The 60,948-nt window shown below is 42.9% G+C and overlaps 2 protein-coding genes across 2 annotated transcripts; both read left to right on the forward strand.

Annotated features, from left to right (window-relative positions):
• Positions 1–36,271: 36,271 nt before the first annotated feature.
• LOC136523857 (uncharacterized) lies at positions 36,272–37,548 on the forward strand. The gene is made up of 4 exons (XM_066517397.1): positions 36,272–36,277; positions 36,521–36,620; positions 36,857–37,023; positions 37,246–37,548. Exons 1-4 carry the CDS (start codon positions 36,272–36,274, stop codon positions 37,546–37,548), a joined length of 576 nt encoding a protein of 191 aa, XP_066373494.1.
• A 21,161-nt stretch (positions 37,549–58,709) lies between these two features.
• On the forward strand, positions 58,710–60,049 carry LOC136523859 (protein ALP1-like). Its single transcript, XM_066517399.1, has 5 exons — positions 58,710–58,910; positions 58,999–59,224; positions 59,311–59,380; positions 59,591–59,682; positions 59,943–60,049. Exons 1-5 carry the CDS (start codon positions 58,710–58,712, stop codon positions 60,047–60,049), a joined length of 696 nt encoding a protein of 231 aa, XP_066373496.1.
• The last annotated feature ends 899 nt before the right edge of the window (positions 60,050–60,948 follow it).

The raw sequence follows: 60,948 nt of genomic DNA on the forward strand, positions 1-60,948 counted from the left end.
TTTCTAACCATGAAATGACATTTTCCCAATTAAGGACTAAGTACTTTTCTTCACATCTTTGCAAAACTTTGTCTAAATTTTCTAAGCAATGATTGAAAGTTTTTCCATAAACAAAAAGATCATCCATAAAAACTTCCATGATTTCTTCTATCATATCAGAAAAAATAGACATCATGCACCTTTGGAATGAAGCTGGAGCATTGCACAAATAGAAGGACATCCTGCAATAAGCATAAGTTCCATAGGGACAAGTGAAAGTAGTTTTGCTTTGGTCATCGGGATGGATCGGGATTTGATGATAGCCAGAATACCCATTAAGGAAACAAAAGAAAGAATGTTTTGCAAGCCATTCCAACATCTCATCGATGAAGGGTAACAGGAAGTGATCTTTCTTTGTTGCCTTGTTAAGTTTTTGGCAATCAATACACATCCGCCATCCTATGACTGTTCGTTGTGGAATTAATTCATCTTTTTCATTTTTACCATAGTCATGCCCCCTTTCTTCGGTACAACTTGTACCAAGCTTACCCACTCACTATATGGCACAAGATAGATTATCCCTGCATGCAAAAGTTTCAAAACCTCTTTTTAACAACTTCTCTCATCGCATTGTTAAGCCTACGTTGGGGCTCCCTAGAAGGTGTATATGCTAGATTTGTGGGAATGCGATGGGTGCAAAGGGCAAGACTAATCCCCTTGAGGTCTTCGAGTGAGTAGCCAAAAGCAGAGCAATGCTTTTCTAAAATGGTAAGGAGCCAGAGGGTCTCATCCTCAGAGAGTTTATAGCTAATAATCACATGTGACTCCCTATCATTGTTTAGAAAAGCATATTTCAAACCTAAAGGAAGGGGTTTGAGCACGATGGGGGGGGGGGGGGTTGGCGGCTCTTGAGTTTCATCTAGAGGAAAAGGATCTTGTGGTTCTTCTTCATCTTTGATGAAATCCTAGGTGACTTCTTTGAGATCTTTGTTGGAGGCTTCTAGGAGAGATGCTACCATAATCTCCTCCATTGGATCTTGCTCGGGACTCAACTCTGTCTTCACATGTAATGAGCGAGTGATTGGAATAGAAAGATTTATGCTTTTCTCGAGACTTACATTTATACTCCCCTTTCTTCCTTCATGGAGGAGTCTCTCTATTGGTTGCCCTATCAAAAGATCGAATTCCCAAATATCGAAAACATAAAAACTAAGATACACCTTGGTTTCGTCTACATTGATAGGGATGAAGTGAAATATTCCTTCACTAGGAAGGATTTGTCCTAAGAGACTTTTTAAGAGCTTGGTTGTTGGAGTTAATTGCATATTTCCAGGAAGGATATGCGCAAAAGATTTAGACATAAGATTTACTCCTACAACCGGATTATAAAAAGCATCGAAGGAGGTTTTACGAATCTGACAACGAATAGAGGTGAGGGAGAATCTAATTGAATAACTTCAGGAGAAAGCTTGGATTCTCTCAACCACTCATTGCTTATGATCATCATCAACTCCTTCATAGCCTTTTTAAGGAACTTCTCTTCGGTTGGGTTAGGAAGATGTTGGTTAGGTGCTGATGGTGCCAAAGATTTCCTTTATTGCATAATAATTCGAGGTGTTTCCAAAGTCGGAGAAAAAATCTTCCTCGAATTCAAACATATTTTCCAAAGGTGGAATTTCTTCCTCCTTCGGTGGTTTGGGAACTTGGAGGACAGTTGAGGCTTCATGTGAAGTAGCTAAAGGCTCTAGCTCAACTATCACAAGTTATACCTTAGGAGTTTTCTTAACTACATCTTCTGGGCTATCATCATGAACGCTGGTGTAGGGGGTGTTATCTAGGATTTTTATCCCTTCACTAGAGGAACTATGCAAGAAAGCACCTCCAGAAGCTGTATCAAGAAAATATGCAGTCTCCCCACTAAGACCCATATAAAAGTGTTGTTAAAGCATAGGGTCTTGAATGGCAAGGTCAGGGCTAGAATTGACTAGGTCATTAAAACACGCCCATGCCACACCAAGAGATTCTTTTTCTTTCTATTTAAAAGATAGAACCTCTCTTCGAAGGCTAACCACTCCTGAGATGGGAAAGAAAGATACGCAAAAGCTAGAGCATAAGGCTTCCCAATCTCCTTGTATACTCCCTACGATTTGGGTATACCACTGTTTAGTTGTTCCCATTAAAGAAAACGGAAATAGCTTCCACTTTATCGTTTCATGTGACATGCCCACGATATGCAAGCATGCACAAGTTTGCTCAAACCCTCATAGGTGGATATATGGGTTTTCATCGCCTTCTCCTAAGAACGATTGTTCCTAGACCAAATTTATTAAACTCGAACGCAACTCATAGCTAGATGTAAGGATAGGTTTTGAAGATTCTGGTGTCCTAGTTGTGCGCACGTAGAAGCAACAAATTGATTGATAGGTGTGATGTTATCCATCCTTAAAAAGAAATAAAATAAAAGATACAAGGACAAACCTAGTTCGATGAAATCACAATAATCGTTTCCAAGGCAACAGTGCTAGAAAACTTGTTGACACTTGTGGTGGCACCCAGAGACAAAATCCGCAAGTGCACGGGTATCGAAGTACTTTTCACCCGGAGTATTATCGAGTATCGTATCCATGGGGAAACGTGTGTGTGTTCTCTAACAATTAGTTTGTCTAGGGATAGCAATCAAGGTTTAAGGTATGAGTAGATATGATTCCTATGGTTATGACCCTATATAGAGCAAGGCTTATGATTCTAGTGTTCACTTCGGGATGCCGCTTAGATGGTATAGCACCGCTAATAGATAACTCTACCGATGCGACTACAGTCCTACTAATTTAAGAATCTGCTCAATTCAGAGTGGACTACGGAGGATAGATGGGGCAGTCACCACCCACTACTACCATGCAACCAGGGAGCAAACACAGGTAGCCGATAGCCCAAGCATCATGCTTATGCTAACGATTACTACTCTAATCCAGCTAGCAAGAACTAGAGTATTCAAAAGAACTGTGAACCCGTGAACAAAAAAGCACAATACTTACTTTAAACAAAAATCAATTACCAGAAATATCTCAGATGTAGACTTGGAGAAGCTTAGATCTGCCAAAGTACAAGCCGTAGATGTTGCACCGATAGGCCGATACTTCCTCCAAACTCTTCCCTTACTCTCTTGCTATTGTGTACAAAGAATAGATCATAACTAGAGGACTAATCTCTCTTGAATGCGATGCCCTGATCCTAAGATGAGGATGTGAATTAGGGTTTCAGGATGGCCTCAGGGAGGGGGTAGGGGCTGCTATATATAGGGGGTAGCATCAATTCTGGACCCTCGGATCAAACCAACTTGAAACAACAGCGTATATTTGATCTTTAAGGCTGTGGGAAACCGACGTAGAAAGGAGAGACCGACACGTGGGCCCCATAGGCCGGCTGACCTACAGGTGGGGCCGGCCGGCCTGTCTCTATGATAGGTGGGCCCCATCTTCAGTGGAGAGTCTTTTGGAGTGTTCTAGAGTCTTTCCAAGTTGGTACCGTCGTGGATAAACATGATTTGCTTTGACGAATAGGTCCTCCTTGATAGTTTTCTGATTAAATCCTCCTGCATTCACAGATTTACCAAAATTCATAGAATTTATTAATTTAAACTCATAGACCTATGTTTGGTGATAGAATTAAGTATATATGCAGGTTATATTGATGGTTTATGATGATTGTTAACTACCGTCAACACGGCGGCACCTCAACTGGACCCAAATGGCCCCATCTTCGGTGGGATGCTTCCTTTGGGCCTCTAGGTGGGTCATTTGGAGTTGATTTGATATGGGTTTTGGCCCTTTTTTCTCCACCTGACTGGGCCCTGATTTACTGGTTTATTGGGCCTTCTCCTCTTGGGCTCATGTCGGGAGATGTTACGCCTTGTTCTTTGTGTACTTTTGACACATTTCTTGTGTTATCCTGACATGTCCTGCAATTGATGGATCACCAAAACTTGTGGAACTTTGTTAGATATGAGCCATATTTCTAAGTTTGGTGTTCATTTGGATAGATTTTATATAAATGTTGGCGGTTAAAAGTGTGAGTTAAGGACCGCCGACTGGAAACTACTCACAAAGAAGACAACTCGACATCGTTGCTGCCGCTTGGATGATCCAACTCTCTGCATGGTGTGTTTGATAAGCATCCAGGTCATAACTGAGGAAGGGAGGCAGTCGAGTTACAAAAGAATGTCGTATGCAAAGAGGGTGTCAATTGTTAAGGTATATTTTCTTTTGGGAGCCGTCCAAGCAATGGATGAAAAGGTGTATGAAACTCCGCACCTGATCATAGATAGAAGACATCAAACTTTTCAAATGTCAGGAAGCATTGCTAAATAGACTTTACAAAGGACCAGAAGACTAGATCAACAACCAATGTTGTCTCGCAAAAAATGAAAGAAAAGGCTATTCTTGTCTATGGGAATGTATGTATCATCTTCGAGGAGTCTATATATATAATAGGAGTGAAATTAAAAAGAGTTTGAAACCCATAGACAAGAACAACTTTTTTACTTCTATATTCAAAAAATGATCAATTGGAATGTATGTATCATCCTCAAGGAGTCTATATATAATCACAATTAACAGTCAGGCCCACGCTTATTATATTGTTACCTTGTCTATGTGTAGTCTCATATATATCTAGAACATGTATGTGCTTACTTGATACTCCCTCTGTTCTATAGTATAGTGAAATCTAGAGAGTTAAGAACAAATTAATAGAGAACATAAAAGATGTATGTATCATCACCTTATTTCTTAATCAGACGCTATCACTAATGATTAATGGTGATTGGTTGATAAATGGTAAGTATTTAATGAAAAATTGTTTTTTGTCCTCTAAAATCTCTCATATTTGGGTATAATTTCTGAATGCTTGTACGCGCTTTATGACAGAGCGAGTATGTGCATGTTCAATTTGGACTTATCAGCTATACTATGGACAGATCTTAGTACCTTACCATACAGACACAATTCTTATATATAAAGGTCACTACTTTACTAGAACATATGTTGCTATAGATACAGATATGAAAAATAATTATCTTTGGTCTTCTCAAACATAAAATAAGGTCGTCAAATACCCCCTGGAAATGGTCTTACAGTAGTGGACAAAAGCAGGTAATTCAGGCAAAGCACATTGTCAGGAAATTTAGAAGTGAGAATGTTTGGAAGCAGTAGTTGCCTTTCGTTGTTCCACACGGCACATAGCGCGTTGGGTCGTCGTACTAGGAAATTGAATAGTAACTACTCTTGCAGTATATATTATCTGTCAAACGTGTAATGGGACTCCTTGATTAGCTGCGAAGTAAGTTCAGATAAATGTTGTTCCGGACATATATAAGCAGGCCCTAGCCTTAATTAACCCCCGCGTGCCTTTTCTTCTCCACCTCTCCTAAGCTAGCTAGGCAGCTAGCTAGAAGTTCCGCCATGGAGGTGAGCATATATATCAGATCTTTTCATCTATGCTGCCTACGTAGATCTGTCGTCGATCCTATCCACTCTGAATTTTTGCATGCCTTTGTTTTTTTTAGTTTGAATTTAGTTATATATCTATTGTGCCATTGTTATATAGATAGATATTGCATGCTCTTGTTAATTACCTACTGTAGCTGATCAGTTTCATTTCGTGAACCTATATATATATATACCTGCTTGATCAGGAGTGATAACTAGTTTGGCGTGGATTTGTTTTGGTTCTTTTGGCAGGACTACGAGATCCGGAACGTGGAGACCGTGAGTAGTGTTTCTCAGCGCAGGGGTGGCTGCTGCATCCATCAAACCTTGATGACAACACGACGACTGGTACTGGTACAGACTGACCAGGTTCGTGCCGTCTTATAAAAATGAAATTTGGTTTGATTTCTGGCTTTTATATCTCATCATATGCATATACTTGTGTGTTAGTAGTATATGGTTAGCACCAGCTAGATCTCCACAAGTTAACCATGCAAGTTGATTTCGCGCTCATGCATGCCACAAGTACATAAACAAGCTGTACTCCCGGTTGGGAAACCCCTTCAGTCCCGATTTCCCAACCGGGAGCACGAATCCAGAACTAAAGGGCTCCTTCTTTAGTCCCAGTTTCTCGTCAGGGACTAAAGGTCCACCTTTAATCCCGGTTGGTAATACCAACCGGGACTAAAGGTTTTTTTTTGTTTCTATTTTCAATTCTGCACCTTGTTCTATCGTTAATGAACCAGCTTTGTTATGATCATTGACAAGCAGGGAGGAATAGCAAGCGACACAGGAATCCTTTCCAACGCCAGCTGCTACTAGGAGACATCTCAGAGCTACTAGCAGAAGGCCAGAAGATGTTCTCGCCTCCCCGCTTGAAAAATGAGAATAATATATAGTGCGAACTGCTAAATAATGGAATAATATACTAACATTTGCTTCTATATGTTGCCCATTTAATCACTAAATCTTTTGAATAGCTACAGATTCAGAATAATCATTGAATCTGAGGCTAGAAAAAATCAACAGTAGAGCTACCACAAGAATAATCCAGTAACACGCACATGGATAGAACACGTGCAATTTCTGTAAATGCTTCAGAAACTATCATGAATAATGCAACTCCAAAAAAATTATTCGTGAATAATGCTTATGTATATGCTTCAGAAACTATCACCATTTTCTGAAAATAGTACACATGAAATTTATTTCAGATGTAGCATCTGATCAGCTCCTCTTAATATTTGCAGCACATGGATAGAACAGAGACGATAGAATATGACAGATTCAGCCATCTCTTTACACACACTAGAAAATAAAGTGTGCTTCGCAGCGTCCTATTGATCAAAATTCACCTAATTTCTTTAAGCACCAAAAGTGTCTTCTATAGAAACAGAACAAATATTGTAGCTAAATAGAACTGAAACATCCCATAATAACAATTTCAACTATGAATATAGTTAAAAGTAAAAAGTTCTAAGAACAGGATCAATAAAAATTAGGAACTCAAGTATAAATCCAAGTACCTGACATATCTAAAGTACATTCATGCCCTAACACATCTAGAGGAGCTCCCTGGCCATAGCCGGAGGAGCTCCCTGGCCACTGAGGTTGCCAATGGCAGCGCTTCGAGTTGAAGATTGGGTTATATGCTCGCTTGTTCACCGCCATCTGAATAACCATGTTCACTCTCAAAAACTGTTAGAAAGAATTTTGAGCCGAAAGTGGCTCAAACATATATTTAATAATTTATACGAAAGCTGTTGCTGCAGCCTATAATTTTATTTATTTATTTCTATTCTTTGAACATATCAAAGTGAATCAACTTCGGATGTGCAAAAGATGGTAATGACTAGGATATGTAGAGCTATACAGTGTGATCCTTTAACTGATGAAAAAAGAAAAAAAATCAGACCACATCTCGAATTCTGCCAGCTTATTGTCTCCCTCTCTGTAAATTTGAGCGCTAAGGCAACCTGCCTACAGGAGGGACTCACTGCTAAACAAAATTCTCTAATCGATTGACTGAGAACTATTGTAAATTAAGAGGTCCAACTCACTGCTAAGCGTGGCTGTAACAGATTAACTGGAGCACCTTCAAACACCAGCCGCTAACCCAGCAACCTAAGCGCACCAACAGGGCAACAACAGCGAGTAGCCTACAGCAGCAGATGGGATGGCAGCAGCATCTGACTTACCGCGGACGACTGCATCCATCCGGGCTCTAAGACCCGCACCGCCGCCGGAGGAACCCTGCGCAACCGCGCCGCCGTCGGAGGAACCCTACGCAACCGCGCTGTCGCCGGAGGGACCCCTTGTCGCCGTGCCGCCGCCTGAGGTGCCACGCCCCGCGTCCATCCGGGCTCTAGGCCCTGCACCGCCGTTGGATGTGTCGCGCCCTCGTGCGCCGTCGGAGGCGCCGCGCCCCCGCGCTTGATCCACGCACGCTCGCGAGAGAGAGAGAGTTGTGCGGCTGAGGGAGGGAGAGGGAAGTTAGGGAGAAAGAGGAATGGGTAATATAATCTAGGGTTTTCTAGTCCCGGACGGAGCCTCCAACTGGGAGTAGACTTTTACTCCCGGTTGGAGGGACCAACCAGGAGTAAAAGTTAACCTTTAGTCCCGGTTGGTAGCTCCAACCGGAACTAAAGGTCCCCTGTAGCAAAAGCCTGCCGCAGTAGCCGTTGGGCAGGGACCTTTAGTCCCAGTTGAAGCTACCAACCGGGACTAAAGGTTTCTCTAGTCCTAGGCGCAAAAAATATCAAAACTAAAGTCAAATTTTGAAGTGGATCAAAAGTCGTTTCTCTGCTGGTGTGCAGAAACTCGGACACCTGGTCACGGCTGCGCTGCGGCAGATCGACGACAGCGACCAGGATTTGGTGGCGGAGCAGGTCGCGGCGATGGAAGTGGTCATGGCGCAGGTCAACTTCAAGCAGATCGACGATTGGGTTGAGAAGCTGGAGAAGGGGCTGGCGGAACTGAAGCGCGAGCTGGAGCGCCACGGGCAGGACCGCTGGTCCTGGGCGAAGACGCTGAGCAGGACGGTCGCCGTCGCCAGCAGGGTGCTCCTCTCGGATGGCCTCAGGAGCAAGCTTCGCGGCGTCAGGAATCTTCTCAACCTCATTCTCGACGAGTGATCCGACCATCAATCCGTACGGACACGGGACACGGCCGGCACACGACCTAGGTAGCTGCTCTCGTTTGGTGTCGAATTGCATGCAACATGTATGTGTGGGTTGCTTGCATTTGGTGGCCTTTTTTTATTGCATGGTTGTTTTACTAGACCAGAAAATGCTTCCGACTTCCCGAGTTGTTTGGAAAAAAAGAGAGAAAAACTCCCTAGATTGGTGGCTTTGTCCCTTTCCAACGACCGGCAGTACATAAGCCGACGACGACGACGGTGACTATCGCTAGCTTTGATGCCTGCCTTGACTTACCGTGTTTGACCCTACAAAGGGCTACTAGCCCCTTGTAGGATTAGGCTTTCTTGTAAGACATCAAGAAAAAAATCCGTACACATGACTAGCACTAGTTAGTCCTATCATAGATGGACTAGAATTCAGAGCAAAAATAAACACAATACTATGAGATCTTTTGGTATATCCTCTCCTCATGCAGCCATGCAGGTGTCACATTTGGAGACGGCGCTGACGTACGTATTGCCGCGTGGGAGACGGTGACCAAGGGTCAAGGTAATTAACACAATCCTGCATTTTCCTGGTGATGCCTACTGTATGAGTTTATAAACGTCATGTATTTTCTTCATTGCGGCAACCGCAAGCAACCCACCCCAACGACCTTAATTATAAGTTAAGTTGTTAGGTCAATCCATTTTATCTAGAGATATAAGTACTAACGGAATGAAACTGTATAGTATTTAAATCAAATGCTCATTGACCACAAAATTTAGAATAGTTTTGTTTACATCAAAATTTGGAAAGAAGAACGCGGGAACTCGAAGCTTCCAGGATTGAATCATCGAGGAATCGATTGCATAAGGATCGATATCAGCTGATTCAGATACGACACAGGGATCGGCTCTCTTCGGATGACATTAGCAGATAACGTCGATGAGCTACGGTTGGCGTCGGAAAAGTGTCGACACAAAATTTTCGTACCGTGCCGAGGACACACGCAGCAAGCCAGAAGAGTCTACTCGATGGAGCTGTAGATCCGCCTAGCTCCAGCGCAGGGATGGTCGATCCTGCACACTTCTCCTGAGACGTGCCAGTCAATTTGACCCTGTAATTGACAAGGAGAGAAATCTTATCAGTAATTAAAGGCGGAACTTGCCGGTGTTGCCAAACAGTCCCGAATGTGCGGCTCTGAGAGCCGATATGAAAGGAGATCGACTAAACAGTCGATTCCAACATATTCATGAGAATAAATCGGCTAAAACTCATTGGGTTGTATAAGAAGAATCGGTTATCATTCAAGATAAATATCGTTATTTGAGCAGATATTAATCATTGGCAATAAGATGTCAACAATGATTGGTTTATGCTGAGCCAATGATTACAAGCAACCGAACCCCTTTTTATATAAAGAAACAATTCAACACCATTTAACCGTTTAATAAAGATAAATCTAATAAACATGTTAGATTTCATCTATCGCTATGACCAGTGGGGCATGAGGCAGAATCATGCAGGCCGTAGAAATAACAATAGACTCAACGACCCTAACTCATTACTAATATCAGTGGGGCATGAGGCAGAATCATGCAGGCCATAATACAATAATAAGATCATGGGGCTAACACATCTTTCAACCTATCTTTACTTCAACGGTCTCGTGATACGAACTACTCGTGAAAGCACTCGATATCGGCTAAAACAACCGATTCAGGCATAGCGCACAGTTAAAGTCATGCCTTATCAGGAATAGATCTACCGAATAGCGATCCCCACTTCACGGTGCTAACAGTGGGGTGTGAGGCAGAATCACATAGGTCATGATAACATACCATGGAACGGTTTTCGCTAGCCAATAAATCTACTCAAGATGCAACATGTTTTAACCGCATGCTATGCACGATCAAGATTGATGTAAAACAGCCGATAAAACGTAACTCATCATTTAATGTATAGATTAAATCAGTTTTAGATTAACAAATGATGGGCTAAACGGGATATAAGGCCAATCTAGACCAATCACAATCGGGCAGAGTGATATTGCTGTAATTTAGATGAATAATGAAAGCAATAAGCAATATTGGTAACTTAATAAATCTACCAAAGACTGTCATTCTAAGGTAGAGCCGATAGCTTGACCTTGATCTAGTTCATGCAGTGGAGGTCAACTGGATCGATGCAGCCATACTTGAACTAGGTAAGAATTGATAACTAACTTATACCAGAGTCACAGTGGAGGTCGACCAGATTGATGCAGCCATACGAACAGAGGTATAAGCCATGACGGTACTTACAACAAGCAATGGAGGTCGACCGGATCGATGCAGCCATACTTGCTGAAGAACTCGCCGAGATCTACTCTACTTCTACTCCTAAGGGTTGGCCGGAGCTGAAAAAGTAAATGACTTGTATATTGGATTGATTGTTGTTCCTTACAATAGCCGGGGTTTTGTATTTATACCCGAAGTCTAAACATGAATCCTACTCGAGCACGATTCGTTATAATTTTCCGGCATAAAAGAAAATATTCCTAATTTAAGATAACTTGGACCCTAATCTTTTCCCTTTTGTAGAGTCCATCATGTTTCGTCCTGGCGCCGATCGTAGTCTTTGTCATTATCTGCCAGCGTTGCCTGAAGAAAGCCGATTCTGGTGCTGCATTCGAATTAGCTAATTTTGATCTGCATGCAATTGGTTTCTTGATGACATGATCTTAGGAGCTTTTAAGTCTCTACGAGACTCCTTCCAAATTTTGGTGTAAACAGAAAGACATGTTGGACTCTACAAAAAGGGAAAGACTAGGGTCCAAGTTATCTTAAGTTAGGAATATTTTCTCTTATACTAAATATTATAATGAATCGTACTTGAGTAGAATTCAAGCTTAGGTTCTGGATATAAATATTAGACCCTAGCTATTGTAAAAGAAACATCCAATCAATCAATACCAATTACTTTTTTCGGCTTCACACCAACCCTTAGGAGTAGGAGTAGTGTAGATCTCGATGAGTTCTTCAACAAGCAGGGCTGCATCGGTCCGGCTGACCTCCAACTTGTTTGTAAGTATCGTCATGACTTATACTTCTATTTGTAAGGCTGCATCAGTCCGGCTGACCTCTTGTGAGGTCTAGTATAAGCTAGTTATCGATCCTTATCTAGTTCAAGTATGACTGCATCGGTTAAGTTCGACCTCCACTGCTCGAATTAGATTAAGGTCAAATTATCGGCTCTACCTAAGGGTAGCATCCTTTGGGTAGATTCATTAAGTTACTGATCTTGCTGATGTTCCTATTGTCATCAGTTTCAGCAATATCAACCTGCCCGATCAAGATCGATCTAGATCAGCATCACATTCTTTTAGTCCATCGTTTATTTTGTTAGATTGCGATTGTTCTTATTTTAAATGATGGATTATGTTTCATCGGCTGTTCTACTTCGATATTGATCGTGCATAGTATGCGGTTAAGGCATGTCTGATCTTGAGAAGGTTTACTAGCTAGTTGAATCTGGTCTATAGCTCGCTATTATGGATGTAACAATCCGGTTGATCCCCATTGTTAGTACTTTAGATTGGAGTATGCTAGCTAGTAGACTTGCTTTCGACCAGGCGTGATCTTGGCTGTTTGTTATGCCTGCATCGGCTAAATAGCCAATCGCCCGCACTTTAACGCTCATAGTGTGTTTTTATGATCCTGTTAAATGTGAATAGATCTGTTTACTTTAAAGGTTTAATCTGTTATCTTTATTATGGCTGTCATCAATCCGGTCGAACCCCATTGTTAAAGATAATAGGCTAGATTTGAGGAGTTTATAGGTCTGCTCGTATTAAATAGTCAATTGTTCTCATGCTATGACCCTTTTTCTACCTGAATCTGCTCTTTAGTCAATTCGCCTGTGCTTTCACACATATACCATGTCTTTCATAAACCTGTCAATATATAGATGGTTTTATGGATTCTTTGGCTTTAGTTTGTTGTTATCATTATAGTTGCATCGATCCAATCGAACCTCACTGTTGATGGTAACAGATTAGATTCAGAGCGTTTGTAGATCCATTTATACTAGACAGTCGATTTATTCGCATGTTACATCCTTTCTCGTTGAACTTATCGGCTCAAAGCTGTACATTGGTTATATTTATCTAGCTGATGATGTTATTTATATCTAGGTGCATTGTATTCATTACTATAAAATCAATCATGACCGCGAGCTTTACACCCCCTAACAGTCAATTTCTTATCGTATCGGCTATTTAGTCGATTTTCCCGTCTGACTGCTCCCAAAGCGGCACACTTGGAACTGTCTGGGCAAAACCGGCATGTTCCACCTTAAATTACTGATAAACTTTCTCTTCTTGTCAGTTGTAGGTCAAATTGGCTGGCACGCTGTTGGGAATTCATAGGATCGGCTAGTCCTGCGGTGAAGCCAAGCGGATCTCCAGGCTCATCCCAAGCAGATCCTTTCGGCTTGCTGTGTGTTGACACTTTTTTGTACCGACACGCGTTCTGGCACGCCCAGTGGGACATGACAATCATCATGGCAGCTCACAACAATAGGAACATCCTTATGGTGCCTTATGAAGACCTACCTGATGAGGATAAAGATGTCATCAGTAAAGCTATAAAAGAATTTTAGAACAAGTATTTGTTGTTCTATACCAAGACACGCGACAATAAAGTTGTTCAGAAATATCCACTACAAAGAGTTTTGTTACATGGGTAGTGTCGACGAAATATGGTCGGCAATCCACCGAGGGGGGTGCCCGTGGTGGTAGATTATCGGTAGCGGTGCGTGTAATTATGAACCAGATGGTGACACAAGGCGCAGAGACAACGATTTAGACAGGTTCGGGCCGTCTGATCGACGTAATACCCTACGTCCTGTGTCTTTGGTGTATTGTATTGAGATGTATACAGATTAACCTCCCTCGCTAGGGGACCTCTGCCTCTCCTTATATACTCTGGAGGAGGAGGGTTACAAGTAAAGTATCCTATTTGGTACTATTTACAATATCTAGTACAACTTGTAATCTTGCCATGTACGCCTTGATCTCACGGGCCGGGCCACCTCGGATGGTGCGGCCCATGTACCATCTTGTGGTACCCGGGGGTATATCCCCCACAACTAGTCCCCGAGCGCCATGTATTCTGATGCGACATGCCATTTTAACCTTCTCTGAACAGTGAGGCTTGAGTTCTTGACATCTCCGACCACCGTTGTCGCCGGAGAAGTAGGTTGTCCGAAGAATGTATGGTGCTCTTAAGAAGAAAGAAAAAGATTTTCGTCCTGGGAAGTGTGCCCACTTGTATTTCTGAAAAGAAATGTAAGTGCGTCTTGAAGCGTAGCATCTTTGATTAGTGTGCCTACTTAGTCCCTGAGCCTGGTAGTAGGTGACGTAGGCACGTGGTGCCAGGGTCTAAAAAGAATTCCTAGTTAAGTTGAGAATCCAATCGTCGTACAGGCGATACGAGATGCACCGACAGGTGCATCGTACCGATGTAGTCCCCGAGCTTGCTGGAAGGCGGGGTATGAGCCTTGTAGCAAGGTCCAAGTGAGAAAAATATCCCAACTGTATGCGAGTTGCCAGTCACATGTAGTCGAGACGCAAAGTGGTCGAGGCAGTCCCCGAGCACAGGTCGAGGAGCGAGCGACAAAGTCCCCGAGCCGTGGTCGGAGAGTGGTCGAGGCAGTCCCCGAGCACAGATTGAGGAGCGAGTGACGAAGTCCCCGAGCCATGGTCGGAGAGTGATCAAGGCAGTCCCTGAGCACAGGTCGAGGAGCGAGCGACGAAGTCCCCGAGCCATGGTCGGAGAGTGATCGAGGCAGTTCCCGAGCACAGGTCGAGGAGCGAGCGACGAAGTCCCTGAGCTGTGGTTGGAGAGTGATCGAGGCAGTCCTCGAGCACAGATCGAGGAGCGAGCGACGAAGTCCCCGAGCATAGCTCGAAATTCCTGTAATACAAATATGTAGAATGGTAGTACATGATGTACAAAATAATAAATTATGGAGAAAATGACGCTCAGCAGCCATTTGTAAATGAGCATGATGTGATAAAGCAGTTGGTGCTTTGTAAACATTAGTGGTAATGTAAAGTTTGTGTTTATACTTAATATAAATCGTCTGATCAGTTAGTATATAGCTGAGTCTCCAGCCCTAGCTAGCCCGTTAACCATAACACGGGGCGCGGAGCCCGTGCACGTGTAGGAAGAACAAAGCGTCGCTAAGGAGCCGGTGCTGACCACCCATAACGCAGAGGGCAGACGCTCGTGCACGTGTAGGGAGGAGCCAGAGACAGGGCCGTCTCTAGAGGCGTCCGAGCGTCAATAGGACTGGTCGAGGATTTGCATTAAGTATAGATGTATGTTATATTCAAGATGGTATACATGGACAAACGTTATTTAAAGAATAATCATGACAGGGACGTTGTGGAGAAACGTCGTTATGAAAATTATATTAAATATAAATATTAGAAGTGTACTTATCTTTGGATAGAAATCTGGTCGGTGGCGATGAAGTTGCCCGGTCCTCGTGCTTTCCGACTTGTCGTCACGACGGTGGTCGCGGTTGTCGTAGCACCGTTCTTCGCGGCGATCATCATTTGCGACGTGGTCTGGTGGTCTGGTGGTCAGAGCTCGGCGGAGCTGCTCGGGACATGGTCGTCGTGGTCTGGTGGTCGAAGCTCGAGACGTGGTCGATGTGGTCTGGTGGTCGACGTGGTCGGAGCTCAGCGGAGCTGCTCAGGATGTGGTCGACGTGGTCGCAATCGACGTGGTCGAAGCTCGGCGGTTCGACGTGGTCTGTGGTCAATGTGAGCTTGGATGGTTTGCTAACGGCTCATGCGGCTCGCTTGATGGCCCGGCGTGGCTTGCTTGATGGCTCGGCGTGGCTTGGACGGCTTGTTCATGGTTCGATGCGGCTCGCTTAGCGGCTCGTGGCTCGCTCTGCAGCTCGATGCAGCTTGCCGACGGCTCAGACGACTCCATGTATTTGGACTCCGACGTATTGCATTATATACGTTGCATTGTATGGACGCCGCCGAGTATCAAGTACGGGACATGGGACACTGTTGGTGCATGCCTGATGCCCCCCGTATGCATGCAAATCTGCATGTCTTGAATTGTTTGCTGGTCGGCGTGATTCCTATGTGCTTGGTCATCATGTCAGAGAATAAAAGGAACCGATTAGATTCAATCTGAGTAACTAATAATCATGATGATAGCACCGCATGGGTAAATAAAAAACAAAATAGAATCTTCCTGTATGTGCTGTGACGCATGCAATGATGCACTCCCTCTCATGAATCCGATGCATGTATGCGCTCCTGCGAGTCCTGGCGCACTCAACGAAGCCAAATTGTCACGGAGGACGTTGATGAAGAGAACTCCCATCAGGTTCATCGGAAGATCGGCACACACAACCCCTAAAAGGGGACCCCTACCTGGCGCGCCACTATTGACGAAATATGGTCGGCAATCTACCAAGGGGGGTGCCCGTGGTGGTAGATTATCGGTAGACGGTGCGTGTAATTAGGAACCAGATGGTGACACAAGGCGCAGAGACAACGATTTAGACAGGTTCGGGCCGTCTGATCGACGTAATACCCTACGTTCTGTGTCTTTGGTGTATTGTATTGAGATGTATACAGATTAACCTCCCTCGCTAGGGGACCTCTGCCTCTCCTTATATACTCTGGAGGAGGAGGGTTACAAGTAAAGTATCCTATTTAGTACTATTTACAATATCTAGTACAACTTGTAATCTTGCCATGTACGCCTTGATCTGACGGGCCGGGCCACCTCGGATGGTGCGGCCCATGTACCATCTTGTGGTACCCGGGGGTATATCCCCCACAGGTAGTCAGATATAGATGAAGCTGATAGTAGACGTTTCTTCATAGATGTTGTAAACAAATATGTTCATGATGCCATGATGAACCATAATATAGCTTTCCTGAACACATTCCATAATACCATGAAGGAGGTGTTTTATGGATATCCAACTGATTAGGTTGGACCAGCTTATTACAATATTCCACATTCATCAACTCAAGGGACTAATCAAGCCCATACTAGCCATCGAGAAGCAGCACTAATTGGTAATGATGATGTCCAGGCAGTTTAGAGCTCATCTGAGCAAGTTTAAGGTACCACTACTAATCAAATACAAAATAATCCTGGATTATCAGTACAGTATGTGCAACAGCCGATGGGGCAAGTTCAGAATCAAATGGTTAATTTTGGCACATTAGGCCAAATACTGTCATCGGCTCAAAAAATAGCACCATCAGTCTAAAGGATTCGTAGAGATACAGATCTCAGCATCTACAACCAGAGACTTCAAGCAGCAAACCAGTAAAGGACCCAACAGATAGAGATTCTACAAGGATACCATTATGGCACAGATTACAATACTCTTCATATGATTCCAAAACCGGGGTATCAAGGTACCCAAAATTTTAATCCACAGATGGGTCAGCAATTGCAAAGAAATCTATATTCAAATACTGATGAGTTGTTGCTCAGAGTGACCGAGATGATGAAGAATCAGTTCGGTTTGAAGCCAAAAGGGCAGACCTTTTCGTATAAACGTCCATATCCAGAGTGGTATGATTTGGTCACCCTTCCTATAAATTACAGGCTCTCGGAGTTTGCTAAGTTCACTGGCCAAGATAGCACAAGCATAATAGAACATATTAGTCGATATCTTATATGGTTGGGCGAAGCATCTATTGAAGAGGCTCATCGAGTTCGTTTCTTCTCCTTGTCCTTGTCAGGACCAGCCTTGACTTGGTTTTCATCATTGCTAGTTAATTCCATTGCTAATTGGATGGACCTAGAGAAGAAGTTTCATACATATTTCTATACTGGGACAAGAGAAAAGAAAATCATAGATTTGATGACCATAAGGCAAAGAACTAATGAATCAGGTGCCGAGTTTCTTTAGAGGTTCTGAGAAATCAGGAATTTGTGCTTTTCATTGAACCTGACTGATGATCAGCTAGCTACTTTGGCCATTCAAAGAATGTTGTTAACATGGAGGGAGAAGTTGCATGGGCAAGAGTTTGACAATTTAGGTCAGTTGGCTCAACGAGTGGCAACACTCAATAGCCAATTCTAGAATATGCGTAGAGATACCTGATTCTAGAAGAGCGACGCAATTACCGAAGCCTATAATCCATATTCAGTTGATGATGGCAATGAGGACGATAAAGAAGAAAAGATTGCTATAGCTGAATGGAATTGGGGTAAGAAGACAGTAATGATGCCAAATCCTTGGGGAAAAGGGGTTGAAGAGAGCTATGATTTTGAAGTCACAAAATTGGACAAGCTCTTCGATTTCTTGCTTGAGAGAGGACAGATCAAGTTGCCAGACAATCATGTTATGTTACCTCCTGATCAGTTGAAGAATAAGAAGTTCTACAAGTTTCATAACGCCACTTCTTTTTCTACTAACGAGTGCGGGATTTTCCGGCAACATATATAGAGGGTTATTCAGCAAGGGAAGCTTAAATTTGATACACCTCGGAAGATGAAAGTTGATGATAATCCTTTCCTAATAGATCAGAACATGGTTGATGCTAAATTACTCAATGGGAAGACTAGAGTCCTAACATCAACTAGGGCCAAAGAAACCGTAACAGTCGATCCAGAGATGCAAATATCGGCTGATGAATATAGAGAAATTAAGAGGCATCGCTACCAACAGAAGAGCCGATATGAGCAGGGAGAGATGTCAAGGAACAGGGAGATAAGGCCGCGTGTCACATCTTGGGTTTTATTGAATAAATGGCAAAGGCAGAAGGAAAAAGATTATTAGCTTTGGTTAGAAGAGAAAGAATACTAGCGTCAACAGGAGAAAGAGAGGTATGAAAGAAAACAAGCTGAATCACACTGGAATTGTCCTTTCTTCAGACATTGTTGGAATGAAGGTTTGAAATTGCCTACTAGAAATACTTACCCAGAGTGTAGTGAGCAATATTGGGAGTTTAGGCAATCTCAAGCCAACCGTCGATCTATCCATGCTTGAGATGAGTATCATCATAATAATATGGATCGACGCTTAAAAATAGAAGTGTCCATGATTGGCTCAGGAAGCGAGTTATTGATCAAAATTGGGCTAATTATGAAGAAGAAGGTAATGAGAAAGAGTATATTTGGCAAGAAGGGCAATGGTGTCCAAGAGGTTTGATAAGAAGCTAGAAAAGAAGGGTGCAACACCTAAGGAACAGAGAGCTGGAACAGGCTCAGGAATCTGGTAGACCTCAAGTGTGGCGTGCTAAACAAACAGCCGATAGGGGTCAACCATCGGCTAATATTCAAATGGCTTTTCTGTTGCCGTCAGAATTTAGAGCTCTAGTAGATCAAGAAGTCCATTCTAATTTTGATGAATCAGAATATGAGGAGATAGTTGCCAAGTTGACAGTTGTACATTAAGCTATATTCGATAAACCAGTCAAGTATCGGCACTTAAAAGCTTTATATGTAAAAGGTTTCGCTGATGGGAAGCCGATGAGCAAAATGTTGGTGGATGGAGGTGCTTCTGTCAATCTTATGTCTTATACTACTTTTCGTAAACTTGGCAAGGGACCAGGAGATTTGATTGAGACCAACATGATGCTTAAGGATTTTGGGGGTAATGCGTCCAAGATCAGGGGGGCAATGAACATCGAATTAACAATCGGAAGTAAAACTTTGCTCACTACATTCTTCATCATTGATGGAAAAGGATCATATAGTTTACTCCTTGGTCATGATTGGATTCATGCAAATTATTGTGTACCATCGACTATGCATCAATGCTTGATTCAGTGGCATGGAGATGATGTTGAGCTGGTTCATGCTGATGATTCTATAAGTATCGCAATAGCTGATCTAATATATTGGAAACCAAAAGACTTCGAGTGTTTTTTGGCAAGTTATGGGAAGGAGGCTTCATTAAGATCAATGATGAAAGTCAATAGCCAATCCAAGCAATCGGCTCTGAGAGTTTGTTTTAATGGATAATCCAATAGATGGTACAGGTGCTAAGCTAGGGCATGGCTTCACGTCGGCCAATGAATTAGAGGAGATAGACATTGGTCCTGGAGATAGGCCTAGGCCGACGTATGTGAATGCTAAGTTGGATCCTTAGTATAAGCAAGAGTTGATGGATTTATTTAAGGAATTTAAAGATTATTTTGCTTAGGAATACTATGAGATGCCTGGTCGGGATCGATCAATTGTTGAACATCGGTTGCCAATCAAACCTGGATATCGGCCATTTAAACAAGCTCCAAGGAGATTTAACCCAAATGTTCTTGATGATATCAAAAAGGAGACTGAAAGATTACTAGAAGCGAAATTTATCAGACTGTGCCGTTATGCAGAGTGGATATCAAATGTTGTTCCTGTGTATAAAAAAATGGAAAGTTAAGAGTTGCATCGATTTCAGAGATCTAAACAAGGCTACACCTATGGAGGGTTATCCGATACCGATAGCCGATATGTTGGTAGATGCAACAGCCAGGCACAGGGTTATTAATTTTATGGACGGCAATGCAGGATACAATCAAATTTTTATGGCTGAGGAAGACATAGCAAAAATAGCTTTTAGGTGCCCTAGCGCAATTGGTTTATTTGAATGGGTTGTGATGACCTTTGGTTTGAAGAATGCCGGTGCAACTTATCAGAGGGCGATGAATTATATTTTTCATAAGTTGATCGACAGGGTTGTTGAAATCTACATTGATGATGTGATGGTAAAATCTAAAGGGGACAAGGAACATCTAGCTGATTTGCGGGAGACTTTGGAGTGCACAAGAAAACATGGTTTAAAGATGAATCCCAATAAGTGTGTCTTTAGAGTATCAGCTAGATAATTTTTGGGTTTTATGGTCCACGAGAGAGGAATCAAAATTGGTCAAAAAAGTATGAAAGCAATTGATGAGGTAGTGCCCCCGACTACTAAAACAGAATTACAATCTTTGCTTGGTAAGATTAATTTTATCAGGAGGTTTTGTCGACACGAAATTTCATCCCGTGCCGAGGACACACGAGCAAGCCAGAAGGGTCCGCTCGATGGAGCTTGAGATCCGTCTAGCTTTAGCGAAAGGATGGTCGATCCTACACACTCCTCCCGACGCATGCTAGTCAATTTGACCCTACAATTGACAAGGAGAGAAAGCTAATCAGTAATTTAAGGCGGAACATGCTGGTGCTGCCAGACAGTCCCGAATGTGCGGCTCTGAGAGCCGATATGGAAGGATATCGACTAAATAGTCGATTCCAGCATACTCATAAAGATAAATCGATTAAAGCTCACAGAATTATGGAAGGTAAATCAGTTATCGTTCAGGATAGATCCCATTATCTAGACAAACATTAGTCAATGGCAAGAGGATGTCAACAATTATTAATTTATGCTAAGCCGATGACGGCAAGTAACCGAATCCCTTTTGTATGAATGAAACAGCTCATCATCACTTAAACATTTAATAAAGATAAATCTAATGAACATATTAGATCTCATCTATTGCTATGACCAATGGGGCATGAGGCAGAATCATGTAGGCCGTAGAAACAACAATAGATTCAACGACCCTAACTTATTACTAATATCAGTGGGGCATGAGGCAGAATCATGCAGGCCGTAATACAATAATAAGATCATGGGGCTAACACATCTTTCTATCTATCTTTACTTCAACGATCTCGTGGCGTGAACTATTCATGAAAGCACTCAATATCGGCTAAAACAGCCGATTCAGACATAGTGTACAGTTAAGGTCATGCCCTATCAGGAATAAATCTACAAAGTAACGATCCCCACTCCACGGTGCTAATAGTGGGGTGTGAGATAAAATCACATAGGCCATGATAATGGGCCATGAAACGGTTTTTGTTAGCCAACAGATCTATTCAAGACAAAAACATGCCTTAACTGCACACTATGCGCATTCAAGATTGACATAAAATGGCCGATAAAACATAACTCATCGTTCAGGATGCAGATTAGATCAAATTCAGATTAACAAACGATGGGGTAAGAAAGATATAAGGCCGATCTAGATCAATCCCAATCGGACGAAGTGATATTACTGTAATTAAATAAATAATGGAAGCAATAAGCAATATCAGTAACTTAATTAATCTATCTGAAGGAGCGCCACTCTTAGATAGAGCTGATAACTTGACCTTAATCTAGTTCAAGCAATGGAGGTCGACCTGATTGATGCAGCCTTACTTAAACTAGACAAGAGTCGATAACTAGCTTATACCAGAGTCACAGTGGAGGTCGACCGGATCGATGCAGCCATACTTGCTGAAGAACTCACCGAGATCTACTCTACTCCTACTCCTAAGGGGTGGCTGGAGCCAAAAAAAAGTAAGTAACTTGTATTTGATTAATTGTGTGTTTTTTTACAATAGCCAGGGTCTAATATTTATACCCGAAACCTACGCATGACTCTTTCTTAAGCACGACTCATCATGATTTTTGGCCCTAGAGAAAATATTCCAAAATTAAGATAACTTGGACTCTAATCTTTCCCTTTTTGTAGAGTCCAACATGCCTTGTCTCGGCGCCGATCGTAGCCTTTGTCGTTATCTGCTGGCGCTATCTGAAGAAAGCCGATTCCAATGTTGCATTCGAATCAGCTGATACTGTCTTGCACACAATTGATTCCTTGATGACATGATCTTAGGAGCTTTCGAGTCCCTACGATTCTTCTTCCAAATTTTGGTGTAAACAGGTTTATTTCAAATTTGTCAGAAAAGGTTCTGTCGTTTTCTCCCTTGTTGAAGTTGAAGAATGATCAAAAGTTTAAATGGGGTGACGTGCAACAAAAGACGTTTGAGGAGATAAAAGAATATATGAAATGTCCACCCATGTTGGTCCCTCCTTAGCAAGGTAAACCTTTTAAGTTGTACTTGTCGGCCAATGACCAAACGATTGGATCGGCCTTAATGCAAGAGTTTGAAGGAAAAGAACGAGTTATTTTCTATCTAAGCAGAAGGATTTTGGATACAGAAACAAGATATTCTCCTATTGAAAAGTTGTGCTTGTGCTTATATTTCTCTTGCACTAAGTTGTGACATTACTTGTTATCGGCTGACTGTACAGTTGCTTCCAAGGCCGATGTGATCAAGCACATGCTATCAATGCCGATATTAAATGGGAGAATGGGAAAGTGGATTCTCGCATTGTTGGAATTTGACTTGAGATACGAATCAGCTAAAGCAGTCAAATGGCAAGTAATAGCCGATTTTGTCACTCAGCATCATAAATCGAGCATTGGCTATGTAGAGATGATACCTTGGACGTTATTGTTTGATGGATCATCATGCAAGCAAGGTGCTGGCATTGGTATTGTTATTATTTTACCTCCTGGGGTAAGTTTTGAGTTTGCTTTTCTGACTAAACCAATGACTACCAACAATCAAGCAGAATATGAAGCTATTCTTAAGGGGCTTCAACTTCTTCATGAAGTAAAGGCTGAGGCAATTGAAGTACAGTTAATTATTAATTAGTTGATCGGTCTATATGAATGTAAAGACGATATTCTGAGGGGATACTATGATGAATGCCAGAGGTTACTCAAGGAGTTTCCTCATATTTCTCTTCACCATATTTCAAGAGCATAGAATCAAAAGGCTAATCGTTTAGCTCAAACTGCGTCAGGTTATCGAGTGTTTCAAGAGATCTTAAGTAGTAAAACCTTGACTAATGATTCGAGAGTTGAAATAGCCGATTACCTTAAGAATCCATCACATAAGCTTACCAGAAAGCTAAGGTATAAATCAATTAAGTATGTTTTGCTAGATGATCAGCTATATTACAAGACAGTCGATGGGGTGTTGTTTAAATGCTTAAATCAAGAAGAAGCTAAGGTGTTGATGGATAAAGTACATGAAGGGATATGTGGAGCTCATCAATTGGCTTATAAGATGAAATGGATTATTCGTAGGACAGGATATTTTTGGCCAACAATACTAGAATATTGTTTTGAATATTATAAGGGGTGTCAGGATTGTCAACATTTTGGTAATGTTCAGAAATCGCCCGCATCGGCTATGAATCCAAAAATCAAACCATGGTCGTTTCGAGGTTGGGGAATTGATTTAATTGGCTAGATTTTTCCACCTTCAAGTAAAGGACATAAGTTTATATTGGTACCAACATATTACTTCACTAAGTGGGTTAAGACAATTCCTTTGAAGATGGTAACCTCAAATAATATGATTGATTTTGTCAAGGAGCATATTGTGTATCATTTTGGGATTCCTCAAACTATCACTACTGATCAGGGGACAATGTTCACATCAGAAGAGTTCAGGGATTTTACTGCCAGTATGGGAATTAAGTTATTAAATTCTTATCCTTACTATGCTAAGCCAATGGCCAGGCAGAGGCGTCTAATCAAATTATGATTAAGCTGATCAAGAAAAAGATCGAAGAGCAGCCAAGGAAGTGGTATTCAACGCTTAATGAGGCATTATGGGCATATAGGATGGCCTATCATGGATCGATTAAAGCGTCACCTTATGAACTTGTGTATGGTCATAATGTAGTCCTTCCTTGGGAGATTCAAACTGGATCGAGGCATGTCACATTGCAAAATGATTTGTCAGTCGAAGTTTACAAGAATCTTATGATAGATGACTTAGAAGACTTAAGTTGCCATCGGCTATGTGCTCTTGAGAATATCGAAGCCAATAAGCTAAGGATTGCGAAGTATTACAATAAGAAGGTCAAGAGCAAACAATTTTATGAAGGAGACCTGGTCTGGAAGGTAAAATTACCGATCGGGTCAAGAGATGGCAAGTTTGGCAAATTGTCACCTAATTGGGAAGGACCTTATCGGATTAAACGGTGTGCGCTTGGCAATGCTTATATTTTAGAAACGCTAGAAGGATAAGAAGAATTTGACAGAGCAATCAATGGAAAGTATCTAAAGAAATATTATCCTAGCGTTTGGACTAATACTTGACAGCCGGTTTGTTCAGTCATCGGCTCTAATAGCCGATATCGGAAGGGTATCGCCTCTAGTTCAAAAAATAGACCTAAAGGGGTAAAAGCCGATACGATGTGTATCACCTATAGAGCAAAAATAAACATGGAGACAATCATGATGTACACAAAAATATTGCAAGAAGTTCACTGAGGCGTGATTTCATTCATTGATCAGTTTGTACTAGGTACAAGCTAATCGAACACCCGGTTTACAATGTCCTAAGCTAAAGCAATATCCACGATGGCCGCTGCGGCATCTTCGAAGTCCTCGATTAGGTCCTCATACGTGCTGGGGTCATCGGCCAATAGAAAACCTGGCTCCATGGTGCAGAAATCATGCCTGGTCTAGAACTGTGCCGCTGCTAGAGCCATCGCCGTGCCGCGGTGAACGCCATGTAGGGCGGTCTCCTGAATGCGCACCAGGACGTCCTACAGGCAGTTGCTGAGGAGAGGGCCCCAGGCAATGACGGCCACCGTGGCCACGTTTACCGCCAGTTGGAGGTTCTCCAACTGCACCATCAAGGCTGGAAATCATGGAAACAAAGGAGCTATCAAGACAAAGACAATGGAAGTTGAAACGAAGGTTTTCTTGGAGTTCCTCTTACCCACCACCATGGCGTCAGACTCAGCCAACCGCACCCAACTAGCATTGGCTTCTTCCTCGGCGGTGAGATGTGTGGCTTGAGAAGCCTCGAGACAACTCTCAAACTGACCGTTCTCCCAAGTTACCTCAGAGTAACGGTCCTTGGCCACCCACCACTCCTGAAGGAAACACTGAGCGTCATCGCTGTTGTAGGAGCCGAAGGAGTCCGACGATGAGTCTAGCGCGGTAGCAGCAGATGCGGCAGTAGAAGACACACCGGTCCTAAGAGGCAGCGGCTAGAGGATGTCATTGAGGATGAGCCTACAAATGCACTAGTAGATGATTCTCGCTATGGACATAAGCGTTCAGTCTTACCTCAGGTGGCAGAGCCACTGGCTGACCGGGGCCTCCTCCACCAGGAGATCTTCCGCTGTGCGCTTGCTACAGTGGTCTTCTCCTGCCATGGATGCTAGCCTAGATCGTAGAAGAAAAAAAGGAAATTGCTATGGGGTTTGTGAAGGTGAAGAAGTACAGAGAGCAAAGGCAATTGCAGGTGTAGATGTGCTTGAAGCCAGAGCCCTTAGCCGGTGTTTATAGCTAAGGAGATGGGATGGTTGATATCTCGGAACATACAAAGGCAAGCCCAATTAATGGAAGAGGGAGCGTCGTTCTACCAATATCGAGGAAAAATGCGACGGTTAATGACCGGGGAGGAATTGGAAGAGTTTTACCATGAGAGCCATTTCAGATGTAATCAAGTTAGATCAAATCACAAGTCAAAATTGGCTAATCCGAAATGGCTATTCTACTGAGCCTCAAGGAGACTCGCAACAGGACAGATAACTGCTTACAAATTGGTACATGGGACATGAGCACAGGGTAAAAGAGGAGTCACTTAAAACAAAGAAATTGTTTGCTAACTTCTCATATTACAAACTAAGGGTCGGAGAACACTTTGTTCACTATGTCTTTGGCCTAGGAAGCAAGGGCTACGGAGTTGGCGATGTTGAAGAAGTCCCTGACCAGACACTCGTGGTCCTTAGGGTGTTCGGTGGCTAGGAAACCATGGGGAAGAAGTCAAAGCTCGTGGCTAGAGCGAGCTTGCGCAACAGCCAATGCCATGGCAGCACCATGACAAACACCGTGAAGGGCAACCTCTCTGACACGGTTTGGGATGTCATACAGGCAAACCACCAGCACGACACCCCTGGCATTGATGAATCCTACCGCATACTCTACAGCTGATCGAAGGCTTTCCAACTAGGCCGACAAGTCTGAAAAGATTCAAGGAAGGGATAGTCAAGATCTTGAAGACAAAACTAAGAAAACAGAAAATTATGGTGGATATCTCACCTATGATCCTGGCCTTGGCCTCGGCTAGTCTCGCTTGAGTGGAGTCGGTCCTATGTTCTGAGATGGTGAGAGCATCCTACAGCACGTTCAGATGAAGGTCTGTCCACCCAAGATCACGGGTTGCATCCTCCTGATGATGAAGACACTGGTGCGGTGGCATAGGCTCATCAAGGGCCTCTTTAGTAGACCTCTTTCCATTTTCCATGTCTTCGAACGTATTGAAAAGCGAAATCACACCAAATACACAGAAGGTTTGGGACGAAGCAGGTTGTTTTTCCAATCCATAGCCATGGCCCGTATATATAGCCTAGGAGGTGAGAAGATAGGCTTCATCGGGGTTATGGAATTGAAGTTAGTCATGGAAATGGATCAACACTCCAAAAATTCAAGGAACGGATCATGAAAAGATAACGAATTCAGACTTATTGCTTCCCATAATTACAAGATACCATGGTATTAATACAAAAGGTTTACATTAACTGATGATCAACCCACTAAGACTTCTTTAGATTGAAGGCAGTCCAGATCCCCATAAGGCCAAAGGTCATCATGGACCAAGTCATATCGGCCTACTGATAGGAGTGGCATTAGGGGAGAGAAAAGGCCGCCTACTAAAAAGATGCCCATATATCCAACCAATTTCTCAGTGGCTGGGAAACCATGGGAAAGAAGTCTATGGTTTCCCTCGATGAGCATTTGATAGAGTAACAAGGGAAAGATGTCTACATATTTTAACCCTTGCAAACACTATAACAGCTCTATGATCATGGTGAGAAACTCAGGTGATGTCACAAGAATTCTTCTAATCGCAGTAGCTGATCCTCTTGCTTGACAAGGCGCTGAAATGAGCGACACAATCACCCTATGCACAAGAATTCTTCTAACCACTCAAGACCCTCATAGCAAGGAATTAGACCATGGAGGGTCTAGCAGAGCCAAGGGCACTCGAGGAGGCAAGCAGAAGAGAAACATAACTGAGTTGTTGGGTTGCTCTCGCCAGAGTCAGATAGACATTTATAGTCGATCTGGAAGGATGGATCCAAGCGCTCGTGAAGCAATAGTGCTCTCATGAAACTTTGAAGTATGGGCTCATAAGCAGGCAAGGACGTTGGTGAAGGTGATGGATAGTAGGCCCCATATCAAGATTCTCTACCTATGACTACGGACCCATCAGGGGCACAGACATGGTAATTTTGGAATAAAATTTCTTTCATCCCAAAATTGGGGGGCATGTGTTTACACCAAAATTTGGGAAGAAGAATGCAGGAACTCAAAGCTTTCAAGATTGTGTCATCAAGGAATCAATTGCATAAGGATCGATATCAGCTGATTTAGATGTGGCACTGGGATCGGCTCTCTTTGGATGATATCAGCAGATAACGTCGATGAGCTACAGTTGGCGTCGGGAAAGACATGTCGGACTCTATAAAAAGGGAAAGACTAGGGTCCAAGTTATCTTAAGTTAGGAATGTTTTCTCTTATACCAAAGATTGTAATGAATCGTACTTGAGTAGGATTCATGCTTAGGTTTCGGGTATAAATATTGGACCCTGGCTATTATAAAAGAAATATCCAATCAATCAATACCAATTACTTTTTTTAGCTTCACACCAACCCTTAGGAGTAGGAGTAGTGTCGATCTCAGTGAGTTCTTCAACAAGCAGGGTTGCATCGGTCCGGCCGACCTCCGGCTTGTCTGTAAGTACCGTCATGGCTTATACTTCTATTTGTAAGGCTGCATCGGTCTAGCCGACCTCTTGCGAGCTCTAGTATAAGCTAGTTATCGATCCTTATCTAGTTCAAGTACGGCTGCATCGGTTAAGTTTGACCTCCACTGCTCGAATTAGATTAAGGTCAAGTTATCGGCTCTACCTAAGGGTGGCATCCTTCGGGTAGATTCATTAAGTTACCGATCTTACTGATGTTCCTATTGTCATCAGTTTCAGCAATATCAACCTGCCCGATCGAGATCGATCTAGATCGGCCTCATATTCTTTTAGTCCATCATTTATTTTGTTACATTGCGATTGTTCTTATTTTAAACGACAGATTATGTTTCATCGGTTGTTCTACTTCGATCTTGATCGTGCATAGTACACGGTTAAGGCATGTCTGATCTTGAGAAGGTTTACTAGCTAGTTGAATCTGGTCTATAGCTCGCTATTATGGATGTAACGATCTGGTTGATCCCCACTGTTAGTACTTTAGATTGGAGTATGCTAGCTGGTAGACTTGCTTTCGACCTGGCGTGATCTTGGCTATTTGTTATGCCTGCATCGGCTAAATAGCCGATCGCCCGCACTTTAACACTCATAGTGTGTTTTTATGATCCTGTTAAATGTGAATAGATCTGTTTACTTTAAAGATTTAATTTGTTATCTTTATTATGGCTGGCATCAATCCGGTCGAACCCCATTGTTAAAGATAATAGGCTAGATTTGAGGACTTTATAGGTCTGCTCGTATTGGATAGTTGATTGTTCTTATGGTATGACCCTTTTTCTACCTGAATCGGCTCTTTAGTCGATTCGCCTGTGCTTTCACACATGTAGCATGTCTTTCAGAAACTTGTCAATATATAGATAGTTTTATGGATTCTTTGGCTTTAGTTTGTTGTTATCATCATAGCTGCATCGATCCAGTCAAACCTCACTGTTGATGGTAACATATTAGATCTAGAGCGTTTGTAGATCCATTTATACTAGACGGTCGATTTGTTCGCATGTTACATCATTTCTCGTTGAACTTATCGGCTCAATGCTTTACACTGGTTATATTTATCTAGCTGATGATGTTATTTATATCTGGGTGCATTGTATTCATTACTGTTAAATCAATCAAGACCCACGAGCTTTACACCCCTTAATAATCGATTTCTTCTTGTATCGGCTATTTAGTTATTTTTTCGTCTGGCTGCTCCCGAAGCGGCACACTTGAAACTGTCTGGGCAAAACCGGCATGTTCCACCTTAAATTATTGATAAATTTTCTCTCCTTGTCAATTGTAGGTCAAATTGACTGGCACGCCCTTAGAAATTCACAGGATCGTCTAGTCCTGCGGTAAAGCCAAGCGGATCTCCGGGTTCATCCCAAACAGATCCTTCTGGATTGCTGCGTGTTGACACTTTATCGTGCCCGACAAGTTTTCTTTTAGGCAAGTATGGTAGATGATTGACCATTATATTGACCACACAATTTACTTTTTCCTAGGTCAAAGCAGTCGATCTCTTGGAGCTTATTAAGAGCATCCTCAGCTTTCTACGGGACGAAGGGATATATGTTTTACTGATATATATTAGCACTCTAGGGTTTATCAATTAGTAGTATGTCTCATAATTAGTATGTCTCCACGCCCACATGATTATATTGATAATAAGGACAAAACAATGACATGGTAATATTTGCAACGACATGGTTTGAAAGATTTGCAATAAACATATCACTAGAAGTTTAATTAATTTACATATGATAAGCGTGTAGTTCATCAGCTAAACCATATAAACACTAACCACGTGAAATTAGCATTTCTATTTTGAAATGAATACTGTCATATTATATAAGACATGTCGTTCTTGTCATCTTGTGATGATAGATGATGTTCCATGTTCGTTATTATATATCGAGGTAGCTGACCATTTTTGGCAGCCTAATGAAGGTAGCTAGCACTACTACAGAATCAATTTTTAGGGGCGGCTCGTAACCATTTGTAGGGGTGGTTTGGCCAGCCGCCCTTACCGAACCGTCTCTACAAATCATGCATTTGTAGGGGCGGTTCCCAGGCCGCCCCTACAAATCGATTTGTAGGGGCGGCTGGTGTTTCCTGCCGCCCCAACAAATCGATTTGTAGGGGCGGCTCGTATTACCAGCCACCCCTACAAATAGGTATTTGTAGGGGCAATTCAATCTAGAACCGCCCCTACAGTACATTTTTCCGCCAAAAAAATTCAAATTTACAATTCAAAATCGAGTTGCCGAACCTCCCGCGACCAAAGTTCCGAACTACGTTCGCGTTGCCGAATGTCCCGTGACCAACATTCCGAACCACGTTCGCGTTACCGAACACCCCGTGACCGCGACTACAAGCACAAGAGTATTCTATAAACTACAATTACAAGTCTAATTCATAAGAATATATACAACCCACCATTAAATATACAAATTCCATACACATTCTTATCAACGTCCTAGAGCTAGCCTTTCAGTCTCATGAAGGTGTTGGTACTGAGGGTTTGTACCTAACTCAGACTCTCAATCATGGTAGGCGCCTCTAACATGTACAATCTGGTCCAATATGAAGTTGCAAAGGTTGCCGACGAGCTCTAAGAGTTGGTCATCCTTGTATGGGTCTCTTTTCATTCCTTTCTCTTCTCTCCACTATAAGAGAACAAGTTTCGGTTTAGTATTTGATACTATGTATGAAGTTTTTATACTACGGGTGAAGAAGTTCAAACTTACCCTTAAGGGGTATCTCCTGTAGGCACCGGTGTTACTCATCATAGAACATATATAGTATCCACAATGTATACTCCCAGGCCTCTGCTTGGGGTACTGTGTGTTTTGCATATGAAAATATTAAGTAATGCTTTTGACAGCCATGTAATGGAGTACTGAAGAAGTAAGTTACACTTACCGCACATAGTGTTTTTATAGCTAGCTTTTCCTTTCTTACTGGATCATGCCTTCCATGATGATTAGTGACATACAACCTAAATGCCCTGTTCAAATTATTTTAGCAAATACAACTTGTTAGTATCCAAAAGTGAATGTTACAAGTATGTATACAAACATATAAGCTAATGAGGATTGTCGATATGTATACGTCTTGAGAATCGATATGAAGTCTTTGTATGTCACCGTGTCCCTATCTAATGAATCAAAGACCCATGCCATGCTCCTCTCGACATTGACGGCTATACAAATCCAGTGGTTGCTGTATGGATTTAATCATAGAACTAGATAAGCTCTTTTGCATCGAATAAAATATATCGAACAAAGCTTTAAGTATAGAGTTGAACTTACTCGAAGTTGTATGGTAGCCATATAGTAGAGTGTTGTTGGAGATTTTTGAAAGCTATGGCAATGTGTGCCGCAACCTTAAGGGACTCTTCCCTTAGTTTCGCCGTACGGATGCGCTCTTTCTCCCAAAGAGTCTTTGCAGCAGCTAGCTCTTTGGCATCCAGTGTCCACCGTTTAGGGTAATTAAAATTTGTTTGGGCTATAGCTTGAGGGTCTACATATCCAGCTTTCACACTTGACATTTGTTTGACAATGTGCACTTGCATTCTATAAATCATGGTGTGGGTTAGTTACAACAAAATTCAAAGATTACATTCATATCATATCAGGAGGACAAGGACTTACAGGCACCACATGCGAATTAGATTCATCTCTATTTCTCCCAGGTGAAAGCATGTGTGCATGTCATTAAAGTAAAAGACAATTTTCCTGGCTGGGCTTCCAAATGTGCTGGTGGGGAAGCATGCTTGTATGATATCTATGCTCGTTGGGAGAACATGCAAGTACCAATCATGGAACCTTCTCATTCCAAGTGGTAGGCTCGATTATGCACGTATCGACTTAGAACCGACATGAACCGCTCATAGGACCACATTTCATGCAAGTAGCAAGGGTCTAGCGCCTGTATTTGATGAACCATGTGAATCATGAGATGTGGCATTATATCAAAAAAAGCAGGAGGTAAACACATCTCCAGTTGGTTTTGTGTCTCCACCACAAATTCATGTAGGTCACTCAGCTCTTGCTTGCCAATCGTCTTCTGTGAGATCTTCGAAAAGAAATAGCACATGCAGGTGATGGCCATTTTCAAGAACTCTGGCTTTATAGCCCGGATTGCAATAGGTAGAAACACTGTCAGCATCACATGGCAATCGTGAGCCTTGTAGTGTATTATTGATAAGTCCTTCATCGACACTAGCTTCTTCACATTTGCTGAAAACCTAGTCGGGACTTTGATCCCCCTTAGGAAAGTGCATATAGCTCTCTTCTCGTCTGGTGTTAGGTTGAAGCACACTGCGGGTAGAGTGTATTTTCCATTAGCCTCAGGTACCGAGTGTATTTTCCTTCATCGACACTGTGGCATCACATTTAGCTGCACCATGTCTTTTCGTGCTTTCAGACCATCCTTTGACTTGTCTATGTCCATCAAGGTAGCAATGAGACTCTCAAAGACATTCTTCTGCACGTGCATAGCATCAATGGCATGGGGGACCTCCAAGTCTGGCTAATAAGGCAAATACTGAAAGAAGATCAATTGTTTCTTGAAAGGCACGCCTTTGACAGGAGGTGTGCTTCTATCTCTGTTCTTCCCATCCGGATTCTTCTTTCCATAGACGACGCGTATGTTTTTCACCATTCTGTACACGTGTTCTCCGTTATGATGTCTCTTCGGAGGAGGTTCAATCTCTGGGGCATTGTCATAAAATCTAAAGCACAATTTGCTATGGTACTTGTGACTTGTCTTTAAGAAGTGTCGGTTCCTTAGGTAAACTATCTTCTTGGATGCATCCAGGTACACCCATGTAGTACCATCCAAGCAAACCAAGCATCCCGTCTTCCCTTTGATCTGTCCAGACAAAGCAAACAGCGGGGTAATCATTGGTAGTAACAAATATTATTGCTCTACATATGAAGTCCTCCTTTCGGAACGCATCGTGCATATGCTCCCCATGCCTCCATAGCCTCTCCATTTCTTGCATCAAAGGCTTGAGGAATACGTCTATATCAATGACTAGTTGTTTAGGGCCAGAAATAAGAATAGTGAGGAGAAGGTACTTTCTCTTCTGACACAACCATGTTGGGATGTTGTACATGGTCAAGATCACTGGCCATGTGTTGTGGTCACTCATCCTCTCATTGAAGGGATTCATTCCATCGGTGCTCAAGCCAAACTGTACATTTCTTAGGTCATTACTGAATTCTTTGTGCTTCTCATCAAACCTTTGCCACTGACTACAATCAGTCGGGTGTGCAATCTTATCATCATCCACCTTGCGCTCATCATCCCACCATGTCATGAGTGCGGCTTCTTTAGGGTTTAGGAAGATACGTCTCAAGCAGTCGGTCACTAGCAGGTACCACATTACCAAGGCAGGAATTCTTCTCTGCTTTGCATCGTTGTCTAATGGAGTGTCCTCTGGGGGTTGAGATTCTTGTACCACCTTTTTTGTACCCTTCTTATTCCTCTTTTTCCCCGTGGAGGGTTCATCCCCACCGTAAAGGTCATTGTTCTTGTACCGGCTGGCTCCACACCGGGGACATTTATCCAGTGACTTGAACGTTTCGCCATGAAAAAGTATACAGTAGTTGGGGCATGCATGTATTTTTTCAACCCCCATTGTCAATGGACTTATGACCTTCTTCGCTTGGTATGTGTTGGCGGAAACTGAGTTTGGTTGTGGCAGCACCCATGATAGGAGATGCAATAGATCATTGAAACTACAGTCTGACTAGCGGTACTTAGCCTTCAGGATGAGCAGCTCAAGCACAAAATGTAGCAATGTCCAATGTGTCAGACAGCCCTTTTCAACACCATACACAGTCTCCTTCGATACTTTTATCACCCTTTCCAAATTTTCTAGACCTTTCGGGCTATTTAGTAAAATCTCTGGTCCAAGGGCTCGAATCATGTCCTCCAAATCATCTTCCCAACACGTGCTCCACCATCATTATTGGCACCACCTTCGTTGTTACCATCCCAACCACTAGCATCACCATCTTGTTCATTGCCAAACTCGAAATCCATTCGTGCATCAAGCTCTGCTGAATATTGGGACAGGGATTCTATGTGATCTGATGATAGTCACATATGTCCATGCTATACGGTTCTTGCAATCTTTACAGGGGCAAATAATTGTATCCTTGTTTTCTTTCAATGTCGTTGCATGCTTCTTTGCGGCTTCAATAAATTTATCCACCTCTTCACGAAACCTGCCTTAAACCTTAACGAACCATACATCCAAGAGTTCATGTGCTCCGTCTTTTACAACAACAACAAAACAAACATTAAAGGACTACTTATTCAGATATATATAAAAATGAATCAAATTAATAATTACTTGAGAATAATTGTATATACTTCAGATATATATGAATATAAATCTAATATAATTACATGAAGCATACACACACATCATGATAGAGGAAAATTAATTAATGGCATATTTATCCATAAATAATTAAAATACATATTTATTAATTACAATAAACAATTTCAAAGACAACAATTAGCAACAATTATACTTTATCCAATATCTTTCATACAAACCCTAGTCCAATTTCATCAAACATAAATTTATAAAAATGAAATTAATAAAAAAACCAAACCCTAGATCTAGATCCACATGCACATGAAACATCCATAAAACTAACTAATTGTTCACTAAAATTAAGAAACATGGGTATGATCTTGTTCACATCCCTAATTTACCCTAGTATATTTAAAACTTGGGTCTAATTTGTTTCATAAATAGCTCAGGCACCATAGAAGAGAGAGAAAAACAAAACTCTAATTACTCACTAACCAACCATTAAAACTACAAAAAAGTGTGTAATAGCATTTTCTTACCTTCTACAACCTCTCCACCAAAGGATTTGAGACCAAAACCTTCCTCCCTTAGTAGAGCAATTTTTAGGAGGTGCCCAAGGCCTCCCACCTTTGTTTCACGGGTTGGAGTGAGTGACCCGAGGAGGAAGAAGGTGCTACAACTATTTTATATGTGGGTCATTTGTAGGGGCGGCTGGTGATTGAGCCGCCCCTACAAATCGGAACTATGTATACGGGGGGTCATTTGTAGGGGCGGCTGGTGATTGAGCCACCCCTATAAATCGTAGTTATGTATACGGGGGCATTTATAGGGGCGGTTCAATCACCAGCCGCCCCTACAAATAGCAACGTCAGGGGCGGCTGGTGATTGAGCCGCCTCTACAAATCAGACCCCCTTTGTAGGGGCGGCTCGTATCATCAGCCGCCCCTGCTGTTCTATTTGTAGGGGTGGCTGGTGTCTGGGCACCCGAACACGCCACTGTAGGAGCGGCTCCATCACCAGCCGTCCCTACAAACAAACGAACCGTTGCTAAAAATTATTTTTTACGTAGTGTAGCTTGCTGGTCCTTTTCATAGAGAAAACAAACAAGGGACATCGGAACCGGTCTGCAATACTCCGATGCTATAGTGGACAAAAGCATGTTTTTGTATTGACATAACCAATCAAACAACTAATCCTGCCTACTATATGTCAACGGGCGCAGTATATAGTTTTCTTCGAGGGATACCGTGTCTTAGTTACGAGGAAATTCGTTGAGAAAGCGATTTACATAACGACCATAGACTTGCACACTGCTTGATGTTGCGTGTACTGCAAGTCTGTAACACCACCTTGTTTCATCATATCTAAGCAAATGCTTAGTATGGAAGCTGCAGTATCTTTCAACAAGCGCTTGTACTTAAACCAATCTTTCTATATCTTGGATATATATGTAATCGTCACGGATGATCTTCCCTGCTGACTGATCTGGCCATCACAGAAAAACTTGCCTGGGGTGGTGAGGGGCACAATTGCAAAGTATGCATGTGTTCCCTTCTTTAAACCTCCATTAGGTTGTCTTGTCCCTTCATTCTCCATCGTCCACTAGCACTCACTACTACTATTGCTGTCTGCTTGGAAATCAGAAGGCGACCGTACTTCTCTGCTCAGGTGTTTGCGCCAAACCAAGATAGCTGCTTGCTCAGGCCGTGATGGAGGTGAGGAAACTTCAGTTGTCTTTGTGTTTTTCTCTTCTTCTCTACCGATCTGCCGATATTCCTATTTTGACTATCTTATTTTCATGCTTTTACTTTGTTGATTAGTAGTTATTTTCATGCTTGTTACTTTGTTGGTTAGTAGTTTAATTACTAAGTTGTTATTGTTCTAGGAGTATTATTTTTATAGATTTCTTCATCAATAAAAATCACCTTGTCCACCTGATCCGATCCATTTCATCCCAGGAAGAGGAAGGGATCCAGAGCAAGACAAGAACAATGGTTAAGCACAGGGGTTGCTGCATCGAGCAGACCGTGATATCGATGAAAACACTGTCACCATCAGGTTCTAAATAGTCATTTTGTTTCTCTTACCTAATGTACGACCGATTGTTTGATTTGATTAATGAGGTATTACATGTATGTCCTGCCATGTTCATGCGGCTAATAACATTTTTTTTCTTTTCGAAAAGCCACAGACGAGAAAATCTCTGAGCATGTATTAATAGAGAAGACATGTGTGGCTAACGCTAATATGGAGTACATGTTTACTTTTCTCGATAACTATCTATGTAGATGTAGCTCTGGACGACGACCCTTCCATGCATCTGCGCCGGAGGTCGAAGACGGTGCGGGTGACCCCGATCTACTACGAGGTGGTGCCGGGTGGGATTCAGCCTGCTGAGACGCCTTCTGCTACTGCTGGTCGCCATGATCAGATCATCCAGATGTATCCCGAGGATACTCAGGTAGGTGATCCGTGATCATGCATGCCCCTTCCATTTTGACCTAGGTAGTTATCTAAACAGTTCGTCCTGGTGCTGGCATCGTGAAAATTAAATTAGGTTTCCTCTCTCGCAGGCTATTGGATAATAATAGCCTGGTCGTCTTCCATGCATATATAATAACAACTGAAGAAGATTCAAAACTAACCTATTACTATTAACTATTGTATTGATGCGCACACGCAGAAGATGGCATTGACGGCAGCGTCATGGGATGGAGGAGGAGCCAACAGGGGTGGCTACGACTACTGCTGGGTCATGGAGCAGGTCAGGACAATCGAGGCGGCCATGAGCCGGGACAAGAAGCTGCTCAGGAAGCTGAAGAAGGAGGTGGCGGAGCTGAAGCTCGAGGTCCAGCGCTACAAGGAGCAGCTCGACGCCATGCAGCAGATGAACAAGGGAAGGATGATACTGGCCATGGTGGCCGAGCTGCTCCCGGTCCCGGACAGCATCAGGACCACGCTCACCCGCCTTATCGACCTAATATAACCTAGCTTGCATTGCATGATCAAGATCAGGGCATGGCCTATATCAAACTTGCATAATTGGTTCTAGTTCTAGCTAGTTACCCTCTCTGTCCGTGGTGCATTATGGACAGTTGGACCTATCTGGAAACGAGCAGTCCTCGTACGGTTGGACAAGTCACAAGTTCCACTTGCATGTTTTCGCGACGGGCCTAAGTGGGTCAGATTGGTCCATCCATTTTCATTGTACTACCAACCAATTTATCTATCTATTCCTATCTTCTCTTCTTAATATTAATAACGGTAATGCTACATGTCTTATGTCCGACACAAGCAAATCGTCGGGCGCTCCCGCAGGCCCATCGCTCTGCCCGCGAGTTTATTAAAAAAAATCACACATCCTTATCTCTTCTGCTTCCTCCTCCCCTGTCGTAGAGCTTTGCGGCTGCCCCCGTCCTAGACGCGGACGTGCACTCCCCTCCCTGCTGCCGCGCGCCCCATCCGCCGCCCCTCGCACGCGCCTCTTGCCCCTTCCTGTCAGGCGTGCCGCCCGCTCCCTCCCGTCGTGCGCGCTTGTGCTTGCTCCGCTCATCGCGCGCGCCGCCCGTCCAGTCGACCCAAGCCTGGTGCTGGTGGCGCTAGTGGCGGTGGTGCTCGCGCGCGCCGCTGGTGTGGATGCTAGTGGTGCTCGCGCGCCGCCATTCGCCCGGCTCCCACCTTGACAGCCGGAATTGACCGGCACAGGTGCTCCCCCTTTCCTATGTTGCAAATATATGTTTCAAGTGTTTCAGACATTTCAGAGGTATGTTGCAGTTGTTTCATATAGATGTTGCAAAAGTAGATCGGGGATGTTGCACATGTTGTATATGTTGCAAGTGCTTCAGACACATGTTCCAAGAGTTTGTTAAAAATATTTCATCTGTTCTAGACATACATTGCAAGCGTTTTGATCTGAATGTTGCATATGTTTTACACATATGTTGCAACAGTGTGTTCCAAATGTTTTATCTGTTCTAGTCTTCCGTTGCAACAAGTGTTTTTATGTTGCATATGTTTTCACACATATGTTGCAAGTATATGTTTCATCTGTTTTAGTTTTAGACATATGTTGCATTCAAGTGTTTCATATTACATGTGTTTCATGCTGTTCGGAGAGTGAGGTGACGCGGGGAGTGATGGTGGCACGACACAGGGGCTGAGGAATGGGGCGCGGTGAGCTGGCGGCCGGCGGGCATGGCGCGCGGCGCGCTGGGGGCCGGCGATCGGGGGCATGACGGGGCGGGGCGAATGGATGGGGGTAGGGTGCACGGATGGGGACGGGTCGAATCAAAGTGGACATGTAGGATTGCGAGCGAGTCGTATGGACGCGACGACGGCACGATGCGCACGCGGGCAAGGCGAATTAGCGGACGGGGACAGGCTATGCAGACGCGCGCGGGAAATAGCTGTCCGATGGAATCCTATCCCGTCGCGGACGTTCGGACGTCAGCACGTCCCTATTAATAAAGACCGAAAAGGTCTCAGTCCTTTGTTGCTCACAACCGTCTGATGGGTCATAACGGACTCAATCTTTTTCGTGTTGGTATAAGCTAGAGCAGCGTATACAAACAGTGTGCCGAATCCTATTTCAAAATGAGTTGGAATATGCAGTGTTTTTATAGTCTGCCACTCTCTTGTACCCATACGAGTTAAGTGTTCAGGGTGCAAAGTTCGATCCTAAAGCAAAATGGAACTACATACAGGTTAGAGCAGCGTACGTCTGGGCATAGTACAAAGTTCGATTCATAGATGAATTGAAACACATGGCATAATTGCTAAATAAATCTCCATGCCACGAGTCATCTAGATAACCACGCAACCAAGTTGAACGTCCGTCGCAACTCAAGAATATGTTTACTCGTAATAAAAACTGACGATGCACTTCAATCATCTTAGTATAAGATTTCAAAACGAGCTACAGAGTACGAAGCTAACGACTAATTGAGGTGACGAGTAAGTTTTCAATCCACCAGTTTGCATTCCTAGGCCCGTTTAGCCCTTATTTGGAAGTTGTCGGATTCACCTCAATCCATATGTGTTAAGGAGAATTAAGATGAAATTTAGTTTAAGTTCTACTCTAATACACCACAACATATATTGATTGATATGAATCCGACTACATTCAAATAAGACTTTAAGAGGATACAAAGGATTGCTACTCATTTTAAATTAAAACGAGGACGTTTTGACCCCTTTGCGGTTTTTTTTATTTGCTATTGTTGTCGTCGCCGTTTTGATCCTTTGGTTTATTGTAAACTTTATCGTATTCAGCCCGAGCTACTTCTTTTTATATAATCGACAGCTCTGTTCTTTGATTCGTTTTTAAAAAAATATAAAATGAGGATGTGTTAATACTTTATTGACCTACATTAGGAATATAGTGCGGTCGTTCTTAAACTAATAATAGAAGAATACATGGCCAATATTATGGAGCCTAGTTTACCTAACTCGAATCTCTATTAGACCTTGTTTGGATGTATGTGTATCCACTTCAATCCACATGTGTTGGAGTGGATTGGAATGGAACTTAGTTTAATTCCATTCTAATCCACTTCAACACACGTGAATTGAGATGAATACATACGCATTCAAACAAGGTTAGGTATGTTGGGGTCAACATTTGCCCTGTTCGCTTCACTTATAAGTCATATTTTTTTAGCAACAAATAATATTTTTCTTTCACAACAAATTAGTCAACAGTACTTTCAACCATGACCTTTCAACCAAGCCAACAGGGCACAGACTTATGACTAATGATACAAAGCAATAGGAGCCCATGCATAGGCAGTCACAGACAAGAGTGTCTAGCCACAGACTTTGCTCTACTCAGATATCGCCAGCAACTTAATTTCTTCTTTTTTAACGCTTTTTTTTTTGTTTTGGCCATAGAATGCTGCTACTATGCAGAAAGATTGCAAGTCCTTGTCTGGAGATGTGTGCCACAACAAAACTAAACTCTCCCGGTAGGATTTCGTCTCCTTGACAAAAGTTAACTCTGCTTGGCACTAATAGGGCTATACAGGCCGGCCCGGCATTTATCTGAAAAATCCCAGTGCCACAACGACATAACGACTAAAGATAAGGACGAATATATAGTCATGGGACTACCTACTCATAAAATACTTGTCTAACAGAGAGATGGTTGTTAGTTACCAAACTAATCAAAAGAGTAATCACATTACAGAAGACGCATATCTCTTCTAGCAACTATACTTCAACAGAAATTACTACTACCCTGGATAGGCATGTCCGGAAATACCTCATCTTGATCATGAAACCATATATACTGATATTTCCAGGCTATCTAGACAAAAGGCTCAATACCCATTTTAATAATAAATTACAAATGTCCAAATCCTTATTTTGTAGATTTCTATAAGATATTTAAATATGCTCAAGGAAAGTTAAGGTTGTGGAGAAAATATAAACTCGATCTAAGGGGTTATTTGGTTCGGAGCCTCGCATGTGACTTGGCTCCCAGACACATTGCCTCTCACATCTCATATTAGAATTTGTGGGCTTGGCCCAATAGGAATTCTGAATAATTCTAAATAAATCTTATAGGTCCATTCATGTGTACATACGAGGGAGTGTGAGAACCTTTAGTCCTACCTTGCTAGTTGAAGTGGTTGTTGCCATATTAAATATAAGAAAACCATCTCCACCTCTCTAAGTCTAATGTGAGGAGGAAGAAGGAAACCCACACTCTTGCCTCGTTGAGCTAGGGCGAAGGGTGCATGTGGGAGCGAACACATGCTTATGGGCCGGAGCGTGGCTTGCTTTTGTAGCTTTAGTTTTTGGTTACTTGGCCTTTAAGTTTGTAAGTTGGAATCCTAGTCGATTTATACTGTGATAGCGACACAAGATCGTCCCGGATTTCCTCTAACCTAAATGCATCTATATATTCGAGTTAGGGTTTTGCCTCTTTCTCTCCATCCCGAGCACCTACGTGCACTGGCGATTGGGAGAGTAGGTCTCTGAAACCCTCGTCCTTGTGATCCTGCACCGGAAGAGGATGATAAGGTTTTTGGGAAATGCTTTCGCACGACTGCTCCCAATCTCCACGACGACTCATCTTCCGGCGGTGCCACGTACCGTCATCTCTGTCGCTAGCTGCTTTGACCTGTCTTCAACAACGACGCTGGTGCTCCACCACTAATTGATGATCTCTCACCATCAACCACGATGTCTTCATTTGCAAATTGAGAGTTATGCTCACCGTGATTTGATTTGTTATTTCAGCATGCCTACTGATTCAAATATGTTGTTGTTCACATTAATTTTGTGGGGTTCAACTAGTATGTCAAGTTTATACATGCTAGTATCTAAGAATGTCATGATTTATGTTCTGAAATTAATCTTGAAATTGCCTACTTTCTCAACACCCCAGGTGCTCAGAAATGAACGCCCAGGACGGGTGCCTAGTGAGCAAGTCTGCCTATAGAGCAATCCAAACAGCGCCTAGGTCTCTTATTGTAGAGTACTCTCATTGTTTTCAAATAGAAGCTGTGTAAAAATACATGTTAGAATTTAGAAATTTCCACCATCGAAAAAAATAGTCCATCCATCCCAAAAAACTTGATGATCTGGTATTAAAAATCTTAAAAAACTTGATATTTTTAGCTCTTTGATTGACGCTAGGTGTGCCCCATTTTGGCATCCTCGTCAGGTCCCTTCGCATGGCTGTTATTTTTGCGTAATTTTTCCTTGAGATCTTGTTTGGATGCTCTTGTACCCACATCAATCCATGTGTGTGGGAGTGGATTAATGTGGAACTTAGTTTAATTTTATCCCAATCCACTCCAACAAACGTGCATTGATGTTGTGAATGGAAATTGCCTACTTTATCAACACCTCAGGTGCTAAAAAATAAATGCCTAGGATCGGTGCCTAGTGAGCATGTCTTCCTGAAGAGCAATCCAAACAAGGCATAAGTCTCTTATCCTAGAGTACTCTCATTGTTCTCAAATAGAAGCTGTGTAAAATACATGTAAGAATTTAGAAATTTCCACCATCAACATAAAAAAGAATCCATCCATCCCAAAATACTTGATGATCTGGTATTTAAAAAATATCTTTAAAAACTTGATATTTTAGCTCTTTGACACTAGATGTGCCCCATTTTGGCATCCTCATCTGATCCTCTTGCATGACTGTTATTTTGGGTATTTTTTCCTTGAGATCTTTGGATGCTCTTGTATCCACATCAATCCATATGTGTGGGAGTGGATTAAGATGGAGTTTAGTTTAATTTCACCCCAATCCACTCCAACACACGTGCATTAATGTGAATATGAGTGCATCCAAACAAGCCCTGAGATGAATGGCCCTAGATTTCTATTCGTGGTAACGAGTCTACACGGTAACATGCGACGCCTACTATACCAAAACCCATCTTTAGTGACTCTTTATATGTTGGTGACATTTTAGCAACTTATGATCGGTCGTTGTTGATCTATGCTGACTCTTCCTATAAGTCCTTGATAGTGGCGTCGGTATTAATAAATCTATAACAACTGACCACTTATCGGGGTGATGATCAGATGCTATATAGTAGATATAATGACCGATAGTTTGATGCCGATTATAAACTTATACTAACTCAAGGTCTGATGATATTTATTTATAGCGACCAACTGTCCGACACTATGCATAATATGAACTAATTAATCAAGAAGAGATGCTCAGGGGATAAAAGATGTTAGCATATCCAATCTCTTATGGTCAAATCAATACTATAGATAGTTCATCATCATTCACAGCCGGCTCTAAAACCAATATCACAACCGGTTTTGCGAGTTGACAGTGATAGTTGGCAATGATGTCCACCTTCACTACCATTGGTTTTAAATCAGTGATGAGAACCTAATAAAAAGCATGGCTGACGTCTGCGCCCAACCACGTCGTGTCACATGCAGAGCTCACGCCAATACCTTGCCCACCGTCCGCACCGCCACCACTAAGCTCGCCACTCGTCATCTTCGGATCTCGGTAGACAGGTGCCACCCTCACGCAGATCTAGACCGGGGTGCCATGCCCAGAGAGAGAGAGAGAGAGAGAGAGAGAGAGAGAGAGGTGGGTGAGTGAGAGAAGAGAGAGTCGACAGCTAGGGTTTCACGTGTATGTACTTATAAGGCCGGTTTTTACCACCGGTTTATATATTGAACCAGTAGCGAAACCCGTTTTTCATTGCTAGTTCAGCCACAAACTAGTGGTAGGTTTTAATAGAGTTGACGGTGGAAATAGCGTTAGTGAAAACCATTTATATAGTAGTGAATCGAAGAATTTATTAGCAGCAAAATCTTCCTCCAGCCGTTCTCCTAAATCAATTGTTTTGTGTTGTGACATCCAAAATTATCTTCACTCTCCATCAAATCCAGGGTAACAGGTTGATCCCCTATCTATGTTTTTTACGTTATTTTTATTTTTACATGTCTGTAACTTTTTTCTCCGCAAAATGATCTCAATTTGCTCCTAGAGGCCGTCACTACGCGTCACTCTTGAGCAAGATGCGCATCGTTAGACATCTCTCTTCCATATATAGGACGTCTGTCAATGCACATCCCTCTTCCATCCCACGCACACCACTCCCCTTGGGGCCGCTCTATCCTCTGTGTTGCTCCCCCTCCCCCGCGCATGCGTGAGGTCCCACCCAATCAGATGGATTGGGCAACAGCTCTCGAGGTGAGGAAAGCTCCTTCCTTGATGCCGCTAGAGTGAAAATAGTGACAAGGAACCATAATAATCGAAATCAATGAAGAGAGAAGATTTACAGCCTATAGTGGATAAGGTTATTAAGAGGATTGCATGCTGGAAGGGCAGATTACTGTCCTATGCTGGGAGGCTAACCTTGCTTAAGGCTTGCTAGCTAGCATACCAATTTATCTTTTGTCTATTATAAAGTTTCCCAAATGAGCCATTGAATTGATAAATTCTCAAATGGAACATTTCCTGTGGAATAATAATGGCCCTGTTTGGATACTCTAGCATAGCTAGAGGTTAGAGTTAGTTTCTAGCTCAGGACTAGCCCTGAACTAACTCTAGCCTAAGAGATGTTTGGATACAAGGGTTAAAATGATAATAAATGTGCTTTCCAAATCATTGGTGCGGGTGAAAGTAGAGAGAAAACAGTGGACCCATGGATCCAAACAGGGCCAATGAGACAAATCATAAATACCATTTGGTGAATTGGCAACTAATAGCTCAGAAAAAAGAATTGGGGGGGGGGGGGGGGGGGGGGAGGATGGGTCTTGGTATCCCAGATTTGAGGAATCTCAATCTTTGTTTGTTGAGCTCATGGATCTTTAGATACCATTTGAACTCTAGCTCCATTTGGAGGCAAATTGTAGATTATAAAATACAAAACTGAGAAACCAAACTTGCTATGTTGTTCTGATATCAATGTCTCTCCTTTCTGGAAAGGAGTTCTATGGTGCTTATGGAAAGTTGGAAATGGGAACAAAATTCGTTTTTGGGAGGACAACTGGTTTGGCAATTCAAGTCTAGCTATCCAATATTAGCCTCTTTACATCATTAATAAGCAGCATGGTAAAACTATAGCATAGGTCTAGGATGGGGAAGTTTTAAAACTTACTTTTAGAAAATCTGTTTCTGAAAGGTTAATATATGTTGTTGTGGTATGAGTTTTTAGAAGTGACAGAAAATATAGCCTTTATAGATGATGAAGATCAGATAATATGGAGTTATAGTTCCAATGGAAAGTACTCAGTACAATCCTTATATGCAGTTGTTAATCATAGGGTAGTGATCCCTACTTATGTTCACACCGTTTGGAAGCTACACATCCACCTAGAGTACAGATTTTTTTGTGGCTTTTATCCAAAAACAGACATTTGACAAGGGATAATCTGACTAAACGGAGAGAGGTACTAGATCAATCTTGTGTGTTCTATGTTGAAAAAGAGTCGGTTGACCACCTCTTCTTTCAGTGTTATGTGGCTAAGCGTATATGGCATATTGTTTTAACAATGTTGAATTTGTCTGATGATTGCAATTATGAAACAATGGCGTCTCGTTGGCTTGCCAATAAGCATCATAACGTTAACAACATAATCTGTGCAGTGGTCCTGTGGTGCTTATGGAAATTACGTAATGATTTGTGTTTTCAGGGAACAAGATGGAGAAGCGAGAAGCAGGTGCTGGTGTGGATAGTAAGAATGTTGCGAAGGTGGATGCCCATGTTCAAGCAGGAGGTTGGAGAGCGCGTGGAGGAGCTGGCCACACAACTGGAGGTCCAGGCATTGAAGCCTCTGGCGATCTGCTGGGAGGATACCAGGGAGATGCAAATATCAAGTTCGGGATGATTGACTACCCAATCTTCGGAGCTGGACTATACCGTTGTGAATCCAACAAGATCTGAGAGTGATTTCCAGTTGTCTGTCGTCGACGTTGTGCAAGACTGTAATGTGATTGACCTTTAGGTCTGTGTTCTGGCGGGCGCACATACGCTTTGAACTTGGATGCTTATGATCGCTTTATGCATAATAAAGCGGGGAAACCTTTTTTTTTCTAAAAAAATTATGGAATATTCAACCATATCCGTGTGAGACTGCCTTTTAAACACCATCTTGCATGTAATTGATAGTCGAAATCAATGAAATATATGCATGCCTTTTAAACTATGCACTACTAGAAAATTAATCAAGTTGACAACCAAACTAACTAATTAGTGAGTACTTAGTTCTCAAATTACTTATACACTCTGTATTTATTTCAAGATAGACGAAGCACTAATTTAGGACTGAAGGTAGCCTAGATTGTTTACGCGTCATGTTTTAAATTAGGGGACCGGGATATAGGGAAACTTCTGTGGAAGAGAAAGATCTAGAGGGGATGCAAGTTTTGGATAGCTCCACTATAAAAAAATAATGTGTATTTAGACGAACTCGGAACCAGTCAAATTTGGCAGCCTAGCTATTCTTAGAAGTAATTGCATCTGACCGCCCTTGGATAGACATAGACTAGATCAGGTTCTGCTAACTTGGTTGACTTGCTGCCTTCACCGCAAGTCCGCAAGCGAGCTGGGAGTTGGAGAATGAACAGAATCTTGTGATCAGTTACATGTTGTCGTCTTGCCACATTGCAAGTGGCGTGTAGAATAATGTTGAATAGAATCATGTATTGATTAGAGTGATATATTAGCACAAATTGAGTACTGTAAGTCGATCTGTATGCAATGAGGGGACACCTCCATCTCCATGGAACAGACGCCAAGATGACACTAGTAGAATACTGGATTATGGTCTTACCGGATGTCTGCTCATGGTGATAGACCACGTATATATTAATCTCTTATACCTAGATGTTTACAGGACGGCACATGCAGATGCAGGCCTTCGAAACTGAGATAAACATGGAACTTGATAGTAGATGTTACAATCTTTGGCTCTGAATTGTTTGTGAGCCCTGCCCCGCCTCTGAATTATATATAGGACGAAACTAACATATAAGACATGCTGAGTCTTGACGTGAACCCAAAAGGCGAGCATCGCTGCGTGCCTTGATAGATGTCGCAATTTTTGGCGGCGCTTCGCTTGCGTTTGGACCGCCCCGGCGCGCGTACATATTCTATTCCAATTGCAACCTTCGATTCCTTGTTTTGTTTGTCCCAACGCCCGATCGATGCTTCCATCCATGGAACTTGTTTATTATTCGCCTTTCGCTCACGCAATCCGAAAGCGACCGCGCGCACCCAAGAAAAGAATTCAGAACAGAACCTCGGCGTCCAGGCTGCCAGTCCCAGGATATATACATTGGAATCTGGTTGATTGGGCTACGGCACAGGTAGGTTGTATGCTTGCTTGTATCTGAACGCTCCCACTGCAGTAGGATAAGTACATTGGAATCTGGTTTTGGGTTTCAAGTTTCGCATTAAGACATCCAAGGACTGAATTCAGAATTCAACTGAACTGAAAACACGCCGTCAGGTGAAACTGTTTCATGAGCCGCCGCCACTGAGACGCCGCCGGCCTCCGCTTTTTCCTCGCTACCACCGCCGCGCCTAGATGCCCTCTCCTTCTTTCTTTCAGGTGCATCAGTCGGAGACAAGAAGGGGAAATGACATATCCTTTTTCTCGTAGTTTTATATCTACTCCCTCCGTAAAAAAAAATGATATTCTATAATTTTTCAGAAAGATTAATGGAGAAGATAAATATCCTTAATACCCTTAGATTGTTACCCTTAAAAGTAGCGATGTTGCATGTTTACATTCTAATTAAGACCGAATTTTTTATTTTTAGCTCTTTTTTTTTGAAAAGTTTTCACAAATATGCCTCCGGAGGTAAGATTTTAAAATCTGGACCCTTAGCTCGGCGCCAGCGTTCTTACACGTCTTGACGCCATCGTTGCTGGCGCCAAGCTCTTGGACTCGACGCTGTGATAAGGCAGGCAGCTTGGCGCCGTAGATCCTAGCGCCAAGCTTGTCGTCGTAGATCCTGGCGCCGAGCTTGGCGCCATAGATCTTGGCGCCGAGGTGATGTTTTAACCCCGCCCCTAACCTTCCTGCCCGAGCCTTCTTTCTCTTCTTTCTCCTCCCTCTCGGGTTTTTTCTCTCACTACTTCGCCCTACCTCACGAATCGGCATATTGGACCTTGAAAACTTTGATTTGATCCGTCGATCTTCGAGAGTAAGGTATCCTCGTTCCCCTCCTAGTTTTTTTTTTCACATCGATTTGATATATATTAGTAGGATTTTTTAACCTAAGAATCGTCGTTACTTAGGATTTTATGTAATTTTTAATATTTATATTATACAACCGTAGGATGCCAAGGCGTGGAAAAGCTAGCAAACCATGGTAACCTCAGCACATGTTGTTATGTTATGTGTTCATTGTTGTGTATCAAATGGGAAACCCTAGGTTTAGGGTTTAATGTTAATTGCTTTTGGTTCTTAGAACAAAAATGGCTAAATTGTAGTTATGGTCGGATGACCGAAAATGTCTTCGACCCATTGCCTCTGCCTAGTGGTGTTCCAGTGCCCATATGCTTTTGCGGCGATCCTTGCAAGGTAGCCAAGTCCGATGAAAAGGACACGTATAGGCAAATGTATTGGATATGTTCCAATTTTACGTTTGAGCATACACTTCGTCAACGCCGCATTAACAAGATGTTGAGGAATTGATGTTTGTGTCATATGACATCTTGCATGATTTTTTTGTTTTATAACAATTGCATTTTTTGCAGACCCCTTCACCGCTCTGTGATTTTGAGCAGTGGATCGACACTGAGATCAAACCTGAAGACAAGGAATGGATGCAGAAACTATTACGGTGGGAGGCAGAGGACAAGGAGATGATGGAGAAGAGACTGTGGAGAGGAGGCTGCAAAAAAGGAGCACAAGGAAGAGGAGGAAAGAATGGCGTGTTGCTACTGTACAAGGAGGAGAGGGCGAAGAAGCTTGAGCGTGCACGTCGAGCGAAAGAAGCGATGGAGGAGAATCCCGATGCCCTAGAGAAGAGAAAGTGGCCTCGTTGCACTCAGTAGTCTTCATGACTTGCTAGTTCTATAGTTTATTCATGAACAATGTTGTCTATTGTCGGCACGTACTTCTATTATTATTGTGTTGTTTAATTATTTGTGGTCATAATATTCAGTATAATGCTACGGACGTAGTGAAATGTGATCACGTGCTGCAAAAACAACCTAACGAAGTAGGGAATTATATAATTCAACACACAAAATACATGAAATGACATATGAGAACATGTACCGAACTAGGGTACATAGTTCCTTCGACTAAACCTAACATGCCTTAGGTAATTAAACCAAACAACAAACACATGGATGTGCCATGTGAATAAGATAGGGTCATCCTAGTAGTGTGGCCACATAGCAAATTGCGTTGTACCTTCTCCACAATAGCCTCCATTGTTGGCGGTAGTGGTGGCGGGGGTGACGACGGAGGCCCTTGTTCTTGTGGTTAGGGCAGGTGCAATATGGACATTGTAGAGTGCCTCCTGTGAATCAGCACCATTGTTGTTGTCGTCCTGTTCATCGTCCTTGTAACCGCTACTAACTTCTCTTTCTAGATCGAAGATACGATCCTACAGGTAGTAGATGTATTCCACATGTGGATAAATAGGTCGAGGATCGATCCACCTAGTGAACCCACAGTTTTCTTCAGCCAAGGAAAGACTGCAATAAGTATGTCATGTAAGTTGTATAGAAGAGAAACATATTGAAGAAACAAATAGTAATAGCAATTACCCATGCTCGCAGGCATTTGAAGAAACGATGACCTCCATCTATTCCCTTGGTGAACATCCACACTAGGCCACTCTTCTTTCCGTTTATCGTATCCTCTCAGTGGTGCCTCTTTGGTGAAATCATTTTTGCTCTCAACTGAGAACCTCTCATAAAGAGCTTCCTCAAAGAAATCGGGACCAAGAGAACCCTCCCATATAATGGCAGTTCCCTTCCCCTTTCCTCTCCCTTTGGATGACCCTCCAGACATTGGTGCTTCAATGAAAAAAAATACTGAGGAGTGTTCTTCTTTCTTGTTGTGTGTGTGAATGAGAGGGAGTGAGGGGTTATTTATAGGTTGAGAGTAGGAATGGAGGCCTCTCAATGTGCCATGTCAGCGATCCGTGTGCCTCTTCACCTCAGCCCTTGGATCAAACAGTCATAAGTTGGATGGTGGAGATGGAGTTGAGTTGTGCTTCCTTGCATGCCTTCCTATCTTGAGCAAACCGCCATTCCTCTGTACAATTCTTCCGGAATACACATGCCACGGAGGTTGGAGAGGTGGTAACAAGCACTTGGTCAAGGTTGGGCCCAAGGCGAGCCTATAGGTGGGTCGGTCGACCCTAGGGGTCGATCGACCCCTGGAGACACCATCCTATAGGTGTACTATGTAAGTGAAGTGATATATCGCTGCTGTCATAGTACTCCTCGTCCTTGTAACTAAAAGTCTATTTTCATTGTCTGAAAAGCCTAGATTCGTTCGCTGTTACTGAAAAGCCTAGATGCTATAGGTGTAATATATAAGTGAAGTGATAAATCACTGTTGTCATCGTACTTCTCGTCCTTGTAACTAAAAGTCTATTTTCATTGTCTGAAAAGCCTAGATTCGTTCACTGTTACTGAAAAGCCTAGATTCATCTACAAAGCATCTGTACGATATGATTGGACTATACATGTTCTAATGAATTTACATTTAATCTATGTACTACATTTGTACCTTTTTAGCAGTGTAGTATAATTAATGATTCATGGAAAAAATTTCGCAAGAGTTTCCCTTGTTTCAGGAGCATTCATAGTTACAAACAGAGACATCATTATATAATCCAAACATTTAATCGTCCAAAGAGCACAATGCAACCACAACGAACATCACAATCAACATAACATGTCTTGTATAGTCCAAATAGTCCATAATGTCCATACAATCCCAAATAGTTATAGGAAAGTAACTACAAAATCCATAATAGTACATACTAACATCTATCATAAACCCTCACTACCTCCTAGTCTTACCCTTACCCTTGTGACCAAGAGCGCTGGTATCTGGAGTTTAAGGGTCAGGTGGATGGCGTCGCCTAGTGCTTGGAGGCTGTGTAGGCTGAGTCGAGGGAGCATCCTGGAGCTGAGAGGGGCCAAGCTCCTCATGCCTCTGGTCCACATCGTCGTCGTCGTACTCGTCCTCGTCCCCTATAGCTGCTTGGCTAGAGGAACCTAAGCCTCCTCTGCCTGTGGAAACAACATACACGTCTTGCGTCGTGTCTATCCTACAACCACAACGAGCAGCCGCATGGCGTAGCCAACATGACAGCCTCTATTATACAAAATTATGTTAACTGAAAGAATCTAACGTATTAATAATATGTTTGAAAGAATATTTTGAATCTTACATTTAGGGAAGCTACACGTGTCGTCGTCCCTGACTCTCAGATGAAAGCGCTCAATGTCTTCAATGGAGCATTTGAGGGTATTGCCCTGCAACAAAGTTCTCAGTAATAATACTTCTGAACATATAGCAACATGTTTTGTTTTCTTTTGTACAAGAATCTAACGTATTATAAGGATTCTGTAGCTCGAAGGTGGCACTAACTAAAATAGATACCTCTAACGCATAATGTATTGGTATGCAACTTAACGTAGAAAAATAAGACAATTGACTTATCACTCTATCCAAGATTGGTCCTACCTCCACCTGCCTTCCTGCATGAGTAGATTGGTCGTACGCCGTGTCTTCATCGTCGGAGGACTCGATGTCAGCGTAGTCATCTTCTATCCATTGTAGCCTCAGCCTGCAATGTGTCACACGTTGGTACCAAGCTTGGTACTGCCTAAACTCATGGTTCGTGTGCGGCTCATTGTTATTGTCCATGTTGTCGTGCATCTCCTCCCATTGCTCAATGTAGTACTGGTGGTGCTTCTCCCAATCAAAAATCTTTTTGTTCTTCTAACGATCCAACCTGCACGTATGTCATCATTACTTGAATCCATGTACATGTCACCATATTAATGGAAATAGACCATCACGAGATATTTGAAATAGCAAAACACTTACTTGTGTAAGTCAACGCTAGTCGAGAATGGAGCCGTTGGCCAAAGCTATCTCACTCCAAATTGGCGTGCAACTCTATCTAGCAGGTGGAACTCAACAGCATAGAAATAGATTAGAGGGCACCTCATCCTATAGAAGTCATCGTCGAACCCGCACATGTTGCTCAAATGAAAAGGAAGTGTCCCCTCTCCATCGTACGGCTCCCACGACACATGCAACATGTCCAAACAAGATGTTAGATGATATACTAAACCATTTCAAACCAGCATGGGAAATAAAATTTACTTACACTAGATGCCATGAGCGTGTCTAGCTCGTTCGTGAACTCAATGTACGCCCACTGTAACCTCGCGTGTGGAACCCTAACCTGGTCCCAAAGGTATGCCCACGTCGGCTGCCGATGTGGAGGCTGACCTGGGAACCACTCACGATGAGCCAGAACCTCGAGACGGCCAACTGGTAGATGAGCCCACATCCACAACTAAAGCAGGTACACGCATCCACCAAGTGATGCTGTGGACGAAGTCCGACGACACTCCTCGCACAGCTACCGGTAAAGAAAACCCAAGACCGCAGAGCCCCAGCTGTACTGACCTGCCTGGTCCCAATCACTGAGGTAGTGGACCCACATCCATGACGTAGTGTTACCCGTGGCATCGAGGAAGAGAACATAGGCAAATAGGTGTAGGATCCACACCCTGTAGTAGTACCCAACTGTCTCCTTATCTGCCTCCTCGGGGCACTGTGCGAACTCTTGTCGGAGCCAGGAGATTAGAACTCCAGAAGTGCGAGCCCCTTGCTCGCCAACCTCACGCCCAAGGAAGTCCTCTATTCATGCTCTCCAGCCTTCTGACCTGCACTGCCTGGTAACTGCATTGCCGTGAATCCTCAGGCCTAGCATCTTCTGACAGTCCTGGAGCGTGACTATCATCTCCCCTGAAAGGTAGGTGGAATCTGTGAGTCTTCGACCGCCACCTACATTTTAGACAAAACAAGATTACATGTAAAAAAAGGCAAGCGCATGAACAAATGGCCATGAATGGAGGCAATGATTGAAGATAATACCTGTCAACCAATGTAGTTATGGCCGCTAAGTTGAACTTAGGGCAACCCACGACAAACCTGAAAAGAGATAACATCTAGGCCAGCTCTTTGTAGGAAAGGTGTGTACCTGTCGTCATACTGCATGTCCAAGAACCCATTGTGGGTTCTAAGATTGAAGGAGCAGAAGATCCTACATGGAATAAAACATAGTCTCTTGTTACTTCACTGAACACATGTACACTCACAAAAATTTAAACAAAACGTATAGATTATTACCTGGCCCTCCGCTATGAGACGTCCTCGGTGGGTCGCCTCGTACGTCGGGTCGAGCAGGTGGAATTGTGCCATCCTACAAAAAAGTCAATGAATTAGAAATTCAATATACAATAAAACATGAACTTAGAAATGTACAAGTAATTGACACAATTACATACATAAATTGAGACATGCATAATTAATTAAATGAATACGACAAATATGAAATAATGTAAACAACCAATAGTCGCACCTCACTAATCTGTCAATGGCAACTGCGTGAATTGTGGCCAAGGTCTACCACACTTGCCGCACTCGTACTGCTCGGGGTCAGTAAGAAATGGGGTTCCTCTCCCATGCCTCGTTCTTTCGGGTATCTAATCCATAACCATCCTGTGCCTCGTCCTCTTCCTTGATCCACGCTAGTTCCAACGGTAAGCTGAATCCGTAATGTACTTTGGCCCATCATATGGAGGCCACTCTCTAGGGTCCCAGAAAGGAACGAAGTGGGGGCTCCACGTGTGCATAAGCGTGTCGATACTGAACTCATGAGGTATTCTGCTCTCGATATTATAGTTGCGATGCCTAACTGCTGCCACCAAATGGGAACATAGAAAGTGGTACTGTCTTGATTTACCATAAGTGCATTTGAAATCTTGGAGGATAACCACATGCATCCTCGAGTCGCAGCGGACGTCGGACGTGGGTGAGGCCGATGAGCTGGGCCGGCGGTGGCACGGCCAGGAGCTACAGGGGCCGGGGCCGACGGTGGCACGCGACGGGCGCGGGATGGCCGGCGCTCCATGCGGCGAGGCCGGAACGGCGGGTGTAGGCGGCACGGCACGACGGGCACGGGAGGCACGGCGCGAGCGCGGCGTGGCCACGACATGGTCAAGGCACGGCGTGCACAGCACCGGCGCGGCGCGACGCGTGCAAGGCGGGTGCGGGCACGGGTGGCACGGCATGGCGGGCGGGCGTAGGCGACATGGCGCGGGCGCGGCTCAGGCGCGGGGCGCGGCACCGGCGCGGTGGCCGCCATGGCCTCGGCCGAGGGTGCAGGGAAGGGCGGCCAGGCGCGGGCGCGAGTGGCCGGGCGTGGGAGAGGGCACGAGCGCGGGAGCGGGCGGCGGCGACGGTGCGCTGGTTCGGGCATGCGCTGGCGGTGCGAGAGAGAGAGGGAGAGCAAGAGAGAAAGTAAAGGAGGGCCCATACGTAAGACAAGCTTGGCGCCAGTAAGAACGGCGCTGAGCTCGACGCTAAGATCTATGGCGCCAAGATCTATGGCACCGAGCGCGGCGCCAAGATCTATGACGCCGAGCTACCTGCCATGTCACCGTCGTGTCTGCGTCGAGCTCAAGAGTTCAACGTCAGCAACGATGACGCCGAGCTAAGGGTCTTGATTTTGAAATCTTACCTCCAGGGGCATATTTATGATTTTTTTTCAAAAAAGAGCTAATAAAATAAAAAAAATCGGTAATTAAGATGCGCTGCATGCAAGCATGCATAGATCCGCAAGAGACAACCAACAATAGGGCATGTCAATTAGTAATTTGGTACCGGATTTGTTGCGCATGCATGAGTCAACATATTCTTCTTTAGGCCAACAGTATGTCTAAATCTTAGAACATCATTTTTTCTCGGACAGATTTTGAATCACAGAACATCACCTTTTTTGCTTGGGACGGAGGGAGTAGTTGCTTAGGGTTGAGTACAAATAAATCTTCTGGCGAAATCAGATGATTTTCGGTCAGGATAGTGTTTCCTGCGATGGCTTTGGTGATTGTCACGGCGAGATTGCCATTGTAGGCGTTGATTTCATCGGCAAACATCCAATTTGTGGCCTTTATCTGTAAGGGGACGGGTGCTTCTAAGCGCTCCCAACAATGACAACTACTCCGGGTTATCGATCTCTTAATCGATGGTCGTGGAGAGAAAATCAAGGTTTGGAGATAATGTATCTGCATTCTATGTTATACCCAACTATGCGACTGTCGATATTCTTTCATCAATTCAGATGCATTTTGGACTGGTTCCAAAGCGTTGGATCTTACGACATGTTTATTATTTTTGGTTGGTCGTTGGATTCAGCATAAGGACTACATTTTTGTCTTCGGTGTTCGAATGAAGCCATTGGAGAGAAGTCGATGGAAGAAATTAGACAGAATATTATGTTTTTTTTATTTTAGTTTTTTGTCTGGTGTAATTTGGACATGTATTGTGAGTTTTAATATAATCCCCTTCACTTCGGCGGCGGGGGGGGGCGCCAATCACGCCGTCAGGTGTAATGGTTGACGCACACGCCAGCATGCACCTGCTGGAGGATGTTACAGAGCAACATCCAACTGACCAACTGCGTTTGGAAGTTGGAACTAACCGTCGTCGCTGCGGAGCGGAGGGAGTTTGCACGAGCCACAACCACGATTAGACTCTCATCTGAATTAAAATCTCCGGGAGGACGGACATGTGGTCAGAGAAGCATGTGCCAGCAACAGGTTACAGGTCAAAATCATGTTCCTGAATAACACTCATCAGGTCCTCTACGGCTCGTTTGGGCTGAACAATCAGATAATAGTTCTGCTCCCATCTATGGCCCCGTTTAGCTTACCTCATACTCGATTTGTTCGGATTTTTTTTCTTCTGTCAGAATAGTATTTTTTTCTCACAACAATTTAGCTGTAACAGTGTTTTCAGTCAGTTTCAGCCAAGTTTCAGATCAGCGAACGGGGTAATATGTGTAATATGTGTTGGTGGGTACTACCTCTATCCCTAAAAGAATACAACTATAGGTTGCGTGCCACTTTGAGTGCTTCATGTTTAAACAAGTTTCTAGTAAATAATATTCATATTTATGGTTCTAAATTAATTTATTATAAAACTACCTTTCGTATTAATCTAATGATATTTATTTATATTATAAATATTTATTTTTTTATTTATAATTGGTCAAATATGATATAGTAAAACATGATACTGTTCCAGAATTACGTTCTTTTGGAAATGGAAGGAGTACCAATGTACCATAATCCATATTCGATCAAATCTTTACCCATCTCATTTGGTTGGGTAGGGTATGTATAATTTTTTTATCCAATACAAATGGGTAGGGAGGGTACGGAGAGTGGATTATCCACAGATAATAAGCCTTAAGCTCATTTATTAGTATAAATAGTTGGATTGAATAATATAAAGTATGTGGGACCTACATGTTGATTTTACTACAATAATCTGTGTAATATTGCCGCATGTTATAACGAGTCATCTCTAACTAATTTCAGTCAATTTTGGGAAATTTTTAATGTGTGAACGCGATATTTTAATTTTGGAGTCCAGCTTTTGACATGAGACCCACATATATAACTAGCAACATTAATCTGCAAAAAGTTGTCACATGTTATAACGAGTCATCTCTAACTAATTTTAGTCAATTTCGTGAAACTTTTAAGGTGTAAACGCGAAGTTTTCAATTTTAGGGTCCAGCTTTTAACATGGGGCCCACATTTAAATCTAGCTGCACCAGTCTGCACAAAGTAGCCCGATTTCAGACCAACTCATTTCAAAAAGTTTCGATGAATTTTAGTCAAAATTTTAAGTGCGAACGCGAGGTTTTCAATTTTTAAGGTCTGGCATTTTATGTGAGTCCCACATATAGATCTAACATTGTTAATCTGCACAAAGTTGCACATTGTTATAATGAGTTATTTCAACAAGAATTAGTTAGTTTCACTAAAATTTTAAGGTGCAACCGTGAGATTTTCGACCTAGAGGTCCAGCTCTGACATGGAGCCCACATGTATATATATAGCATTTATATGTGTAAAATATTAATAGGAACTAGTAGTTCAACTGAAAATAATGAGTATGGGATAAAATTGGTTATTATCCAATGAGTATGGATAAGATTAGAGAGGATAAAAAGATGAATAATGATGTTATGGATTTGGACATGAACAAGCACAGATTTAGATTTGGACATACCCTCCATCCCCAGTGGCAGGTACTCATCCCACGCGTGCAAACTTTTGTATCTATGCTAATGTTCAAAATCATGTTCCTCAATAACACTCCCTGCGATTCCATAAATAAAGAGAGGTCAAAATGTCGAATGTAAAAGTACTCCGTAAAAAAATACCTACTACAAGGTTCAGTATGCCATTTACTAATCGCAACATTTTTTTATTTTGACACCATACATACATAATGGGCGTGATTGGTTGCCCGAACCGGGCCGTCATATGGCCGATCCCACACCCTTTGGTGCATTTCGCTTGTGTTTGGTTGTCCTACTAGCACGTTTTTCCTGCTTCCTCTCGTGCAGATGCCCTCCTCCATCCCGGACGGCGCCGTCTTCTTGATCCCCACTTCCCTCTCGGTGCAGGCTCGCTCGGTGCTTGGCGGTAACCTTTTCGGAGAGCGCAGGAGATGAGGTCGTCCTGGCGATAAAGCGCACGTGGGGGTTGTGGCTAGGGTTACCGCCCTCACTCTTCGCCTCTCCTTCCGCCATAGCTCTGATGCAAACTCCCTTCTAGCTCCCCCTCGACCTCGGATTCCCTACTGAGGCGACCACCGTCGGCGGATTTCTCTCGGTCCTCCTACGCTTCAACGGTATATGCCACATGCGCTCTTCCCCTCCTCCTTTAGTGTCAATTTTGTTGATTTGTTGGTGGATTTTGCTTGCAATGCTAAGAAATTAGGGTTTTTGGTTTGACATCCTCAAATCTGTACGATGCTATACCTGATTTATTTGTTCCTAGCTTAGATCTGTACATGATGCTTCGTATTTGGTGTATACCTCATGTTTTGTATAGATCTTGTACATGCTGATGCCTATTTTGTTGTACACACTAAGCAAAGTGCCTAGAGGTCAGTGATGTTGATTGTGTAATAGTATACGCTGGAGGAGCACCCTTTGGTGTGGCAGACGCGTCTTTCATAGTTCATTTTGTCTGATTTTTTGCTTGCTAAGCAGTACACACCCATGTTGCATGCTTCCTTTCTAATGTTGCCCTTCATCCTATTGGTAGACATGGCCTTTGAAGCTAGGCGCAGGGCTACCACTGTTGTGGTTGTTGCAGTGGCTGCTTGGTTTTTCATGTGGTTTAGGAGGAGAGTTGAAGATTCGCGCTCAGTCACCTATGGTCCCATGGCTGAGAGGGACAGACAGAGGATGAACAACCTTAGATACATATATGAATCTGATGATGTGCACCGTGTCAACCTTCTTAGAATGAAGAGGGCCCCTTTTTTCTAACTTTGTGATCTTTTCCGTAGTAGAGAGCTTGTCACTGACAGCATACATGTATCTGTTGAAGAACAAGTAGCCATGTTCTTGCATGTTGTTGGTCACAATGAGAGGCTTAGGGTGGTTGACGTCACCTTCAGGAGGTCCGTAGAGACAATTAGTAGGTTCTTCCAGAAGGTGTTGTATGTGGTAGGAGAGTTGAGGAATGAATTGATTGTCCCTCTTGCTACCAATGTCCATCCTAGGATCCTTGGGAGCAGAAGGTGGTACTCCTATTTCAAGGTTGGCATCCATAACTTGTCATACATAGGTCTCATTCATTATCAGTTTAGTGTCAATGTTCACTTGCACTTATGTTTTATTGATTTAGGACTGCATAGGAGCAATTGATGGTACTCATGTCCTAGCTAGAGTGCCTGTGAAGATACAAGCTGCCTTTAGAGGCTGGAAGCACACCATCACACAAAATGTGTTGGCAGCCGTGGACTTTGACCTTAGATTCACTTATGTGCTTGCTGGTTGGGAGGGATCTGCACATGATGCTTTTATCTTGTCTGATGCTCTTGAAAGAGCTGATGGCCTTAGAGTGCCACCAGGTATCATCCAAACCACAAAAACCATTGACACTTTGCTTAATCTTAAATGAAACTACTAAAACATATCCCTATCTGCTAATTTCTAGGAAAATTCTATCTTGTCGATGCTGGATATGCAGTGAGGCATGGTTTCTTGCCACCATTTCGTGCCACAAGGTACCATTTGAGGGAGTTTGGTTCAAACCGATCACAAAATCAAAGAGAGTTTTTTAATCTAAGGCATTTGTCTCTTAGAGTAACGGTTGAGAGGGCTTTTGGGGCTCTATAGAATAGATTCAGGGTATTGGACAACAAGCCTTTCCACCCATACAAGACCTAAGTTAAGCTTGTTCTTGCCTATTGTATTCTTCACAATTGGATCCTCAGGCATGGGCAGGACGAGCATGTACCTGCTGAATCCACATGGACTCCTAACATCAATGGCAATGCCTCACAGCCAAATCATGTCCCTGATAATGGTACCTAGGCACAACAGAGGGAGGCATGGGCTACATAGATGTGGCAAAACAGGGGAAATTCTAGGGTGTAGTGGCATGGTGTGTATACTATTTAGTAGCATTGATGGAACTTGTATTTTAACTGAGACCTATGGCACTTTGCAATGATGTAGTACATATTCCTTTTCTGCCTATTTGATCTATTGAACTTGTATTTCATATCATGCAATTTGTTTTCCTTATGTACTGGTTTGTTCAATGTTATGCTGGTTGTGGATAAGAAATAAACAATATGCTTGACCAGGTTGTTAACATTGGTGGTGAGGACAATGTGGTGGAACAGGGTGGGGTAGTTGCTGCTGATGATGGCAATCCAGCAGCCCCTTAGCCCAATGGCCCTATGCACTAGACTCTTGTCTAGTCTGGGTTCATGCTAAGGAGGTTCCATGATTTGGTGGGGCAGGGGGTCAAACCTGACAAAGGGTTCAATGAGGTACATGTTAGGCAGGTTGCACTCATGGTCTCTGAGTTTGCTGGAGTCAATGTGAGCACCCAGCAGATTTACAATCACCTGAGAAAGTGGAGGCAAAGGTGGGTTAAGATTGTTAGGCTCAAGGATTTGAGTGGTGCTCTGTGGGATGAGGACCACCATATGATAGTACTTGATGATGAGCACAACCTACTTTGCTTAGATACATATGAGTTGGCCTCTCCACTTTTGCATATAGCCATGCTAACGGTCTTATGCTGTAGGAAGTATTTTGATATGTAGCACTGACCTCATCTGATGCTACAAAGAACCATTTGCCGCCTGACCAAGGCTGCACCTAGTTTTGTAAAGCATAGGAGCCATGGTGATGGATGTGAGGCTGTGTTGATCTGTGTGGTGTAGACATTAATAATGGGTGATGGATTGTCACTTAGTTGATCTGAGCCCTAAAATACCTTAGATTATCACTTAGTTGATCTGAGCCCTAAAATACCTTGGATTGTCACTTAGTTGATCTGAGACATTTTAGATGTTGTTATTGTTCTTGTTATTCTTATTGTTGGAGTTCCTATTTGGCCGATGATGCAAACTATAGCAATCTGAGGTGGCTGTGGGTATTCTTCATGTTGATGCTTTATTGTCCTTCTTGTGTTTTCTCATGTCTATCATCAAACCGTGGGATACGTTCATTCTCAAGCAACTGTTGTAGGCATGTCCTACCGGATGGCTGAGATGGACGTGTCCCACGCTTTCATGGCAGCCATGAACTTGCCTCAGCAATTTGTGTTCTTATTTGC

Source organism: Miscanthus floridulus, chromosome 18 (genome assembly GCF_019320115.1).
Source record: "Miscanthus floridulus cultivar M001 chromosome 18, ASM1932011v1, whole genome shotgun sequence".
Classification (NCBI taxonomy): Eukaryota; Viridiplantae; Streptophyta; class Magnoliopsida; order Poales; family Poaceae; genus Miscanthus; species Miscanthus floridulus.

Excerpts from the sequence above, each read along its gene's own strand:
- LOC136523857 (XM_066517397.1), top strand. Across the intron at positions 36,621-36,856 it reads GAAAACACTGTCACCATCAG|CTCTGGACGACGACCCTTCC; the intron begins GTTCTAAATAGT and ends ATGTAGATGTAG. Across the intron at positions 37,024-37,245 it reads TGTATCCCGAGGATACTCAG|AAGATGGCATTGACGGCAGC; the intron begins GTAGGTGATCCG and ends GCGCACACGCAG.
- LOC136523859 (XM_066517399.1), top strand. The coding sequence starts at position 58,710 with ATGTTCTTGCATGTTGTTGGTCACAATGAGAGGCTTAGGGTGGTTGAC. Across the intron at positions 59,225-59,310 it reads TGGCCTTAGAGTGCCACCAG|GAAAATTCTATCTTGTCGAT; the intron begins GTATCATCCAAA and ends GCTAATTTCTAG. Across the intron at positions 59,683-59,942 it reads AAATCATGTCCCTGATAATG|AAATAAACAATATGCTTGAC; the intron begins GTACCTAGGCAC and ends GTTGTGGATAAG.